The sequence below is a fragment of the Anthonomus grandis genome, chromosome 9, assembly GCF_022605725.1.
Source record: "Anthonomus grandis grandis chromosome 9, icAntGran1.3, whole genome shotgun sequence".
NCBI classification, from domain to species: Eukaryota; Metazoa; Arthropoda; class Insecta; order Coleoptera; family Curculionidae; genus Anthonomus; species Anthonomus grandis.
Window position 1 is genome coordinate 5484853 of NC_065554.1, and position 72089 is coordinate 5556941.

The 72089-nt window shown below is 33.4% G+C and overlaps 3 long non-coding RNA genes and 1 other non-coding gene across 4 annotated transcripts; 3 read left to right on the top strand and 1 right to left on the bottom strand.

Annotated features, from left to right (window-relative positions):
- Window positions 1-24570: 24570 nt before the first annotated feature.
- Window positions 24571-29406, bottom strand: LOC126740665 (uncharacterized). Its single transcript, XR_007661974.1, has 2 exons — window positions 29209-29406; window positions 24571-24611 (listed from the first exon to the last, which is right to left on the bottom strand). It is a non-coding gene; the product is annotated as an uncharacterized LOC126740665 (long non-coding RNA).
- Window positions 29407-46510: 17104 nt separating this feature from the next.
- On the top strand, window positions 46511-47545 carry LOC126740662 (uncharacterized). The gene is made up of 2 exons (XR_007661971.1): window positions 46511-46649; window positions 47449-47545. It is a non-coding gene; the product is annotated as an uncharacterized LOC126740662 (long non-coding RNA).
- A 7260-nt stretch (window positions 47546-54805) lies between these two features.
- Window positions 54806-55844, top strand: LOC126740661 (uncharacterized). The gene is made up of 2 exons (XR_007661970.1): window positions 54806-54944; window positions 55748-55844. It is a non-coding gene; the product is annotated as an uncharacterized LOC126740661 (long non-coding RNA).
- A 7873-nt stretch (window positions 55845-63717) lies between these two features.
- Trnaq-uug (transfer RNA glutamine (anticodon UUG)) lies at window positions 63718-63789 on the top strand. The gene has a single exon. It is a non-coding gene; the product is annotated as a tRNA-Gln (tRNA).
- The last annotated feature ends 8300 nt before the right edge of the window (window positions 63790-72089 follow it).

A 72089-nucleotide genomic window follows, 5' to 3' on the forward strand; every position in this document is an offset into this window, starting at 1 on the left:
GCATGTCGGAATTAAAGCAGTTTCCTTCCAGTATTAAAGGCTTTGAGTTGCTTGTTAGTTTTTGTTGCAAATTTCAACATTTGATGTTTTTAAAAGAAGGGAGGGTTTAATTGAAAGAAAGACTCGAATTTAATTAGAGAGTGGAGTATTAATTTTCATTATTTTTACAATAAAGACTTATTAAGGAAAGCAACTTAATACACTTTCTGTAATTACCTTTTAATTTAATTTAGAGAACTTTGTAAATATAATTTTTAATATTAATATTCAAAGTTACAGAGAAGCTATTTTTGGATATTGTGTTAAACTCCCAATTTTAAATACCTTATTTATACAAGTATAACATTAAAATATAATGTTATAAATTCGCAATTAAAATTTCTCCATTTTAATTATTTCCTGCGGCTTGAAACCAATTTCGTTTCGTTATAGAGTAAACGACAACCTTATTAATTTAAAATAGGAATTATTATTGGGTTTTTCTCCATGTTTGCTTGTGTTAACAAATTATATAAATTAAAAAAATTAGTTTTTAAGTGTATCCTCTAATATAGAACTACGATTTTGTTTTTTAACTATAATAATCTTAATTAATATGTCCTAATAATTTTGTAAAAACTTTTGTTTTTATATCTAATGGTATTTAAATAAAAACTAAAATATCGGTTTAATTTTACATTTCACAATGTAAGAATTTTTTGCTTATTAAAATATAATAAAACAAAAAAACACAAAATATATATGTTTAGTACACTGTAGAGCTAATCAACTAGACTTTCGCAATATAAGGGAATAATATTAAATAATAAGTATAAAATTAAATATCAACACTTAACATAATTATAGGATTTCTTTTAGGAATTATTTATATTAAATAAAAATGGTTTATATTAATTGAAAATACAGGATTTCTATTTACAAATAATGCAGTATTAAGAGAGTTTATATTTAGATGTTTTTCATATTGCTTGACTGCTTGATATGAAAATGATCACTGAAAAAATCCTGCATAATGTCAGAAAATATGCATGTCTAGTCAACAGACAATTCTATATCTTCTTTTTCTTCTTATTTTAAGACAGTGTAAGTTGTGACTTGGATGTCCAGCTTTCGTACCAACATTTTAGAGGTATTCCTGGTGGTCTGAGGTTGGTTGGTTTTTTTTCTTTTTCTATTTTAGCTAGTCGCTTGTAAGGCTCTTCTTCTTCTGGACCATCTTAAAACATCATCTATGTCACATTGCGATCTGACGTCGCTGCTTTTCACTGTGACTAAGGGTCTTTCCCACAATTGACCTTAGCGTCTTCATTTCTGACTGAAAGAACTCGTCCATTATCTCAAAGAGACCTACGTGACTAGAGAGAAAATAAAAAACTCCAAGTCTCAGTCTCAAAACATCTTTTTATGTGTCAATCAGGTTACATGTTTCCCTAATAAAGCATGATCAGACCTTATAGCTAGATGACCTGCTGAGTCTTCAATTCTGTTTTTCTAAAAATTTGCGTAGTAGCGACTGTTTCTGCTCGTGTTTCTCTAGCGTAGGTCATACGCTCATTGGCAACTATAGTGGCACAACTCAAAAAGTGAAATATTTGAGTAAAATGACTTTTTAAATTTCATTGATTTTAATTAGGTATTTATTTGTGTGATACCCAAAGAAATTTGAAATATAACAGTAATTTCTTGTTAAGCTTTTTAATCATAAATTAAAAGAAAATAATGGTATTTGTTTTTCTTTTTAAAGGCGACCTTTGTAAGATGTGCCACTGTTGACGAAATTAAAGTTTGCAAATTTTCAACTGAAACAATAATATTGCAGCATATACATGTATGAAGAATAGTCTGTTTGGATAAAATAAATAAAACAGCACGATGAGCAAAGCATATCTAGGCTTTATTTATAAAAATATACAAAATAAACTTTTTATTCTCTCCCTATTATAACTAGGCATTTTTATACTTTGAATTCATCATCCTTAAAAGAGGTTTTATAAAAAAAGTAGTATAAATTTTCTTTCTCTACTCTAAGTATTGAAACATCAGAAATTTTAAAGTTCTCTCCCAAAGTGTTTTTATTAAAAGTAGAACAGGTTTGCTCTTTCAGATTTTTTAAATGCAAAAAGTCTGAATGTGCTAACTCAAATACTTTAAATGGAGTTCCTGTGGGTGTTCCGATTCTTCCTGTTCCTTTGGGTGTATCCAGTTACTAGATATTTTTGAGTAATGGATTTTATGTTGTAATTGGCCACAGCATAAAGAAAAGCAGCAATAATAAATTTATTTTTTTGTTGCCCTGCACAGTTATCGGAGTACAAGGTAATTTCCAGTTGATTGCTTTTAGCCATCTCAGCTTTTTCTTTGAGGTACTGTAGTAAACATGTGCCTATCTCAACTGCCCCTCTTTTTCCTTCGGCCTCATGCCACATATAACAATTAACGGATCTTTGTCCTTTTTTTGTTATATCACATACCGTAAAATTATACGTAGAATTATATAGTTTCGATCTATAATAAAACGATGATACTTGTCCGTTTGATGTTGGAAGGGAAGCCTATAAATCATAACAAGCCACTTGAAATAATGAAGAAATTTTGCCTTTGTCCTTGGTTTTCTCCTCTCTACTTAATTTTTTTTCATCAATGTGACGAGTATAATGTACTTCTAAGGCTTTTTTCTTATCCTCACTGGAGTTTTGGAAGGAAACGCATGTCTGACATTGATCCTTGTTAGGAGAAAAAAAAGCAGTATTAAATTCGTAATTGAAAATATGCCTATACATAGTAAGATTAGCAAAGGGTTTTCCCTTGCCTTCACAATCTAATTTGTAATCCCGATAAAGTTGAGCTATGCCTTTGCTCCCTTCAATGTAAACCTTTTCAGAATGGGCTCGGGTATAGTGACTCTCTATAGTGGGTATAGAAGAAATATGGGAGCGCACACTATTTTTAATCTCTGCAGAAACCCCTTTATGATGCATGCATGTTTCCCTCTATTATCGTCTCCTAAAGTACCGTTCCTTATTTTAGTCTTTACCGTAGTCGTTGGTCGTCCTGCCATTACCATCATGGGTATACCTATATTTAGGATTAATCTCTTGTATAAGGGTTGATATATATATATATATATATATATATATATATATATATATATATATATATAAACCCTTATACAAGAGATTAATCCTAAATATAGGTATACCCATGATGGTAATGGCAGGACGACCAACGACTACGGTAAAGACTAAAATAAGGAACGGTACTTTAGGAGACGATAAATAAAAAATATCGTTAAACAGTGCATATATATATATATATATATATATATATATATATATATATATATATATATATATATATATATATGCACTGTTTAACGATATTTTTTATTTCCCAATAGGCATTAAATATTGCCATTCTTTCTTCCTCGTTAAACTTGCTGCTGCATTTGTGGGAGCATGTGTCATTACAAGCTGGCTTTATTTGCCTCTTTGGCACCTCTATTCCTTTACCAAGAGTTTTATAGGACTGACCGCTTTTTCTTAACCACTTAGCATACGGTTTTTTCCATTCAGTTGGTTTTGCTTTCCTTTTTTCTGGTCTTTTTTATTTCTACTTCGGCAACGGCTTGATCTGGATCATCAACATCTTCTTCTGATGAGCCAGAAGATGATAAATCTTCTGATGACGATGAGCTAAAAGATGACGAGGAGCTAGAAGACGTAGAGGAAGAATCATCCCTATAATTCGGATCCTTAAGTGAACAGTCCAATGATTCTTTAGGATCAGAAGTATAACTGGACTGTGAGAGGATCTCTAATACTTCCCTATTCTGCAGGTGTTCTGAAAAAAATACAATGGGTGTTTACGTCTTTGTAAAAATTTAAAATTTTCATTTTTAGTTGGCTTACCATCGCCATTGGGTAAAAACCTAAACCTGCAAAATTTAAGTTAGTAAGATCTGTGAAAACTGTATTAGATATTTCCGGCTCCGGTTCTTCACACAGTATTTTTTCTGTTGATGACGATACCTCAATCTTTTGTGCTATCTGTTCATTTTCGAAGTAATCTATGATCATCGGCTGCTCCAAGGGCTGCTCTAAGATGTTATTATCTGCAAAATACAAAATCTAGAGTTTAGTAAAATACATCTTACTAGTTACGTTACCCCTAATGTATCCATTAGACTACAGAAAGATTACATACATAGGTGATAAATAAAAAAATAGGCTTAACAATATGAATATTATTACCTGAAGTTACAAAGTCATTAATCTCATAGTCAATAGAATTCACAGCTGAACTTGCATTACACACTTTCCATTGAGAATCGCCTCCATTGTAACTAACTTTCTCCAACCTAAAATTTCATTATTGGAAAATATAAATAAAAAAAATATTTTAAAAAATTTACCTCACTCCTACTAGTGATAACATTTTCTTGCCTCGTGTGCCTTTCAAATTGCTCATATTAAACACTATTGTTTTAGGAGAGACGAAACAAAATACAAAACCAACAGAATTATTTACTTGCCTAACTTAAAAAAAAAAACACAAAAAATGTTTGCTCTATACTGGCACAAATCAAATAAAATTAATAATTTTGCACTATACTGGCATAACAAGAAAAGTATCACTATTGCCCGCTAACAGCGATAGATTCCCTAGCAAGGTTTATGGAATACTAATATTGTGCCACTGTTGCCGTGGCTAGGAGGCATGATTTAAGATGATGCTTTGGTGACCCTTCTGCCATCTGGCGGAGAACTAAAATACTAATTTTATGCCGGTCTTGACAAAATAAAGAATATTAATTTTAAGTTTTAATATAGTGTTTAGTCCGATTTTGGCAATTTTTGAGATGTGCCATTATTGCCGCCGTTGAGCGAATTAATAGGTCGTACACATATCTTATTCGCGTTTTGCTTCCAATATTCATAAATGTATTGCTCCGTATTACATCTTGAAGGTATCGTGATATCTTAGCTGCTGCCATTATTTGTGTTCGTACTTTTTTCAGGTTTCCATTACTTGTGGTATTAACACCTAGGTATTTAAAGGACATGATTTATTCCACGCTTTTATTCTAGATATCTAACTTGCACCTTCTTGGTTCTCTTGATGTAAAAATATATTTATTGCTAAAGTACAATTTTCATTGAATAATACAAGAAAATGTAATATAATTAAATAAAGTTAAAGAATGTTTCAGATATAAATAGCCAATAAACAAAATTTAGATTTATACTATAAATGTGCGTGGGAATTAATAATAAAAAGGAAACAATATCAAGAAATTTAAAAAAGTACCTTTATAACAATAAAAAATATTTTAAAAAGATGTGAATTATAAAAGACAGGATTTTTTTCATTAGAAATGAGAGACAAATAATGAAAGTTTATATTGTTAGTTAAGTGAGCCTTATAACGACTTTTGATTTGTTTTGTTATGTTAAATTAAAAAAATATTATAGAAAACTGCCACCTTTTAATGAACTTTTAAAGTTTTTTAAGTTTAGGTTTAAAACAAACTTTTTCATTTTTTTTTTTTTGGATTTACCAAGGCTTATAAAATGTTTAGGGAACATGCTAAATATTTTAGGTGCCCAATATGAAAAATTATTTGTACCAATTGCTTTTTGTACGGTAGGAGTGCAATGCAATTTCTAGTATCATAAGAATGCGGTTTTTTATTAAAGGGTCGAGTTTGTTGATATTTAACTAATGATTTAGCATATAATTGAAGTATGGTAAACATGATATATTTTAAAAAAAGCTCTTTGCTGGGATGTCGAATAATTTTACAATTTTTTTTGTTATGCCAATATGCCATATCTTAATAATAGAAGAATAAATAGTTAAGTCCGCATGGGCATGCAATGTGACGTTGCCAACATGCCTATAATAAATGTAACTTCACATTTATTCCCAATAGTAAAGGGTATTGGGAATAAATGTGAATTGAATGAGTGAATATTGGGAAAAATGTGATCATATTCTATGATCGAGAAAATTGATCGACGAATATTTTTTAAGGGTCCTAAAACTGAATTGACTTTAATATGATCTCATCTTCAAATGAATAAAATTGTAAGTATTGTAATTTTTTAGAAGAAATAGTATCCCGTTCCTACTACATTTTAAATATATTTAAGAAAAGGCAAATTATTTTGTCTGTACAACACATTATCTGAATAAGTGGCCATAGCTAAACGCCGTCCTTTATGGTTTCAATTCTGCAAAACAATTTCATGTCATCAGAATGTAACAACCAACATTTTATATTTTACTATTCTTGAAATTTTTATAAGTGAATTTGCAAGGAGAAGAGATCTCAATGTGGGGAATATAGAATTAAAGAACCTAATATTTTATTTAAGCTTTATATGGTGTTCTGTAAAAGAATAAGAAAGCTGTTAATATCATGAGACGAGAAACTGAGACTGGACTACACCATTATAAATAACGAGCTTTTATTTGGTAGTTAGGGTATTTGTGACTTCTTTGAGCCTGAATAACAAATATCTCAGTTTTTAACATGTCTCTTTGATGCGTGCATTCTATTTTAGATGTGGGTCAACCCACAACTCCGAGATAGATGATATTTTGACAACTTGTTATTTTTAAGTCTTCGTTTTCTAACTTTAGTAATTTAAAGACAAGTTGAGACCCTCTGTATGAGAAGAATCGTATAAATTTGGTTTTATCGATATTCATTATTGAAAAATGCTCATCTAACTAATGTTTTATTATTCGGACGTCTTTTTCTGCTTTATTTTTAAGAAGTAAAAAATAAAACCAATAGTCTCCTCGGACAAAAATGACAAAATCGACCGCAAATGCAATTCTTTCACCATTTAGGAGAAGTAGTAACAGGTCATTTATACAGATTTTAAAAAATGTCGGAAAAATTATTTGTACCTTGTGGAACTCCCAAAGGGGTTGATTTTTCGTTACTTATTTCGTCATTAATTTTTAAAACTTGGATTCGATCAGTTGAATAATTTTTTAATAAATCGTAATCAAGACCACTTTCGTGATTTATAGTATCAAAGGTCTTTGCTAAGTCTATAAATAGTTTTAAGGATTGCTTTTCATTATCAATAGTGTCATAAATTTGTGAGGTTAGTGACGTTATTACATTTTCTGTTATTGTTTTTTTTCTTAAAGCCGAATTGTTTCTTTGATAAAATGTTATATATGTGGATAATTTAAGAGTAGCGGTTTAGTGACTAAACAAACTAGAATTTGCCTTTTAACATTTAATAATGTAATAGTGTTATAATTCTTAATGCAGAGATTATTTATTTATTTTATTTATTTATTTATATATTTCTAAATAGTTTATGATTCAGTTATTAAGTGCTTGTTCAGAGATTTTACTCAGGGATGATATTATAAGAGTGATTGGTTAGTCATTTTTGGGTTGTAAGTAGTCGCCGGATTTATATATAAGCTAAATTTGATCATGCTTAAAATGTTGATAACATATTCCTGTTTTGAATATTTGGTTTATTAGGTAAGTTAAAATTAGAGAAATCATATCGACAGTTTTTTAGTATTTAAGCCCTTACGCCCTTAAGTCCTAATGGAGCTTTGTCAATCATTTAATTGATTTGCTATATTTTTTTAAATTTCTTTATTTGAGACATTTGATAGGTACCATGTGTTATAGTCTTAGGTTAGGTTAGTTTAGGTTTATTTATATTGGTTATTGTTTGCCATAATATTTTTGTTTTTGACTGAAAGTTGTGAATTATGTTAAAGTGTGATCGACATGAGTCTGTGTGTTTTGAATTTGTTAGGATTCTTATTGCTTTTTGTTTAAAGTCAATACCAAAGAAACTGACTAAAAGCAATTCATTTACATGCATGAAATGTAGTGAAATTACCTCCGCTAACACGTTCACGTGCAGGCATTGCGTGTCCGATTGATCGTGCATAACCCTTCTTCTTTATTTTGTTGATTAAAGTAAGTTAACGTGTCATTTCTACTAATTTAATAAAGTTTTGCATCATTTTGGTACCTAATAACATCACTGGTACTTAATAACAATGGTGGCCCGCTATTTTTGAAAATCGCAACACCAATTTTTTTTAAATCACGAAAAATCGAAAAAAAAAACAAAAGAATTGTAGCCAAGTATAATAGTTAAAAGGTAACTTATGTAAATGTTATCATTATGGTTTAGTATGTTATTTTTATGTAAAATAACATACCATATTAAAATTTGATTTTTTTTTGTTAAAGATATTTACAAAAAAAAAATTTAGCTCACTATATCAAAATCGAATTATTTGCTGATGATACAATGATTTATTTGGCAGGGAATGATATAAATCATATGCAAAAGAGTGTGAATAATGATATAAAAGGCTTGTTTGAGTGGCTTTGTAATAATAATCTTAGTATTATTACATTGAAATCAAAATTTTGTTTGTTTGGAAAAAAAATAGGTTGTCCAAATCAAAGTGTTGTTGTGTTGTTGAAGTTTTTACGCACATGCTGACTATATCACAAGAAAATTTGCAAAAAAAGTTGGTTTTATTGCCAGAGTAGGATCTAAATTGTCACTAGGTACAAAGTTGTTATTGTATAATAGCATTGCAATTTTAAAATAGAAAAACTGCAACTTGTACAAAATAGAGCTATGAGAACCATTTTAAACTGTAATAGATACACACCTATCTCAACAATGCTTAACGTATGCAATATGTTATCTGTAAAACAAAAAATTGTGTTCAATGTATATGTTTTATAATTTAAAATTAAAAATAACATGTTACCACAGTATATTTGTAATAAGATTAAATTTTTCAATGAAAAACTTTGTAAAAATGTATTGTATTTTATATGTAGCTTTTTTTATGATAAATAAGGATTCATATTATTATTATTATTATTATTGTTATTATTATTAATATTATTATTATTATTATTACTATTTTACACCTTCCCCTACATAAAAAAAGTTCTTGTGGGTTGATAATTTGATGTAATTTTTTTCTTACATTTATGTTATTTCATCTTGTGTCATTGTAGAAAAATGAAGTTAAATGTCGTAATTTTTAGGTCTACTTGGGCTATAGACTTTTTTTAACCTTACATGATATCCGGAAGACGTCCTTTGGAACGTCACTTTGACGTCGATGAAATAAGTCTTTATGTCATCCTGATTGGTCATGTTAAGTTAGTTGTTTATATCCATCATACATAATGACGTCTACTTTGCGGTCTTAACTATGGCAAAAGAAAGTCAATTTAATCAAAGAATATTTCTTATTACATAATTCTGTCAATCTATTTCATCCATTTTGTAAATCATTAACAAAAAGAAATCAAAAATTTAAAGTAAAAAAATTTAAAAAGAGACAATTTCGAAAATTAAACATGGGATCAATTGCAACATATTTGCTGTACAACATACACACAAAAAGACGAGTTAAGTTTAAGTAATCTATCACGTGACTAAAATGAGATATGGAATTGGTCGTACAGGTGGCGCTGGCACTGGCATCGTGGCTATAATCGTTACCCACCAACGACCGACAACCCGGTTTTGTAACTGTTTGGTGCTGTGTTTCCTTTTGTGTTGTTTCGATGTTTCTTTTAAGTTTTGGGTGTTTTCGAACCTGCTTACAATCTTAACAAATGGCCAAATTAGATTAAATCAGGTATATTATTTCATATTTTAAAGGTTTAAATATCGAGAAAAATTATTTTTTTTAATGGCTGTTTTACTTGCTTCTGCCATGTGTTCATGGACATCGTGGGAGGCCATAATGTGCAATAAAACTAAGTTACTTCTTATTACAGCAGTAGTCTTCTCTGAATACTTGACTGATAGGTCTACGAAAAGCGAGGACTACAGGAGATCAAGAAGCAGACAAGAGAGAGCGGGGTAAGACTTTGGACGACTCCTCAAAGTTCAAAGTTCAAAAAACCCCCATCAAAATCCCGTACCGATCCCAGACTGTCCAAAACACTCAAAACCCCTCCAAACCCTGACCTGGGAGCTGGCAAAGCGACAACCCTGAGCGCGGAGCTGAGGCAAAGTGAGTTGGTAAACTCGAGGAGAAGCTTCGGGAAAGAGAGTTGCTTATTAAGGGAAGGGCAAAGGAGATTTACGAAGTTAAATTTCAAAACTCACAGCTTACCGAGAAATTACATCTTTTTGAATACAAGATAAACAAGTTGATCTCAGAAAACCTTTCTGTCAAAAAGCAGATCTCCGACTTGAGTGGGAAACTCGAGGAGGTGTTGAATCAAAATAAAGCCCTTACTTACAAAAACACTAAACTCGAAGAGCACCTGACGATGCAGAGGGTCTGGCTAGTAACATAAACCAAAACGAACAGAAAAAGAAAAGAACCAGGGAAGAGGCGGGCCTCTCTCCACCTTCACCAGACGGAGACGAGCCGTCCTCAAAACCGGTTTACCCTGAAAAAACAACAAACAGGCAGCCAGTCCCCTCGACATCGTCTGCCCCAAACTCTATCTCAATTCCTACTGAAACTTCCTTAGCGGGCAAGAGGAAGAACGCTGATCCTAATACAAACAAAGTTCCCAAGGTAATGTTGAGAGACACAAAAAACTGGGCCACAAAGTACAAAGTCTTTTGTGAAAATAAAATTAACATTAAAAAAGTTCAGAAAGACAGATTGGGATTAGCGCTCTTCCCCAAAACACCCAAAGATTATAGAGCACTTACAGAATTTCTCAAGGAAGAGGGAATGGAATTCCATTCCTTGTTCCTCGAAGAGGATAGGAAACTGAATTTGATACTGAGAGAACTATAGTCGGATTACCGAACAGATGGAGTAAATGATGTGCGCGAAATATAGGCCCGCCCATCGATGCAACCTTGGCAGATTTAGACGAGGAGAATTATGCCTACTTATTTTAAATTATTTTACCGTACAGCTTTGCTTTATAAGCAGCTTTTTTTTTAAATATAATACGGTCGCCTGTAAAATGGGTGCAAACCGATTTTGAGGTTGTGCCAGGTAATGATATAATAGTCCCTTTTAAGTATTTTGTTATGTAAAGTTATGTTAATATATTAGAGTTTTCCGAAAAGGGATAGGTAATTCTTTTAAGTAATCGTGCCAAGTCAAACATTTAGGGTGTAATTGGCCAGGTTCATCAGAACCGAGCGCTACCTGAGCGCTGGAAGTTTTGCCTATAATAGTAAGGACCAATAAAAATTGTCATACCTGAGCAACAATCGAGCGCTCAGGGAGCGCTCTAACTTATTTCTTACCTGCTGCTTCTGCTGTTAACTAAACTTTTTGCACTTTGTTGTATGCTGGATGCTCGTTATCACATGTTTTATATATGTTCATAATCACTTCCTTTTCAGCAATGGTCAAATGTTTTCATACTCTTTTCTTGGGGGGTGACAATGGGGGTGTACGTGGCGCGTCAGCCATTATTTGTTAACAAACAAACTAACAAAAAAATAAACACACTCTCAACTTTTCAATATTGCGAAGATTCAAATATTCGAATAGGAGAAAATTCAACCAAAACGATCTAAAGCCGCTCGACTAATAAAATTAAATAAAACCCCAAGTCATGAACCCTATCGAGGCTTTAGGCCACACCTCCGATGCAGAACGATCACGTGATCACTCCATCTGTTCGGTAACCCAAGTATAGATCAAAAATTTAATTTGGAAGAAGTGGAGGAGGAACTGAGAATGATGGAGTTCGAGCCGGAGGAACTGGGTTGGTTTAAAACCGGTCCAGGCCGCAGAAGGCCTACGGACCTCATCAGGTTCCTCGTCCCTAAAGAGCAAGAGGCCGTGTTTGAGATTGAAAATATTTTAAACATTAGAATCCCTGTAGAGCGCTTAAGGACCCATACTATAAACAACAGGAAGCAAATTGAGCAGTGTCATCGTTGCCAAGAATACGGACACGTCATGAGCAATTGCAACGCAAAGCCGCGTTGCCATAAATGCAAGGGCGGTCAGTTCTACTCAGATTGTGAAAAAAACAGAGCAATTCGGCAGAATGTTGCAATTGCGGTGGCGACCATCCGGCGAGTTATTGGCGCTGCCCAAAAAACCCTAACATAAAACCTTGAGAACGACCTACATGGACTCTAACACCAGGAGAGCGGAGCCAAAGGAAGGCACTTCACAATCGCTTATGAAACGTCCCGTTTCCCATCAAAAACACAAACCTCATAAATCTTCTAAGATTGCATGACGGGATGTTGGAAAAAAATTCGACAACCTGATAGCAAAACTTGAAAAATTATACTCAAACCCGGCGTCCAAACTATTGCAAGGAGCCGCAGTCTAAGTCTACACAGTGCTCATTCACTTCCTTCTTAGGTGTTCAGATCCCAATTTTTATCCGTACTAACCACATAAAACCTAATCCCAAGGCAAAAAACTCAAAATATCACCCAAGAACACCGTAAAAGACCGCTACGTTCACACCTCCGCCCGACCTTTTCTCATCAGCCAAAAGGTACGTGTTCTGGGGGGGGGCGTGGTCTGCTCCGCAGGCTCGCGTCCAATAACATCACCCCAAGACCTTATAAATACATGTAGAAAAAACCTTATCCCAACCACGACCAGTCGGTTCCTATGCTCCGAGTGAGTCAAAAGTCCAAGCACCTAGATGCGACCCAGAATTATAAAAAGAAGGCGCTTAATCTCGATGGAAGTATTATTTCAAAAAACCGGCAAGAGCCTCGATGCTAGCCCGGATTAATCAGTGTAAATTGTCAGCAGTAGTCCTCATAAGCTTCATTTGTTAAAGGGAATAATTCTTGTCGCGTTTTATTACTTTATTTAATTTAATTAGATATTTGACACTTTGAAATTTTAAGTTAAGAAATAAAAGCACTAATTTCTATTATTATTCCTTACAAGCAATATTTAGTTTTAAAGATTTATTATCTAAGTGTATGTAAAAAACTACATAATTTATAAAAATGTATGATATTTACTACTCAGGAGGTATGTCCACCCGAAATTAATAAAGATTAAAGTTGTCAGTATTTTGTACCGAATGTTTCCTCAAGAAAATTAACCAAAGAATGTTTTATTTTGGTTAATTTACAAATAAATATATATTTCAAATTTAATTAAAAAAGTTCTTATTAAAATATTTTTTACGTATTTTACCTATTTGACGTCTTCCAAGGATCTTTTTCAATTTCGTTTTAGATCTCTTTTAGCCTCTATTTCGTATGTTTCATCGACTTTTTTTAGCTTTTATTTAGTACGTTTTAGCGATGTGACATTTGTACATCACTTTAAGATCATAAGGATATTAAAATGACTCGTCATATAGACCAAAAAGTACGAAAAACGACGTCATTTTGCTACCTGGGCCATTCTTTTTTGGTTCTTTGTAATTAATATTTAATATCATAATTATATATTAACATATCTGCCTTCTGAATGTTTACTTTTTTTTTCTCAATTAAGAGGCTAAGATTGTACATAACTAAATTGCTTTAACCGGCTGTACACCATACACTTGTGTGTTATCGATTAACTAATTGCAATGCCGTCCGCATTATCTACATTGTAAACATCTTTGTATTGCTATTTTACCAAAATTTGTATATTTTAATGTTTATTATGGGTAATAAAATATTTTTGATTTTTTTAAATTTGAAAATCAATGGCACAATAATTAACTATACTCTATATCAGAAGTGTGTAGAGCAATAAAACCTCATTAGGTATGCAAAAGTGGTACCTGGTGATCCACCAATATTTTATGCCACTACCTTAGTTGGGTATTAGTTTCAATCTAAAATTCTTTCTTTTCGTTGATTGCAGGTAGTGCCACCCGGTTTTGGGTCAATTTATGAGTTTTGCCCATAAACATTGAAAACGGTTCGCCAAAGGCGTGCAACTGGGACTTGTTTTTTACCTTATAATTAATGTACTTAAATGCTATTTTATTTTGGAAAGTTACTTTTTTTTAAATGGAATAATATATTTTTTTCACAAATTTATTGAACATAATATGTAGAGTAAAACAGTTGAAAATGTCACTTTTGGATCTGGCACTTTTTGAACAGTGTATAACAATTTTAAATTATAATAGATTGTAGTCTTCTTCGTCATCTGACGAACTGTCATCACCTCTTGACATTATAATTAAAGGATCGACTGTCTGATCGATGAGGTTGTCAAGATCCCACATTTTGTCCTCTTGCTTAATTACATGCTGGACTGCTTTTCGCCAATTCTCTGGTGTCGCTTCCGTAATGGCTTGATCAAACAGTAGCTTAACATCTTTCATTTTAAAAGTCGTGTTTTGTCTTGCTACAAATCCTTTTATCTGCGCCCATATCAGTTCTATAGGATTTAGTTCGCAATGATATGGCGGTAAGCGCAGTACAGTTATATTATATTTTTCGGCTATATCTTCCACGGCGTATTTCATGAAACGAGTTTTGTGTAAGTTTGCTATTGCCAGCAGTTCTTTTTTTATCAAATTTGCTTCAAACGCAATACCTTTTGCAGTCAGCCAATCGATAATTTCTTGCTTTCTCTAACTTGAAGTTGGCGTCTTCTCTATTCGCCGTGAATGATAGCTTGCGTTATCCATAACCACCACCGAATTAGCCGGAAGAAATTTTATCATTTCACCAAAATAGTCCTCGAAAACGTCTGAGTTCATGTCTTCATGGTAATCTCCTGTGCGAGTCGACTCAAAGGTTAGCAGACCTTCTTTTAAAAATCCCTCTTCGCTTCCAATATGTGTGATTATAAGTCTTTTTCCTTTTCCCGAAGGTACTTTAATACCCGTAGACAGGCCTTCTATGAAAGCTTGGCGAGCACTGGTTATATTTTTGTCTTGCCACATTTTTTGGACTATATAACCTTCGTTAATCCACGTCTCATCAAGATAAAAAACTTTCTTTTGCTCCCTGCGGTACTGCTTGATACTTCTCAAGTATTGTCGTCTCCAACAAATAATTTCGTCGCTCTCCAGTAAAAGTGCTTTGCGGTTATGCTTTTCTCAGGCAAAATCCATATTTTTTAAAGTTTTCCATAAAAGTTTTCTACTTATCAACGGAATACTGTCATCTCGGCCAAGCTCCATTAAAATTTTGTCTAGGGTGGGTATTTCCTTTTTAAAATAAAAAGAGTGAACTTTTCTTCGAATTATACATTTAGCATTTTCATCAAGGACTTTTGTAGGTCGTCCTGGCTTTTGCTTGGGAGATTCCACTTGACCTGCTACTTTTCTTTCCCGCAACAATTTGAAAATGGTGGACTTTCCAATTCCACTCATTCGAGAACATTTTTCAACAATTTCTTGCACAGTAAAACTAGGGTAATCGTGTTTTATGCAATCATGTACATTTAAAATAATAACTTTTTCACTCAGCGATAGTGGAGAATTTTTAGTACATCTTTTCGTTGGACTGAATACCTCCATTTTTTAAATATTGGGATAATAATATTGTGATAACACTACAGCGTAGCAGTGACTACTAACGTTTAAAATATGATTTAAAAGTATTTATAGTCTGTATATATTACCTGACCCCATTTTTGCATGTTACAAAGCGTTAAAAGATAGGTAAAGAAGGTACCTATACAAAAGGATTAAAAGTATTTATTTAGTATTTAATCTCTTTCAAAATAAAGGCATTTAATCCGTGAAAATTAAATTCATAAATATTATAAGTACCTGCGCCTATGAACTACCACGAAATGTAGCCAAACAGAACGGAATTCCCCAGTTTATTGCTCTATACACTTCTGAAATAGAGTATAAGTAAGCCACTTCCAGCAACCTACCAGAACTCCGGCAATTTGTAGATGTTATTCTTAAGTACATACATCGAGCATTTCGACCTACTTATAAATATCTCAAAACAAAATTTATAATTTTCTTAAAAGTGCAACCACAAGCTGTCCTCAGAATATAGAGCAAAATCGTTAAAAAAGTATCATCCTTAATTTCGATATGACAAGGGAAGTGTTATTTAGCTTTGAACAGGCCAACGACATTTATCGGCATGAAGAACTTTTTTATCAGGTGTGACCTAGACCTTTATCTTAAAATCCATATGCTACGCTGCAGTACATTCCCTATTTTCCTGTATGGCTGCGAAAGCTGGACTCACATCGAAGTTTTTAATAGAATGCAGAAAAACAAGGAGCTAATGCTAACAATCAAAGAGCGCAAACTAAGGTAAGGATATATAGTAAAAGGAGATAGATGTCAAAAGGGAGAAGAGAAAAACTTATGGCTTAAAGATCTACACCGATGGCTCAGCAAAACATCATCTGAAATTTTCAGGTATTTCACGAGCAATCATTACCAGTTAAATCGCCAACCTTCGACGGCATGTATCTCTAGCCGAGCAAAAGTGACCTTAAACAACTATATAGTTTTAATAACTATAATAATTCTTATACGTTATATAAATAGAAGCCAACTGAATAAGAAGATACGTGAGAAGATTTTTTAAAAAATATACCAAGCATAATAATTGGACCGTTTATCACTAGATTTTAATATTATTTTGTTTTTATGTAAATAATTTTCTAAATTAATCTAATCACATTTTGTTTTAACTAAAGTAAAATATATATTTTACCACTCTAAATATGTCGATTTATAAACTTTTCAAGTAGCAAAACGAAACCAGTAAAATTTAACGATCTATAGTAAAAAAAAAACAAAGGTCTAGAGGACCGAAGAAAAATATCATTTGGAGCGATATTCGCGTTTTCCTATTTTACGGAATATTGAGAAAGCAGCATCGATATGATTTGTGGAATTTATGGCATCGAAAATAGATCAGATCCATTTATCAAATAAGCCGCTGTTATTTTAAATAAATCCACTATTCCAGATTTAGCATTTAAAAATAAACGACCGACCGGTAGGCGGCCTGATGGCCCTAAGATTATTCAAATTCTATTTCATTGTTCTATATTTACGGAATTTATGGTGGTATATTTTACAAGCAAAAGAGAAACGGCTGTTTTAATAATACACATTCTTTATTTGATTTGGTTAGTTCTGGTATTTTCTTTAGTCATAAGTTAATGGTTTCGTAAATATGGGGCAATGCTTCTTTTATCATAATTAGGTCAAGTAATGTTAACAGACTTTAACTTCTTTAAGATGAAAAAAAAAAGATTAATAGGTGCTAAAACCGCAAACAAGACGAGCATTCCAATTAAAAATTATATGTTCAAGTCTTATGAAATGGTGAGAAATTAATGGCGATTTAACGTTAAGTGCCGCTTCAAATGATCGTAATTTTAGTAATTTATTATGCCATTTGTAAAATTGTTCTGCAGAAGTTAAAACAAATTGTTTCCCCTTACGCGAATAAAAGGGAAGATATGCCCGCCAGTGGAAAATAAAAGTTCTGCTCGCACAAACAATAAATTTTTTAAAAGCTACCCGGAAGAGATTCTTTATGCTAGATATACGCACATAAGTTTTATTTTAAGTTTTTAAGTAATTTTTAAGTAAAGTGGTAAACAATAAAGATGTATTCTTTGATTTTAAAATTTAAAGAGTAATAAAAGCTTAAAAATTAATTAACAACCATTTACATTTTGTTAATTTATAATTTTGTGGAACAAGAATTTTTATTAAAAAAACTACTATATTCTGTAAATTAATGAAATAAGTAATTATGGAGAATAGCGGCTTTTGCAAAAATCGATTAAAAATGGTTGGGTTTTTTGCAAAATGGGAGATTTCGATATAAATAAGAGTTTAAATAAAAAAAGCTAAATTTTATCACGACAATGATGCTATCACGCATTATGTCGCTCTCGGCAGCATACGAGTTACGTGTCTGTTTTCCAATTTTAATGCTATGAGACGTGAGTAATTAATTATGAGAATAATCCTATTTTCAATTAGATTTGTCAACAAGCAGGAGATAACTGAGGAAAGGTTGAGTTGAGTTTGGGACAAGCCTTAATAAGCTGTAAAAAAAAACCAGTCGACGACAGATTTTACATCACCACACTTCAGCAACTCCCAATTCAACAAGTTAATGTAAAGAAAAACATTCAACTAGTTTTGGAAAAAGAGCGCTGGCTGAGTGTCATTGAACATCATAGACTTACCGTTCTAGATAAAAATTATCCTACTAAAGTTACAGTCAAATTACAAAACAGTTTTACCGCTAGCCAAAACTCTATTGGCAAGCTGTTATGAAGCCAAACATCGCTCTTAAGTTTAAATACCCATTACCATGAATAAACTTATATATACCTAAAAATACAGAACAGACACCTTTTCAGGACTTGCTGAAATTGGACTATCAATAATTAAAAAGGCAGGACTTAAAACTATCCTATATTTATATAAGAAAATATGGTTCTCAGATCAACTACCATAAAATTAGAAACACTCCATTCTAATCTTAGTCCATAAACAACCCAAATCTGTAAAAAGAAAAACTATAGGCCTATAGCATTACCTAGCTATCTTTACAAACTAAAAAACAAAATAGTTAATAGTAAGCTTGGTATCTTTAAAAACAGAAACCTATAATTCCAGAGCAGGCAGGTTTCCAAAAAATCGCTCCACCACAGACCATCATAGTCCTACAAACTAGAAATAGATATTCAAGATACCTTTAAACTAAGAAAAGCCTTTGGGTTAATTAATAGGCAGAGTATTATATTGTACCTGATGATTTGTAACATACTTTTTAATTTTATTAAACGTGATTCAAAATACTTTATGAATGTAGGTTGCAAAACATGTAAGTCTGAATATTTCAAAAATGGACGCTCCTATCGAAATAAGACAGGAGCACCTTTTTATATAAAAAGGTTGGTTCTTTTTAATTTTATTATCCACATGATTAAAAATTAACCAGAAAAAAGTTATGATATTTTTTTGACCACTAATTTTAATCGACCCTGTATACATTTTAGCATAAAGTGTTATAAAATGCAAGTAGTACGCGATAAAAATTTCGAAAAATAACGACCAGGCATTTCGAAAATATTAACAAAAAACCATCTTCAATAGGAATTATAAAACACCCTGTAACATGAAAACGATTCACTTTTTAAGATTCCTGTATATGAAGTTTTTGTCTTATTTTTAAACAAAGATGCAGCTGGTAAAATATTGCGATATAATTTCGGGACACCCTGTATGTTGGAAAATCCAACACTGTAAAAACATTTGGTATTGCAGGAGACGTTATCCTTTTACTTTTAAAATCAAGAGATGTTTTTCCTCATACTGGCTACCAATTATTCTTTAATAAGTGTCCCTATAATGTCCCATCGCTAAATTTATTTAAATGTTTGGCTGATAAAGGTTTCGTGCAACCGTTACGATTTAGAATGATAGAATAATGAAGTACCCTCTGCAAAACTCTAAGCAAATAAGTAATCTTTCAAGGAGGTGCTTTACTGCTTGTCTTTACTGCTTATGTAGTCATATTAGTTGCACGTTGCAAAGGCAATAGAGTTTGCACTACTGTGAAAGAACAAGCTGTTCCGAGATGATCCAGGGAAGAAAACAAGAAAATAATGATACCGCAACAAAATACACAGAATGGGATGAGTGGATAAGTTAATAGCATGTTATAGGACAAGAATGCGATTGCGCAAATGGTGGTGGCTAATTTTAATCTATCTATTTGATGCTACGATTGTCAAATGCTTATCTTTTCCTGAAAAAACTGCACCCTCAAGACAGTGCATTGTAAATCAATTGATATTTCGAAGATATGTGCACTCCATTCTTTGAAAACCTATTGTAAAGTCATGATAAAATAATGCCAGATATCCTCCAGGGTTATGGGTATGATGGCAGAAATCATCTTCTACAAAATTCAGCTACAGATAAAGTATGTAGATTTTGTAAATTCAAAGCAAAATTTATTTGTGTAAAGTGCCAGGTTAGACTTGAGCTTGGAAACTGCTTTCTGCAATATTATTCCAAATAATGTCAAAATGCATAGATTTCGCTATATCAGATCTACTCCAAAATGTAATTTTTTTAAATACAGTTGACCTTGAAGACACATTTGTTTTAGTTGATATCAAAACACTCTGTTTACATAAAAAAACTAATTTAAAAAAACTAAAAATAACATGCACTAAATGGGTTAAAACGAAAAGGCTTTATACAGCACAATAACTTTTAATGCTTTACAAGTAGTTGCTCTTAGATATGGAGCTCTGCATTTTAGCACACTTTTAAGCTGCTTGATGCCATCCAAAAGAGGGCAATGTGTCTTATAGGAGGTGCAGAGATAACTAGAAGGTTGGACAAATTGAAGTTTAGAATATTAATATTTGAATTAAGCGCAACATCTACATAGGGGACCGGGCTGACATTTTGTTGATAAACATTTTTAGTATTTCATGTTGCCAGTGATTACTCAATTTGAACAGAAAAAAATAAAGTGATATACCGTAAAACGAGGTGACTTTGCTCCTCTTTTTGAAGATAAATTTAAAAATTGCTATAATTATTACAAAATTACGAAATTTCTTTACTCTAGTTGCATTCTACATACAAGAAACATCTTAAAGAATTACTGTTTTGAAGATTTGTACGTAAAAATATCGAATATCTTGTTTTTTTTTTAGTTTGAAAAGTGGAGCAAACTCGCCCAGAGCCCGGGGTTATTTTGCCCCACCCTAAATATGTAGGCAAAACTCTTACATTTTATACGTTGGAGCAAAGTTAACCTTATGTTTTATTTACTTTTCCCCGGCGAGTAAAAAGAGGTATGTAAAAATTTAAAAAAATTAAAGTTTTTGAGGTTTTTAATATAAGGAAATGCAAATGTTTCTGAAATATTACAAAAAATGTTAACACTTGAATAACGCATTGCAGTTTAATTAAAAAATAAATGCAAAACTACAAAAATTAAGAATAGATTCTAAAAATAGGAAAGAAAACACGTATAATAGGTAAGGCATTAGGTTATTAATTAAAGTATGGATTTAGTCACTATACCAGCAGGCGAGCTCAGGCACAGAGAAGATGCCTCTTTTTGTAACTTGTTTAGGGGGTTTAATAGATCCCCGATCATCAGACCATGAATAAGTAAGCTTGTTTGGCTTTGAGGGCCATTTCCACATCTTTAGCAACTTCTGCATAGATTTAATTCGGACATCCTCTCTGGTAAAGGAAACGATTTGCCTGGGGTAAAGTTGTCCTTCATAAACAAATACAACAAAATGCCCTACTTCCTTTACAACCATATCGAAATTATCTTTTTTTTGAGGGTCTATTCCTCCAACAAAATTTATAAACTCATTTTCGATTTCATGTTCTTTCTCGAGCTCTTCAAAGTTTATATCATCTGATGAATTATCATTAAAATGAAGTATATCCTCTCTCTGTTGGGTGCTTTGTGTAATAAAATCTTCTTATTCCATGGCTTCATCTATTGCTCCATCTTCTTGTTCTGTTGCTTCTTCTTCTTCTATTTCATTCTCAGCGCACACACTCTTGCCTGGAGGAATATTAATTTTTTTTCTACGATTATTTTTTGTAATCGTACACAAAGTTCTTCTTGTGTTCAGTATTTTAAGGAAAGAAGATTCTATCATACTTTTATTATATGAGGTTTGAATGCGGTTAACCTCCTCAATATTTAAAGGAAATATTTCGCATTTGCGGAAGCCGGAAAGCAAGTTATCTTTGATGGTTGGCTCAATCATATTTATCATTTTTGATAAGAGTGGAGGAAAATTTTGTTTCTGAATGTTTGTGTTTCTAATACCATCTTCAGTGCCTTTCCATTATGATAATACTTTGCGCCAAGCTATTCTGATTGGACGAAAAAATGCCACATCCAAAGGCTGTGTTAGGTGGGTACTATTTGCCGGCAAACAAACTGAACTTACTTGATTTTGACGACACAATCTAAGGGAATGAACTGTCAAATGAGAAGAAAGATTGTCACATATTAGCACTGTCTTTCCTTCTAATTTTTTCAATCTCGGCATCATTTGAAATTCGAGCCAGTCAGTAAATATGTTGCTATCAAACCAACCCGAAGAACTAGCATTATAGCGACATCCTTTTGGCCCATTTTCTGTCCATGTAGTCCACATATTGATAGCTCAATAAACCACATATGGTGGCAACAGTTCTCCAGCAGCATTTCCTGGGAACATGACAGATATTGATGTCTTCGAAGCATTTCAAATATATTCAGGGTATATGGAACCTTTCTTGACAAGGACCCTTTTTTCCCCGGATCGTTCATAAGGTTTGTCTCATCAAATTTTCATATACTGGTTGAAGGAACATCACGTAATTCACTGGCCAAATTATTGAAAAAGTTGCGTAGAACAGTTTCATCTACTGCCGCTCTTGCACGCTTTACATTCTCGGCAAAGCGTAAAGACAAATGGTGATGTCTTGCAATAAACGAATTTGCCCATTCAATGCCGGGTAAATTATTCTGGAAGATCTTCATATTTCTCCCACATCTGTCCAAATAATCCTTATTAATATGACGCAACTCTTGAGTATCGACTGGAAAACCAAAGTCTCCCAAAGCAATAATGCACTCAACAAAATCCTCTTCCTCTTGTAAAGAAAAAACAGGTTGACCACCTGGTTTTCTATTATGTTTTTTCTTAAGTTTATTTAAATCGTTCTTCTAGGTATATTGTACTTTTGTTCTGCTTTTCTGTGTGATAGTGCCCCTGATCTAACTTCAGCCAAGCATGCTTCCAATGTTTCTTTGGTATAGTCTGCATACCTTCTGGCCCCAGCTTTTCTTTGATATTTCCTAGGCATGCTGAAACAAAAAAAAATAATTCATGACGCCGACCTTTAGTTTTTTTTTTGATAAAAAACAAACAGAAGCTTTCTTCATTATTTATTTGAAATACTTTAGCCGGAGCAAAGTAACCCCAGACTTGTAGTTTGAGGTGGCTTTGCTCCGGTGAAAAGTAACCCCCAAAACTGCGAAATGTTGACAGTAAAACCGAAATTCGTTTTTCAAGAATTATTTACAACTAATAAATAGTTCTACTAGGTAAAAAATAATCACAAGGTAATTCAATATCAACTTTGCCATACTTACTTGTTACACCTAGAATAAAAACCAAAATACACACAAAATTTTTTGAGGTTAAATTATAACAAAATATAAGGCGTATCTTCCCTCTGCAGTTGACTGAACGGTACTGAAGGTATCGACGTGCGCAGCGCGTTCCGTATAGCCAAATTGATAATGTTAGATACACTCGCGGTTTGGGTGCATTATATTTACACGTTTTTGAGCGGGATTTAAAATAAACTTTTTTTTTAAATGGAGCAAAGTCTCCACGGGGGTGGAAAAGTCACCCCGGTTTACGGTAATAAATTATTATAATTAGCCGAAACTGAATTACATTCTTTATTATAAAGCAAAAGAAAGACTGAAATTCGTTTAATAACCAACATTATTTTTTACTATATTTACACTAATCATTAATATCAATTAATATTTTAAATTTGGTTTTTTTTAAATCACCAAATTTCTTCACAGAACTCTGTAAATTTTGCCCAGAAGTATTCTCGCGATAAAGGTATTTGGCAACTGCGCTCATTGTTTACTTCTGGGTGGTGCACCTTTCGTACAGTTTTAGCACGTTTTAGTTTATAGATCACATTTTAGTTTTAGTCTATAGATTACAACAGTTGTAATCTATAGACGGTAGTATCAGTATTAAAAGGATATTTTGAGTGGTTTCGGAGCGTTTTTTTTTTATTAAATATTAAAACTAAAAACTCTCTTTTTGCTGAAAATTGGTAGAGAAGTCTAAAGTGGGTCACGCATATTGGAAAAAGGAAATTCACATCGTTCCTCTCACAGTCAGTGAGTTAGGTGTTAATTGTATCATCCTTTTAGGTTATAATAATATTATAAAAGACGACATATTTGTGCTATATCTATTGAGTGTTATACACCAGAATTAACCGACTTTTTCCCGTCATTTTTTTTTGGTAAATATTAATAAAAATAAGTAATTAAGAATATTATTATAATTTATCAAATTTTTTGTTTTTCGGACTCGCACCCAAATCAAGAATGCAGCTTATGTCGTTTGCCAGCATCATATTTATAGTCTGCGCCCACTGTTATTTAATCAATATAATGCACGTACCTCCTGGAATTCCAAAGGACTTTTAATATTTTTTTGTCTAGATATTAACAATCTATAAGTAAATCGAATTATCGTGGGTATAAACCTGGTGGGTAAAAACTAAGTGTTTTTTGTGAAATTAATTAAAAATTTAACTTCCAACGGATTTGAATTCAACTTTTTTTTTATGATGTATAAAAATAAGTAAACGGATTTTAGATGCTTGCAAACCTCCACAAACGAAAGTTCTTTGGTTAAAAATTATTAGGTTGTTAGATATTATAAAGAACTATAACTAGCCAATAAGGATATGGATAAAGCTTTTCCTTATAACCGTTAGGAGTTAAAGTCTTTTATATTTTTTTAACATCTAACAATTCAAATATTTTTTACCAAAAAAAACCTATTATTTTTATTTATAGAGGTTTGCGACCATCTCAAATCCGTATAGATGTTTATCATATTGTAACGAAATTCGGGAACACACTTTTATTGTCAACGTCAAAAACACTAACCTAACTCGCTTTCACTGTCGTTTAATTGTTTCCAAGGTAAAAAATGACTAAACAATTAAAACTGAATGATTTGTCACGAAGCGCGTCCTTTTTAAAACCCGATGGAACAGTTTCGAAATATTTAGAATTATCTTCATTGTTTTTGCCCAAAGAGACCAATAATTTTAGGAGAATACTGACAGTTAAAGCAAGCAAGTATACAAATTCTAGAAAATTAGAACTACAGGGATTTACAATAATATAACCTAAATAACCTAAATTGGGGCCAAAATGGGGCTCTCAAACAAGATGAACTACTTAAAAACTAAACACTATAGATGAAAATAATAAACCAAACGTAAGTAGAATCCTAAAGAAACCCTACGAATCAACTTTAACTACAGAATACTAATAAAATTGTACAAAAACTAGCAGAATAATTAACGTATTTACATTTTCATAATACTGCTCCCCTCTCAAGTTTCATCGTCCCGATCAAACATGGGACCACCTGAGTCATGATAGGGCGCTAGCCGGACGATGTTTACAATTTTCATCTTCGCTATCGGATGTCGCTGGATACGGTACACCACGTCGTTGATTCTGGTGACCACATTGAATAGACCTTCCCAATCCGTCTGGAGCTTTGGTGACTTGCCCTTCGTCCTCCGTGGATTGTATAACCAGACTTTATCCCCAGGATTAAAACCGGTAGAATTTGCCTTTATGTCATAACGTGATTTCATTCTGTTACTTTCTAGATGAAGTTTATCCCGTGCTTGTTCGTGAACAATTTGTAAACGCTCTTGTAAATTCAGACTTATGGGGTCTTCCAGTAATAATGTCCAAAGGTAAACGAAGTTCATCACCGTAGACAACTTTTGCCGGGCTTTTTCCAGTTGACTTGTACGGGTCTTATTGATTTCCAGCAACTGGCATACTTGTTGGAATATTTGTGACTCAAAGTTCCTTCCTTGGTCTGAATGTATCTCTCTGGGTACACCAAATCGACAAATCCAGTTCCGGAACAGCACTTCAGCTACTGTTGCTTCTTGGTTTGGAATCGGATAAGCCTCGGGCCACTTACTAAAGTAATCCATAGCAACAAGAGCATATCGGTTTCCGGAGCTACTAGTAGAAAAGGGTCCTGCTACGTCTATGGCAATTCATTCAAAGGGCGTACCAACAAGATACTGCATCATCTTTCCTCTTGTCCGGGTTCTTGGGCCCTTGCTTGACGAACACTGCTCACACTGTCGGCACCAGCGTTCAACGTCTTGATGACTGTTCAGCCAGTAAAACCGTTCTCTCACTTTTGCCAAGGTCTTACTAACTCCAAAATGTCCTCCGCCGACACCGCCATGAACAGCTTCAAGGACTTCCGGAATACGTTTTCGAGGAAGGACTGTCAGATGTGTCTTTTCTTTTCCATCTACGCTCTCCCAGACTCTTTTTAATAATCCATCTTTTATAACCAATGAATTTCTTTCTGGTTTTGATAACGTTTTACTGAAATAAGCTATCACTTGCTCGCCATCTTCATATATTTGTGATAGAACGGCCCCAATTCCAACATTACTCGCATCGGTATCCAAAATAAAAGGTTGTCCAGGAATCGGATATGTTAAAATTGGAGATGTGCATAGTGCTCTTTTTAACCGTTGAAATGCTTCTTCACAGTCTGTTGACCAACTAAATACCATTTTGTCCTCCGTGAGCTTATGTAGAGGCTTTGCAAGATTAGGGAAATTTCTTACAAATCTTCTGTAATAGGTACAAAGGCCCAGAAAGCTTCTTAATTGGTGTTTGTCAGTGGGTCGTGGCCATTTTTCGATCGCCTCTACTTTATCTGGATCAGTCTTGACATCTTTTTCTGATATTACATGGCCAAGGTATCGAACTTCTTTTTGAAATAAGCAACATTTTTTAGGACTTAGCTTCAGGTTGGCCTCTCGCAGTTTAACAAATACCTTTTGAATATTCTTCAAATGATCTTCAAATGTTTTCCCCAGTATGATAACGTCATCCAGATAAACTAAACATGATTCTCTCAAAGGTAGCTGGAGCATTGCAGAGTCCAAAGGGCATTACTGTAAACTGTTAAAGTCCTGTTCTAGTCGAGAATGCGGTCTTTTCCTTATCTTCTGGGTGCATCTTTACCTGCCAGTATCCACTCTTTAGATCGAGTGTTGAGAACCATTGTGAACCTGATAGCGTGTCCAGGGTGTCGTCAATTCTTGGTAGGGGATAACTGTCTTTCTTGGTAATATCATTCAGTCGCCGATAGTCTACACAAAATCTAGTGGATCCATCCTTTTTCTTCACTAGCACAACTGGAGATGTCCAAGGACTCTGAGAAGGTTCTATCACTCCTTGTGTCCTCATTTCTTGAAGCATTGAGGAAACTTCTACTTGTTTAGTTATCGGAATTCTTCGAGGTGCTTGTTTAATCGGAGTATTGTCTCCAGTGTTAATTCGATGCTGCACCAAATCAGTTCGTCCCAGGTCTTTATCGTGCAAGGAAAACACATCCTGATTTTCTTCAAGAAGACGTCGCAATTTACTACACTGGTCCATGGTTAAATTGGCAGAAGATTCTTCAAATAGGTTTTGTAAACATACAGGAAAAGGTCTGTTTGAATAACGACTTCTATCAGCATTTTTCATGACTGCCACTACTTCAGAGCATACGCCAATGTTCTTTCCTTGTTTCAGGTGTTGATCATATTCTTTTAAATTTACCATTCAAACCAAAATAGTAGATTTCTTCTGCGTAGATAACGTCTTGGCTGGAAAAATTCCTTGACTATATAGTTTGCAGTTTTCCATGAGCTCAATCAAAACAGTTTCTCCCTCTTTTCCTCCAGTTGTAGCATAAACCATCACCTCTGAATTTCCTGGTATAGTAACATCCTTGAATAATTTAACGACTCTGGTATTTACTTTATCTTCATATAGGTGGTGCATAAAAATCTCTTCATTTCTCGTCGTCAATATCCGGTTATATACATCCATTTTAAACTGCTGAGCATTCATAACATCTAATCCTAATATGACATCATCCATGATTTCTGCCACTAGTACTGGCTGTTGGAATGTTGTTAAGCCAATTGTAACTGTAGCTTCATGCAATCCAAGAATCGGGATCCTTTTTCCATTTGCAGACTCCAGAATTAAATTGGGTGGTGCTGAGAGCCTACAGTGTGCTACGATGTTCGGCTTCACGATAGTATGACTTGATCCTGTATCCACTACCATCTTACATTCACAGCCGCATATTTTTCCCGGTACTACCAAGCTCTCTCCAGGATGTGGCAGCCGGTTTAGTCTTATACGTGGGGCTTGGTAGCACCCAGCCAGCTTGAAGTTGAAGTTTTCCTCGTTCCTTGGATCTCTTAAAGGCTTGGCGCATTGACGTTTAAGGTGCCCCTCCTCATTGCAACTCCAGCATTGCAATGGTCTTTTAGGTTTCCTCGCTAATAATGATTCAATCTTCTTTAGGCGGTCTTCGAGATCACTTTCCGAAGTTCTGATTTGTCTTATTCGTGTCTGCCTTCTAGTTGCTTGAAAAGCTGCCTCATACTCTAGTCCATGGGCCAAAGCTTCTGATATACTTTTATGATGAGCCATCCTTAGAGCGTGGTTAGTATCTGGATCTCGAACTCCGTCAATAAAACAATTTATAGAAATTTGTTCTCGGAACTTTGTTGGGGCTGAAGGGTAAGCCACATTTACTAATCGAGCAACATCGGCCTCAAACTGTTGGAGTCCTTTCTCGGGTTGTTGTCTTCTAGATTTCAATTGAGCCTGGTACACTTGTTGTAGATGGGCTTCACCGTATCTCCGCTCTATAGGTACGCACCAGTACGTCGAAATTGAGCTGATCCTCAGATGGCACCATTCTTAATATTTCTGTAGCTTCTTCTCTAAGGCTTAGTTTAAGATTGATTGCCATTTCTTCATTATCCCAGCGATTTCCCCTAGCAGCGGCCTCAAATTGATTCAAATAGGTACTCTTCTTTGCCGTCGAATTTTGGTTGCTTTACTTTCATCATTGTTTGCATTCCAGGATCGGGATGAAGAGGAGTCCGTTTTACTTTCATCTCTAGTTCTTGGATCTTTTTTTGTACTTGCCCCAATTCTTCTTCTACTGTTGCTTCAAAGTTAGTCATTAATTGTTTCTGATTCTTCTCCAGATCTTCTTTAAATTATAAAACTCGTTCCTCTTGTTTTCTGTCTCGTTCCTCCTGCTCCTTTTTAAGAATTTTTTTTAAATTAAGTAAGTCATCTTTCATGGTTCAAATCAGGTCTTCATTTTCCTTCTTCAGGTCAGGTTTAATTGTCTTTAGTAAATCTTCCTGTTTCTTGTCTCGCTCTTCTTGTTTGCGGTCTCGTTCTTCTTGTTCTTCCTTCTGTTTACGGTCTCGTTCTTCTTGTTCTACTTTTCGCTCTTCAAACTTCCTTAATAGCAGCTCCATCAATTTCTCGGTCTCCATTTTGGCCTGACTTCTTGTTAAAGACATCCACTAAAATGAGCTTCCAAATATCCTTTACTTCTGACACCAATTGTAACAAAATTCGGGAACACACTTTTACTGTCAACGTCAAAAACACTAACCTAACTCGCTTTCACTGTCGTTTAATTGTTTCCAAGGTAAAAACTGACTAAACAATTAAAACTGAATGATTTGTCACGAAGCGCGTCCTTTTTAAAACCCGATGGAACAGTTTCGAAATATTTAGAATTATCTTCATTGTTTTTGCCCAAAGAGACCAATAATTTTAGGAGAATACTGACAGTCAAAGCAAGCAAGTATACAAATTCTAGAAAATTAGAACTACAGGGATTTACAATAATATAACCTAAATAACCTAAATTGGGGCCAAAATGGGGCTCTTAAACAAAATGAACTACTTAAAAACTAAACACTATAGATGAAAATAATAAACCAAACGTAAGTAGAACCCTAAAGAAACCCTACGAATCAACTTTAACTACAGAATACTAATAAAATTGTACAAAAACTAGCAGAATAATTAACGTATTTACATTTTCATAATAATATATTATAGAAAAAAGATTAATTCAAATCCTTTGGAGCCTCTTACACTTTTTTAACATTCGACTTTATAATTAATTTTCACCAATAAACATTAGCTTGTAGAGGTTTATAACCACTATAAATCGATGATTGTTAATATCTGGACAAAAATTATTTAAATTCCTTGGGAATTTGAGGAGTTACGGGCATTATTTCGATTAAATACCAGCGGGACCGGACTATATATCGATTGGACGATAGCTTGACACATATGCAAAAATATCTAGAAAAAAAGCACAAAGTGGCAACATCGGATACTTTCATTGTAAACATAGAGTTAATTTATGTTGCAGAGTTGCTTTTTTTTTCATTAACTTTTTTGTGAAGAATCTTTTTTATTCTGAAAAATTTGTTGATTACTCCTAAAGTATATATTATTAGTTAGCAAATAAACGAAACTTTTATAGAGTATTTTTTTTACCTGTTATAAAATACAACACATTAAAAAAACATTCTAAATAATTAAAAAAAATATATGTTGTATAAAAAAATAGAAAGTCGATTTGACATTATTGTCTGAGAGATGGTGAATAACCTCGTCTATATCTTGCAGCTAGGCTTATTCTAGGCATTCAATGTTTTAAGGTTTGGAGGATAGAAGGAAGGTGGCGGCCCGACTGTTTTAGAACTTTAAGAAAAATTTCCTTAGACACATTCGTAGCATTGACGCTACTCTTGATACTCAAGTCTTATAAGGTTTGCCCTATTGTTCGAGCGCGTATTCCGTAAAAAAAAGATTTAATCGACTTTAAATTTTTTACAATTTTTGAGTTCTCCCTGATTAATCAAACTTGCGACACCTTGTATAGATGAAGCTACATTCACATAAAAAGCGTTACATAATTTCTAATTAGCAATTTTATTTGAGTAGTAGAAAATCCACATTCTGTAAAAGAAAATAATCTTCAACATAGATTATGAAGATGTTTAGCTAACGTAGTAAATGATATGATTATTGGTTCATACTTTTTCCATCTGGATATTCTATTTTACTGTCATAAAACCTGTGCAGGCTTTATGACATTTTATTTCGACGAGAAGTTACTAAATTGAAGTCAATATCTAAATAATGAGTTTCCAAGGCCTTCTAGGCCTTTATGCCAGACTTTTGTTGAACATTTTTTATTGGTGAAATGCATTTGGTTCTTAGATTTTTATATTTAATTTTCAACTGATTTTTCCTCATTCTTTATTTTAATTTAGTAATAAATTTAACAACAATTCTATCAATATCTTATAATGCAACTTTGATATAAGTAATTTTTTGTATATCGACTTCGTTTGGTAAGTTCACAAGATAACTGATTCAACTTTAAAAACTCCTGGTATACTGAGGAAGAAAAATTTAATTTAGTTACATGCAATACTTCAGTACACCTCATCTTTCCTTTTTAGGTAAGAATTTAATTAAAAAATATTATAATAAACACGACTAAGAATTAATATAAATTGAGTTTACCTTTCTTTTATATAAATAGTTCCGTAAAACGTTTACCTTAATACTAAAAGCTTTTTATTATAAAGATTTAGCAACAGAGAGCCTATAATTTAATCTCGAAAAATCGATCATGAAGTAAATTATTTTTGAGCAAAATCACATTTTTTCTTTTACTACACAACCGGCGGCACCAAATAAATTAATTGCTCCCAATGTTTTCTCGAACAAAGGATCATCACTCATATATGCCAGATATGGAAGGAATCATAAATTATTACAACATACGTTATTTTTTAGGTTATTGGAGAACATTTGAAATTACAAAAGACTATTTATGGTTATTAATAAATTTTATATTTTTTTAAGGAATTAATTAAAGGACATATTACAAAACTAAACTTATTAAAATTTGAACATATTTAGTTAAACTGGTGAAAAATATCTTTTTATATTTCACTAGAAAAGTTACGAAAATATTACCCAAAAAAAAGGGGATACTTTTGCACTTTATTTTAATAAATGAGTTCAATAAAAACTCCAATTTTTTGGCCCTTAAACCCCATTAGGCATCATCTAGGGCCCATAAAAACTCTCCTTTGTTATAACGGTAACGTTATGATGCATTAGCGCCGAGATAAAATAACCAATTTCTATTCTATTATCTGTCAAAATAGCCGTCGGGCTATATCAGCAGTAGGAGCGCTGGTTTGTGAAAATTACTTCGGAAACAAGACGGATGATGATCCTGTCATCGTATGGTGTTATTCTCGTCCTATTCAAGATGACTGGAAACAGATGTTAACTGAACGGGTCTTGCTTGATCATTTTCATTTTATGTTTATTTCTAATTAAAATCTTATACTTAAATTAGTTAAATACGCTATTTAGCAAGCAAAGACAGTGGCTAAATTTTTTTGATAGCATATTGATTTTTGGGCATGAACTTAACCGATATTAGCCCGAATTTTTTTTTCTATAACGACTGTATTTTATTGAAATATATGACTATAACTAGGGTTATGTTTTCTATAATCTTGAGAAAATATCCGTCATGTTCATTATTTTTATCACTAACCAAAACTCTTCATTTTACTCTTGACACGTGTTAGTTTAGCTTTAATCTTCAGGAGATAAATTGTAAAATTATGTTTGTAATTTCTATTGTAAAGCTGTTTTGTGATATGAGTATCACACCAAAGGGACTATATTGTCGCCTTAGAGGTCAAGGAAGCTAGTCCACATAATTATAATTTCGAGAAAATGGCGCGTAAAGTTTTTATTCCACAAAAATATCTTATCCATAACTTTTTTATTTTTACTGTCAGAATATTGAAATTTTGGACATAGATAGTTTAAGATATTTTTTTGTAGTTGGTTTTAACAAATTATATAATAATTTACTATTTGAGTTAAAATGTGTGTTAAACCTTTTGACTGCTAAATATTGAAGCGAAGTTTACAACACGTGCGGGATTTCTAAAAGCGTCAAGCCACTCTGCTAAATGCTGAAACCTAGCAAAAGCAACTTAAAACACGACTATTTTGTGAAATAGCTGTAAATGTGGTTATTAGACCACAAAACATTATTCCAACAATAACAAAGTCAATATCCATAAAACATTACCTTAATAAGCAAACTTGTCTTACCCTAACTTTATACAACCCATCACAATGCTAATTGGGAACATTACGTTCATTCTTGGTGTTTTTAAACCTTCAGTCTCACCTAAGTTGAACTTAGTACTCAGTGAAAGTGAATTATCATTTTACAAGCAAATACAAAAATGAAAAAATAATAGTTTTTAATGGAGTTTAATAGCAAACAATTTTTGGAAATTTTACAAAACAAATAGGTAAACCACCACCAATTTTAATTATAATTTTATATTAGTCTGGGATTTCTAGTTCACTGTCCGAACTACAGTTTTCTTGAACATTATCTTAAGGGGTCAAATTTTTATAAAATTCGTGATTGGTTGATGGAATACTACCATCTTGACAAAGGTTTAATAGGTCCCTTAGTTTAGTTTGCTCTATTTTTGGTTGGAAGCAAAACAATCTTGGTACTTCTATAATGGCAGATTATAATAAAGATTATCGCTTAATCGATACTAATAATAGATAGTTAGAGGCTCGTCTTTGCGGTACTAGAACCACTTTACTTTTAACCATTTCATTACTTCACCTTTTTCCGGATGAGTTTTGTTCATCATCACTTGACCACTATATTTCTTGTAATTAAAGAAGTTTGTATAATCTAATTCCACAATCTTGTGATACGGTTTGTTTATTTTTGCAGTACGGGCGATCATGTACCATCCTTCTGTCGTAAAAATGTCAACTTTTCTACCCCGGGCCTCTATTAAAGAGTGCACAGAATCGCACTCCATTTCTAAGTGCCCCGATTCCATAAACTTTTGATTTATTGTTTCGATGGGTTTTTTTCTTTTACGGCTCTTATGAACATTATAGAAATAAGTGAGTTGCGATTCTGACCTGATACTGTGTCTGAATAAAGAGTCACTGCTTTCTTGGATCCTAATGAAACTAAAAGTTTCCACAAACAAGTAGAAATTTCTGAAGCTCCTTCATGCCACATGTAGTTTGTCGCTTGTTTAGTAGCAAGATCATACACCATAAAATTGTAAGTCTTTATCTTTCTTTTATAATATAACTGCCCTACTTACAAACTTGGCGTTAATATTTTTTCTAGGTCCATGGTAAAACAACTAACAGTCGGATTATTAACAGCTTCAGTCTTGCCATTTTTCTTTTGTTCTCTAACTTCTTCTTTTCGAATCAAATGCAAGTCGTATTCTTCCTTACATTTTTCTTTTTCTTCATCTGGCTTATTCTTGTGTTGAGTACAATAGTCACATTGATCCTTTTTTGGGGTGTGAAAGCCGTAGTTAAATTCTAAGGCAAATATTAATATATAAAAACTAAGTTTTTCTGGCTGGGCGACATGCTCTTTACAGTACTCCACGTAGTCTTGATAGATACGAGCTTCACTTAAATCAGCTGGCAAATATTTTCTTTTCGTGTTGGTTCGACAGTTAAGTGAGAAGCAACTACTGATAATGATTTGATGCAATCTCTGATTACATTCTTAATGTCCTCTGGCTTCTTGTTGGATGGTTCCTTGTGACCCCTGTGATCTATTTCAGTGATACCTGAAGCGGCTAACTTTTCTAATACGGTTACAACTTTTTTGCCGAAAATATTGTAAGTGGCCAGAAAAAACTTTTTGCGCACTTGGACTCTCTGGCCATTAGACATCACAGTGTATTGTAAAGTATGTGCTCGTTTCGTACAATCGCCACTGTACCTTCTTTTTACTGGAATACGGTTAACACTTTTGCTAATAAAAGCCCACTTTGATCTCTCTGAATCTATCGTTAAGTAGTCAGCTAACATTTGCTCTCGCTGGGCTTTTTCTATTTTGGATGAACACTTAGAATGACACTTACAGCTAACTTCTCTAACACTTTTTGCTGAAACTATTTTTTCAGATCTATTTTGGTATTCCTTTCCCGCCATTCTCAAAATATTTTGTGCGTTCCGCTTCCAAGTTCCGGGTTTTCGCTTACGCTTTCTAGTTAAACCCATTACATCTTCATCTAAATCACTAGCTGTTAAGGATTCGGAATCATTGTCACTTCCTGAGAGTTCAGAAGTAGATGTTTCCTCCAGATGAACTCGGTGGTTTTGCCCCATGCTGCTGTTTGTAGTCCCTAGAACATTATCAATATCTTGCTGTACAATTTGCTCGACCTCTCCATGTAAATCGGAAGCTTCGAAAGGCGAACGGTTGAAGTTTTCAACTGGTAAGCTTGGAAGAGTATTCTGCAGATCCGAATGAAGTTCTCTGCCAGTTTCCATAGAATATGGGCTGCCGGTGACAGGTTCTGGACCGGAAGCAAAATTCTCAAGTTCTTCACATTCGAATGCTATTAAGGAATAATTGTTGGTAGTCCCTTGAGTGTTCTCCTTAAATTCTTCATATTCACTTTGCAACAGAGTGACATTTTGGAGTTCTGCAAATATTTTTTTTGGTTGATTGGTAATTTCATTTAAATCGCTTATGTTTTGTTCAAGTTCAATAAATGGCACCTGCTCTACGATAGGTGTGCTTGGAGCAACTGCAGGCTCTTCGACGGTATTGCTTTGGCCTAAATCCATACATTTTGGTTGCATCGTGTTTTTTATTTAATTCTGTAAAAAAAATTGTGCGGTAGTGACATCCAACAAAAAATTACGACAATACAAGCCCTTAGCAAAAATTTCCAACAAAATAAATAAATCGCAAGACTGACGTTAAAAACAGCTGACTGAGTGTCATTCCTTATATTTTCGCCTGTCGTGATTTGATTAGTAGAAAAAACGTTTCAGATTTCATCCAGCCATTATCAGTTAACGAATGTCCTTTCTTCTGGAACACCGTCCTTCACCGATTGTGGAAGTCTCTTGTTTGGGAAGATGATCATCGGCGGTGTTATTGTACCCGATGCTGAGAAGGTGAACATCACAGTGAGATTCTGTTTCGCATCTCCCATATTTACTTTGTAAACGTTCTTGGAGCCTTTTAGAGCAACGACTTGTCCAAGTTTTGGCACATAATAAAAGTTTGTTTCATCGCCATTAGAAATTTTGCTGGGATGCTTCATAATGTCAAATAAGTCCTTCTTTTTTAAATAAAGTTCGATATCTGTGAACCACTTTTTAATATCGCTTTCCGCTACATTTGCCGAAGCTGAATTAACCGCTTTTGCAAATCGATTTGCTAATTCAGGAGGACGCTTTAAAAAATGGTTGAACCATTTATCGCCTGGTAAATTATTTTTCAATGTTTCGGGCCTGTTAATAATATAATATGTTTAATTACTTAAATCAAGGTTATTTCGATCTTAATTATTTATCAAGGCCAGATTCTAAAGAAATAGGGACGCTGCTCCAGTCACACTGAAATAAGGTGATCCTTCTGTTTTCGACGCACACCCTTTGTGACTATGTAATTAGTGCAATAAAATAAGAAGAGACACAATTTAACGTAAAAGAAAAAAAATGACTCGACTTACCCTAGTAATAAATGAAATAAAGGATGTTGATATAAGGAACACCCCAATCAGCTTTCATTAAATCGACAAAGACGTGATGCACTTCGGTATTATCTCGCATGAGATTTAGGTACCGATTCAATAATTGCCGTAGTACTACTGCTCTCCGGTATCGCACACCTGTTCCGTATTTTGGCGGAAGACCTCGGTCAAATAGCTTACTCCTCTCGCCCCGAGGGGTCCATAAGGTAAAGTAGGAAGAAGAGCAAGGCTTTATGGATGGAACATGGGAGTAAGAGAGTAAGGAAATGTAAGATAGGTCGAGTTTAAATATTAACAATTTACCAAGAAACGCGTGTGTTATACCGGGTGAACCTTTATATGCAAAATCAATGTAAATAAATCAAAATAAACAAAGTATTACCGAATTAATTATTAAATATCTTAAACTTTAAAGAAAACTTATGTTTACTAAAAATAAGTAAAACTAGCAAAAAGTAATAAAAGAAGAGAGAACGAAACATTCTCCCCAACCCTGAAAATACCCAGTTAAAGGTATTTTAAGAAGATATTGGTAAAGGGCATAATTTGACGAGAGGGCGTTTAAGCAAACCCGTAGGAGTTTTAACTATAGCCACCCTTGGAACCTGATCCTTGCCATAAATAACCTTTTCTATGCGTCCCATTAACCTATAGATTAGATACAGAAGCCGAGATATAGACTTCCAAACTTTGGGTTTTTGGAGCACATAATATGGAAACTAAAAATGTGTATCTCGGTTAATAAAAGAGCTAGGACTTTAAGAGTAATTTCGTTGGATTCAGAACGACAAAATTAAGACAAAACTGTTGGATTTTTAAAAATAGTGCCTATAGAAGCCGAGATATAGACTTCCAAACTTTGTGTTTTTGGTGCTCATATATGGAAACTAAAAATTTGTATCTCGGTTAATAAAGGAGCTACGACTTTGGGAGTGGTCTCGTTGGATTTAGAACGACAAAAATAAGACAAAACTGTTTGATTTTTAAAAATAGTGCTTATAGAAGCCGAGATATAGACTTCCAAACTTTGGGTTTTTGGAGCACATATATGGAAACTAGAAATTTTTATCTCGGTTAATAAAAGAGCTACGACTTTGGGAATAGTCTCGTTGGATTCAGAACGACAAACTAAGACAAAACTGTTAAATTTTTAAAGATAGTGCTTATAGAAGCCGAGATACAGACTTCCAAACTTTGGGTTTTTGGTGCACATATATGGAAACTAAAAATTTGTATCTCGGTTAATAAAAGAGCTACAACTTTGGGAGTAGCCTCGTTGAATTTAAAACGACAAAACTAAGACTAAACTGTTGCATTTTTAAAGATAGTGCTTATAGAAGCCGAGATATAGACTTCTAAACTTTGGGTTTTTGGAGCACATATATGGAAACTAAAAATTTGTATCTCGGTTAATAAAGGAGCTACGACTTTGGAAGTAACCTCGTTGAATTTAGAACGACAAAACTAAGACTAAACTGTTGCATTTTTAAAGATAGTGCTTATAGAAGCCGAGATATAGACTTCCAAACTTTGGGTTTTTGGAGCACATATATGGAAACTAAAAATTTGTATCTCGGTTAATAAAGGAGCTACGGCTTTGGGAGTAATCTCGTTGGATTTAGAACGACAAAACTAAGACAAAACTGTTGGATTTTTAAAAATAGTGCTTATAGAAGCCGAGATATAGACTTCCAAACTTTGGGTTTTTGGTGCACATATATGGAAACTAAAAGCTTGTATCTCGGTTAATAAAGGAGCTAAGACTTTATGAGTGGTCTCTTTGGATTCAAAACGAAAAAACTAAGACAAAACTGTTAGATTTTTAAAGATAGTGCTTATAGAAGCCGAGATACAGACTTCCAAACTTTGGGTTTTTGGAGCACATATATGGAAACTAAAAATTTGTATCTCGGTTAATAAAGGAGCTACGACTTTGGGAGTAATCTCGTTGGATTCAGAACGACAAAATTAAGACAAAACTGTTGGATTTTTAAAAATAGTGCTTATAGAAGCCGAGATATCGACTTCTAAACTTTGGGTTTTTGGAGCACATATATGGAAACTAAAAATGTGTATCTCGGTTAATAAAGGAGCTACGACTTTGGGAATAGTCTCGTCCCACTATCTAATAGTCGGCGATTTTCATCTCGTATAAGCACCAAAGTACCACAATCAACTGAACCCGACAGCGGATGAGTCCATTTAGACCGTTGTTGCAATGTATGGAGATATTCGCGGCTCCATCGTTTTCAAAAATGGGAATGTAATTGCAATAGAAGATTCCAACGCGATAATCTATTAGCAGGAACCTCTGTGTAGTCGGGATCAAGTAAACAAGTTGGGGGCTGCATATTCAGGAAATGCCCGGGGGTGAGTACAGATAGATCATTAGGATCTCTAGTAACAGGACATAGAGGGCGTGAATTAAGCACACTTTCTATTTGTACCACAAAAGTATTTAATTCTTCGTAGGTAAGAATTTGGTTACCGACGATTCGAGTTAAATACAATTTAACGGATTTGATATTGGATTCGTATATGCCTTCAAAATGAGGACTTGCACTAGGTAAAAAATGCCAAACAATACCTTCCTTCGCAGAACAATCTTTAAAAATATCTTTCAAATAATTAGAACCACCCACAAAGTTTGTACCGTTATCCGAGTAAATATCAGTGACGTTTCCTCGCCGCGCGATAAATCGTCTGAGAGCCGCCAAAAATGCTTCTGTACTCAATTCAGATACTAGTTCTATATGCACAGCTTTAACTGCACAACATATGAACAAGGCTATGTATGCTTTGGTGGTCTTTGCACCACGAAGTTTACCCATGGTTACAGAAAACGGACCACACAAATCTATACCAATATACGAAAACACACGATGTTGGCTCACGCGGTATTTTGGCAAGTCGCCCATAGGGGGTTGATAAGGAATAGGTTTGGTTTTCCAGCAAGTAAGGCATTTTGAGAGTACGCTATAAATGGCTTTTCGAGCATTAAGAATCCAAAAATTTTGTAAAAGCAAGTAATGAGTAGTATGTATGCCACAATGTAAATTTGACACATGTATATGCTTAATAAGTAAATCGGTGAATTTACTTTTTCTAGGTATCAACAGGGGAAATTTTACATCAAATGCTAGCTCAGCATGACAAATGCGACCTCCCACTCTAAGAAATCCCTGACTATCTAAGAAAGGTTTTAATTTTCTTAAAGATTTTGGTAATGCAACTTCACTTTTCAGTTTAGCTATTTCGGCAGCAAAATGTTCCAGTTGGATACATTTAGTAAGGCAAAGTAGAGCATTTTGTAATTCAGGAATAGTGATATATTCAAATGGCACAACTTCCTTTTTTTGAAATCGGTGACATATTCGAACAACATAAGCAACAATTCTTTGTATTTTAGATAAAGAGTTAAATTTTTCCAGTAACGATTGAAATAAGCAGATTGTCTCTACCGCTAAAAAATTTTTACTTTTCGCTTCTGAAAAAACTATGTCACATTCTGGAATTCTGGATGCATTAAAAAGATTCAATGCTTCGAACGAGTATTTTAAAAATTCAGGTCCATTCCACCACAAATTGCAATTTAGAAGATCGAATGGGAACATTCCTCGAGTGCCGCAATCACTAGGATTATTTATGCCGGTGATGTGATACCAACAATCGGGGGAAATTCTTTTTTGTATATATGAAACACGATTAGCTACAAACTGTTTCCAAGAATGAGCAGAACCTTTGATCCAATGTAATGCGACGGTACTGTCAGAAAAGCAAAATATTTGATCAAAAGAATACCTTTGAGAGAGACCATGAGTAGTAAATTGGATTAATTTTGTAAGAAGTACCATAGACAATAACTCTAGTCTAGGTATACCAATAGTTTGTAAAGGAGCAACCTTACTTTTACCGCAAAGCAAATAGTTTTGAATATTATTATTTTCATATAAGACACGAACGTAAAGTACGGCACAATAGGCCTTCTCAGAAGCATCACAAAATCCTATCAATTGGATTGAACGAGAGTCTCGTATATCAATGTGACGTAAAATTTTAAAATTATGTAGCAATTTTAATTCAGATTTATATTTTATCCATTTGAGGGTAACTTCTTTGGGTATTTCTTGATTCCAGGCAAGTTTTAGCTGCCACAAATGTTGAATTAATAGTTTTGCAAATATAGTAAGGGGGGTTAAATAACCCATTGGGTCAAAAATCTTACACAAATCAGAAAGTAATTTTATTTTAGTAAGAGGCTATATTACGGAGCAATCAAAGTGATAAAGAAATGCATCTGAAACCGGGCTCCATTTAGAGCCAAGGATTTTTAAAAAATTACGGTTTTCAGGATCAAAAGAAAGCGATTCTGTCTGAATGTGATCTTCTGGTATGCCTTCCAACACTTTAGGGTTATTGGTAGCCCATTTTCGAACTAAAAAACCTGCTCGCATCAAAAGAGTAATAAGTTGATCTTTCATAAGTAGCAAAGTGTCCAAAGAGTCATGGGACCCATGTATATCATCAATATAAGATGAATGAATAATTAAATCACTAGCTAATTGCAAATCAGAATGATCATTAGCTAATTTTAGCAAGGTATGTATTGCAAGAAAGGGTGAGCAAGTTACCCCAAAAACAACAACATTAATCTTATAATCCGAGATTGGTTGGTCCGGTGAAAAACGCCATAAAATTCTTTGGAATTTTCGGTCCAAAGGATTTACTTGTATCATCCTATATATTGCTTTAATGTCTCAAGTGAAGACGTATTTACTAAAACGAAAATTCAGTAGTATCTTTATCAAATCCTTTTGCAATTTAGGCCCCGTATAGAGCGCTTTATTTAAAGAAATCTTCTTAGGTGCGCATGCACTAGCATCGTAAACAATTCTTATAGGCGTAGTAGAAGATTCCTCAAATATAGCATGATGTGGAATGTAGAAGAAATTATTAATTTCAGTAAATGCAGGCTGGGAAACGGCGTTCATATGTCCACAATCTAAATATTCACGCATTATTTCCGAGTGCACTATTGAAATGTTTATTTTGTAGCAAACGACGTTCCAGCGCATAAAAACGCTTTAAAGCCACCGTTCGTGTGTCTCCAAAATCAAGTGAAATAACTCGAAATGGCAACGAAACTACATAACGACCTTGAGGCGAAAGTGTAGTTGTTTCTTCAAAATATATATGGCAATATTCTTCCTCCGGGCTAATACAGACAACTTCTGGAAACTTTTCAATTTCCCAGAATTTTTCCAAAATTAAATTAAGATAGAACCAGATGTTTTTGTAAAAAATGTTTTTTGCTTCTGCAAAATTGGAGAATTATTAGAAGTTTTCCCAACAATTGTCCAACCAAACAACGTATTTAAACAAACAGGATTGTCGAAACCCATGCAAATTTTACCATCCCGCAAAATATAAGGAACAATGTCGTTACCTAAGAGTAAATGAATTGGTCCGGGCTTATTAAAATCTGGATCAGAAAGAGTAAGATTTTCTATTTGAGGACATTTAGTCAAAGAAATAGTGGTAGTAGGGATTTGATCGCAGATTTTATCCATAATAATAGCATTTACATCGAAAGTTTCAGTAGAATTACAATGAGATCCAATAGTAAGGGAGACTCCTGATTTCGCAGAGGTACACATTTTATCTAGCCCCTCGAGAGTCATAGCAATATTAAACGTATGTAAACCAAATTTGTTAACGCACGCTTTAGAAATAAATAGAGTAAGAGAGTAAGAGAGCAAGGAAATGTAAGATGTGAACCCTTTATATGCAAAATCAATGTAAATAAACCAAAATAAACAAAGTATTACCGAATTAATTATTAAATATCTTAAACTTTAAAGAAAACTTATGTTAACTAAAAATAAGTAAAATTAGCAAAAAGTAATAAAAGAAGAGAGAACGACACAGTGTTCTTCTATCAGTTTAATTTAGAAATGTTTAAACAGATGTTTGAATGTCAATTTTACGCCTTGGGAAACCTTTGCACTGACTATCCGATGATCCATTATTTTAAATGAATCTCCTCCACCTCTGTCAAGTATGTAGATGAACCTTTTTTTATTTTTTTGAATTTTTTACATATCTGAACTGTAGGGTTGCTCTTGAAATCCCATACTTTCGAGATATTGGCTGTTTTGATTCTACTGATCGAATTTCTTCAAGAGCTTTTTGAAGTATTTCCTCGCTATATCTGGTGGAGCCATTGGGACGATTCTGTTTTCGTTTTGGAGCCATCTTAAAAAATAAAGGAACCTATAAAACCTCTATACTTAGGTATGTAAGTTTTTTTTTGATGAAACACCCTATATTTTATATGCTCTATTTTTTTTAATATAAACACCGCAGATGTAACATGGAACAAGTTCCCTTGTTACATCTATTTAGATACATAAAATTTTAGGAACCATGTATGAAAATACAGTCAAATCATTCTTGGTTTAAAAAATATACAGGGTGTTTAATAATTGAAAGCCTATAATATAGGGAGTGTTTGATTTTGAGAATAAAAGTTAATATGAACATATATCGTAAACCTTAAATTTAAAAAATAATGTTTAAAAAATTTTAAAAATGATATTGGCGCTTCGTCCCATATAATTAGTCGTGTTAATTTAATATTTTCTGCCATTTTACTGTTAATATTTAAAGATGATAACCCTCTTGTGACACTTCGATATAAGACACTGATACAAAAAAGTTTTTCCTGTACCTCCTAGACCATCTATAAAATAAGCATTGCTCCTGTTAATATTGTTTTCTTGTATAACTTTACTTATTTCATTAATAATTAGAAGTTGCTCCTGATTTGCCTGCAAAATCATAGAATCACGATCATAATTTAAACTTAAGTGAGGTGCATTGTCTGGAACTAATGGTATATTATTTTCAATTGGTAAATTAAATGTCGAAAGAGAAAAACCATGCAATGTTAAGGATTTATTAATATCATTAAGAGTGGGTTTATAAGCAATATCCTGACTGTAAAGAAGCAAGTAGTCTTCGCTCAGAGAATCCCTAAAAGTATCCCACAATGAGACTGCATTAGAAGGTTGCTCAAATATGCAAATATAAGCAAAAAGTTGCCTCATTTAATGTGGCATTTGAAAAACAAATGCTTCTTGTAAACAACGATGCCATTCGGTATCGTCCTGAAGCAGCCCACGTCGCATCGCTGCCTCTTTAAAAGAAGCATAATGGACATTATCATAAGTCCTTAAGTCGTCAAAACTTGTAGCAACTACGACATAAAGTAGTAAGAGACGAAAATGATATCCTTTAGATTCAATTTGGAGAAACATTGTACATTCGACCAATAATTTTTAGGTTATTCCAGGCATAATGAACTGGTGCTTCTGGATAAATGTAAGAACTTCTGGTTGACGGATTTTTATTCAACTCAAACCACGCAATTAACTCTGTATGTTGCATTTCTGCTCTAAATAATGCTTCAGTTGCATTGTCCTCGCGAAAGAATATTTGTTGTTCTTGCGGTAAGTGTACAGGTAAACGAAAAACTGTGTGAGACTGTTCATGCATAGGGAATCAAAAAATTCTGTAGGCGTTTTCAGTGGGACTAACATATCGTGTATTCAGAAATGTTGACACTTCATCATGGTGGAGTGTACCTTTCTCCGCCGCAGTAATCTGTATATTAGCACAATCATGTCCCTTATAAACATATTTATGTATATATTTTATACTGTGAACGCTTGCACAAAGTTCAACAGTAATGTGAGCCTGAAAATACATTAATAAAAATGGATTGTAAGGAACAATTGGTTGTCAGTTTCCACATCTTTGCCATAAATTATTTTAGTGATAGTCCTACCATTATTTCTTTTTTGATAAAGAGGATAACCATTAACGTTTTTTTTTGTTTGTTCTATAAATGGTTTTGGGAATTCTTTTGTACACTTACCCTCATCCATACAAACTGATTTGGGGTTAAGATTGCCGCAAGGACCGTGCACCATATGTGCCTTAACTAAATTATACAGTGTTGTGTTATTCGGGTCTGGAATTTCTGTCGAAATACATTTATCAATAATTTCTCGAAACTTGCAGTTATCTTTTAAGCTTAGTAACAAATGAACATGAGGTAAACCTCTTTTTTGAAACTCGACGGTGTTTAAAAAAGTTTGTACTTCACCAAAAATGTCTTCCTGATTTATTAATCGTAACAGTTCCTTTACTTTTGAATGACAAACCTTTACCATAATATCGGATCTATTATTCGGAGTTTCATATGAAAGTAAACTGTTTTTAATTTCCGGCCACTGAGGATTGCAGGTAAAAGTTAAAAAAATATCAGGTTTTCCGAATTTTCTGACCATTGCCATTGCATCCTGATAAATTTGCATCATATTACGTGGACTACCTGTAGAGCTAGAAGGTAATATAACAATTCGTCCAGTTCTTAAATTTTCATTTTCAGCTCTTACATGTAAGGCATCGGCAAGACCAATATAAGTATCTACTCGAAGTTTTGCTTGTTGGTTGCGGATAAACTTTAATCTATCACCTTCAATACGGCAGTAGTAATCTACAACTAATTGTTGGTTAAATTTTCCTGCATTAATTACAGAATTAAAATCACCTTTAGGAGGATTACCACTGTGGTAATCAAAAGGTAAACAAAAGCAAAATTAATCATCAGGAACCCATGGTCATTACGCCAACACCGCAACGAGCTTTCGATATTGTATGCATAGACACTATTGACCCGTTTACAAAAAGCGATAACAATAATGTTTATGCCGTAACCATGCAATGCGATTTAACGAAATATCTTATCATCGCGCCTATACAAAATAAAGAAGCATTAACAGTAGCCAAGGCAATAGTAGATAACTTTATTTTGGTATATGGACCGATGAAAGAGATTCGTACTGACCTAGGGACTGAATTTAAGAATGAGGTTTTAGAAAAAGTGACCAATCTACTACAAATAAATCACAAATTTTCGACAGCCTACCACCACCAAAGCATCGGAGGTTGTGAGCGAAATCATAGAATTTTAAATGACTATTTAAGGTCGTACATTAATGATTCTTGGACAGATTGGGACAAGTATATTAAATATTTTTCATTTTGCTTTAATACAACCCCAGGAGTTTTGCATGATTATACACCTTTTGAGCTAGTTTTTGGAAGAAATCCTGAGTTTACTTCTGACTTGACAAACAATATTGACCCAATTTACAATATTGATGCCTTTTATCAAGAAGTTCGTCATAAACTTCAAATTTCTTTACAGCGAGCGAGAGATTTTGTAATCAGAGCGAAAGATAAGCGCAAGTTAGAGTACGATAGAACTTCTCAAAGCCTTAGTCTGCACCCAGGTGACTTTGTAGTCATTAAAAAATAAAATCGGACGAAGTTTGATCCTTGGTTTAACGGCCCTTTTGTAGTTATAAGTACAAGTGGGGTAAATTGTAAAGTGATAAGTGAAGAAGGGAAAGTAATTACTGTGCATAAAAACAGAGTACACAAATACTGTGCTAGTGAAAATTGACGTATTATTATTGCACTGTTTCTCACACAATGCCTAAATGTGGGTTCCAGGGTTATGATTATTAGCCTTTATTAGGGCACGCAAAGAAAACGCAGCTTTATATTGTTAAACCCCGCTTTAGTATTGAAAGATAAATCAATGTCATAATTGACAACTAATTTAATCTATAACCTCAATTCAAAAAAATAAATACAAAGACAGTAATGCTCTAATACTTAAGTTATAATTATGAAATTTAAAATTATGAGAAAGAAAATAAAGTATAATTTAGCACTTAATACTTATTCAATTGTACATCTGATAATACCTCGCATATACGTATATACTCAGTTCCCAATTTCAAATCAAATCAGTGATGGTGGTTATATAAACAATTTTACTAAATTGAATTTAAAATCTGTGATTATTTCTACATATTAATTCAAAAAAAAAAAAAAAATAATCTATAAATTGCAACGAGCCGATAAATCAATACTTGAAGAAACCAAGCCAAAAAAAGAAAAGGGGCTACCTGAAATTCTGAGTCTCTCCGACTGGTAGCAGGGCCCACCTGACTGAATGGGGCTCCTTTGTTGGCAGCTATACGTTTGGGTCAAAAGAGGCAGCAGCAGATCGACCAATTAGGATGCTTCTAGAATGTCTAGCAGGTAGTGGAAGGCAATCGGTATTAGGTGTAGCCGATTGGGAGGAATGCAGGTTCCGGAGGTGATGATCCAAGCGACTTGATGTGGTAACACGTGGAGTAGCAAGTGAGGTGGAAGCAGTAACAATAAAAATGCAGCAAAAGCAGAAGCAGAGGATAAGCAGAAGGTACAGGAAGGCCTAAAAATGGGGACCACACATGAGGTTCGACATGGCTGTCAATTTTATGGCATTTTTGTGTGGGTAAGTAAGTTAAATTTTATAAAATTGCTCTCTGAAAAGTTGGATGCATTGATGTTCTTTTGAGTTAAACCGAAAAGCATGCAAATAAGAAATTAATTAGATGAAAAAAATAGGAAAATGACTTAGGCATGTAACATATGCTTACCGAAGATGGAATGTGGCCTTTTCTGGGGTTTATTTAACACAACAAAAACAAGGAGCCCTATAAACTCTTAAGCCTACTTAGAAAATCAGCAATTAAGCTATCCTAGCACATACTAGTAACTACAAAAAAAATTAGGTTAAGATAGGGTCTACCTTTTCACATCCGCATTAAGCGAAACTATCTGTCATACTCTAGAACCAGATAAAGAATGAATCTATTAAAAATATGATTGTCAGTTCCCTCCAAATTTTAAGGAATGCATTTATCTGTCAAGTACCTAGGTGTTGACATGCTGGGTTTAACTACTGGGTACTATCTGGTACCAACATTGGTTTAAGTAATTTGCAACTATGGAGCAATCTATAACTTGAGGCCATGGTTTAGCAACAATAATTTACAAAAAAAAACTGACAGACCAGATTGACATTAACATTCTTATCACTATTGATCCTTATGATTTGAACAAAATAAACAAATAGTTAATATGTGCTCAGTATTCATTTAAATCTAAAATAGGCCAAATTGAACTGCCAGGTAAAATCAATGCAAAATCAATGGCAGTTCTTAATTCTATTCAATCAACAAAACAATTAAACAATATCCCATATTATTATTTACTTTCCTCATCCAATAATGGTTTTCCTTGCGTTTCAGATCGGGTATGTTAGGAGGGACCATCTTAACGGTATATCATATCTGTGTAGTATGTATATTTATGTATGATTTTTAAATAAATTATTTTATGAAACTATGGTTGCGATTTACTTTATCTTGGTAAAAAAAATTAATAAATCAATTAATATATCTGTTGGAGATTAAACCTGTAACACACCCCTCCTTCCTGAAAAGGAAGTTTACCTGAAACTTGCAATGGAAATTCAATCCCTAATAAAGAAAAACTAATCTAACTAAATAACTAATAAAAGAAATCCTAACTTGAAAATACTTAATATAATACAACATTATAAGAACCCTCAAAATACCTACAAAGAAACGAATCTATTATAATAATTAATTTACGCTGACTTATAACTTAGATACTAACATTAGATTTGATCTTGAACGTTATTATCAGGTGGATGTGCCTTTAAATCTTTAGCATGCCAAACTCCACGACAGCGGCCTGTCAAGTCCGAAACTTCGTAGGACCATGGAGAGAGAATTTTGCTGATCTTGTAGGGCCCAAGATATTTAGGCGCGAACTTTGAAGTAAAGTTTTTGGCAGCATTAGAGATAACATAATTTCTCTGCCATACCTCCTGACCAAGTTGAAAACGCTCATCGCGATGCCGTAAGTTATAACGCCTACTACGTTGCTCGCAAGCCCTTTTCAGTCTTTTCTGAACATCGACAAATCCCTTTTCCAATGTTTTCGATCGCAAAGTTGGATCGGAATCATTAGGGTTAGATGGAGAAATTAAAGTCGGGGTGGGACACAGAAATCGAAGTTCTCTACCAAAAATTACAAAGTTTGGGGTTAGACCCGTAACTTCGTGTCTTGCTGATCGGATTGCACAACCTGCCTTAGCCAAAATTAGATCCCACGTCCTATGATCCTCATCAACATAGCTTGAGATTATGGTTTTTAGAACACGGTGGACACGCTCTACAGGGTTAGCCTGCGGGTGGTAATTAGCAGTATAACGTATTTGGATACCATACTCTTGCATTTTATTTTGGAAAGCCCCACTACGAAACTGAGGTCCATTGTCGGCAATGATTCTATCAGGGATTCCGTAAACCAAAAGTACATGGTCCTCGAGCCATTTTAATATACTGCTGGCGGTAGCCACTCGTAAAGGAAAGAAGAGAGGATACTTACTGAACAAATCATATACTGACAATACGAAGGAATATCCAGAACGAGAACGAGGCAAGGGACCCACAAGGTCTACACTGAGGATTTGCCAAGGTCTAGTCAGGGTTGGTTGTGGACTAAGAAGGTGGCCAGAAGAGACTTTTTGAAGAGGTTTAGTCCTTAAGCAAGTGTGACATCGGGCAATATACCTAGCTACGTCACACTTCATATTTGGCCAGTAATATTTCTGTGAAATACGGGAAAGAGTCTTAAACACTCCAAGATGACCACAGGTGGGAGGATCGTGATGTGCCTTTATGACATCAGATCGTTGATTTCGTGGTACAATCTGCAACCAAGCATCGTCAGGATTATCTAAAGCGGGGTATTTTGACTTAGTGCGCTTATAGAGCTTATTATTAGAAATCCACCATAGTGGGTACTTAGATGGTTGCTCTTTAACGCGTTTTAGCATGCTGGAATACCACTTGTCGATCAGGAAAGAAGAATCGTTCGTTGACATGTCATTCAGAGGTGCTACCTCATCTACCACTGGTACCGAACGAGATAATGCATCGGGGACGATGTTGTCTTTACCCTTACGATGAACTATGTCAAAATCGTACTGTTGTAGCCTTACAGCCCATCGAGCAATGCGACCAACAGGATCTTTGATTGAATTAAGCCACTTCAGACTATAGTGGTCAGTTACCACTGTAAAATGGCTACCTTCCACATATGGTCTGAGTTTTTCGATGGCGAAAATGACAGCCAAACATTCCTTTTCTGTTGTGCTATACCGACGCTCGTTTTTGGTAAGAGACCTACTTAGGAAACAAATAGCGTGCTCTTCGTCACCTTGAACCTGATAAAGGACAGCTCCAAGTCCAAAATCGGAAGCGTCACATTGGATAATAAAAGGAAGATCAAAATCTGGACATGATAAAACCGGTGCGCTGACCAGTTTCTCTTTAATAGTATTAAAAGCATTTTCACATTCAGGACTCCATACAAACTTTACGTTCTTCATGGTCAATGAGGTCAAGGGAGATACTATCGTGGAAAAATTAGGGACAAACCTCCGATACCAAGATGCGAGTCCAACAATTCTTCTAATATCAGTAACAGTCTTGGGGGTTGGTATACGCAGAATAGCTTCAATCTTATCGGGGTCCACTAGTAGACCGGAAGAATTAACAATGTACCCCAAATATTTTAACTCGGGTTTACAAAAGGTACACTTCTCTCTGTTAAGAGTTAGACCTGCCTTAACGATTCTCTGTATGACCTCACGTAAAACACGAATATGTTCCTCGAACGACGGGGTGGAAATGATTACGTCGTCAAGATAGACGAAGACGTATGGCTCCAAGTCAACACCAATAACAGAATCGATCAGTCTTTGCCACACTGCAGGGGCATTAGTCAACCCAAAGGGCATACGGGTAAATTGGAAAAGTCCTCTAGTAGGGACTGTAAATGCAGTAAGAGGGCGAGATTCTGGTGCAATAGGTATTTGCCAATACGCGGACTTAATATCCAACGTACTAAGGAACTTGGCATCTCTTAATTTATCTAAAGTGGCAGAAACAAAAGGTATGGGATAACTGTCTTTGATGGTCACACGATTTAAAGCGCGATAATCGACACAAAAACGCCATTCGCCAGTTTTTTTCTTAACCATTACTATTGGAGATGACCAGGGTGAAATAGATGGTTCCACAATACCATTGGCAATCATTTGTTCCAATTCAGTATTGACATCCTTTTGAAGGGCACGGGAAAGAGGATAATAGCGCTGTTTGATAGGTGCTGAATTTGTCCTGATTTCTAGCTTGACCAAATTAGTACAACCCAATGTTGAACTCATGTTGGAAAAGACATCCTCGATAAGTCGATCGAGAGTTTCTTTTTGTGTTGGAGTCAGAGTATCAACGGATTGAATTGCGGCAGTTTCGTGACAGTAGTATGGAGCAACATCTTTGAAATGCCATTCCCCAGTGTTAAGGTCAGGTATGATCCCCATACGAGTCCAAAAATCAATACCTAAGATCAAGGAATGGGGTAGGGAGGGAACAACCAAAACATCCATAAGGACTACGCGAGTGCGAAGCCTCATAGGTAAGGTCACAATTCCTTTTATTGAACATTGTTGTCCATTGGCTACAGTGCACTCAGTGGCCCCAGATTGTTTAAGGGTGCAATAAGTAGACAAAACAGACCATCCGGCAGAACCAATAATAGTTCGAGATGCTCCACTATCAAGTAAACCTAATAGTGATTTTCCAAAAATGTCTATGTGCAGATAAGGACGCTCATCACCTTTGGCATGTGCCAAGACGAAATCAAGGACGGCAGAAGTACGAACATGTTTGGATAGACTAATAGCCGATTGCGATTCAAAAGATAGGCAAGAGGGACGGCCTATGCTCTTGCCGATGCCTCGTTTTTTGAGCATGTTGGACAAGTCTTTGCACTAACGTCTCTCTTTCCGCATCGGAAACAAAAGAACGTTTTGGGCTTAGAACATTTACGAAACCGATGTCCGCTGTCACCGCAATTCCAGCAGGTTACAACAGAAGAAACTGCATCTATAGAAGTTGAATAAGCCGAATGATTATTAGGAATAATCGGCTTAACATCACTAGGCTCTGAATAAGACTCAATTGACGCTACGTGATGACTGGGTTTTCTGTAGGCAAGTTCAGGTTCTAATAGCTGTCTAATGTTTGTGGGGGGTGGGACAAATCTCTGCACTCTGGCTTCGGTCTCTTCAATTGCTCGACTTAACCTAGTCAACTCGTGAAGATCATGGATTTCATGGGTAGCAAGCCTACTTTGAATATAAGGAGGTAAATTTCGACGAATAAGATTAAGTTTGACTGATTCGGAGGGACTTTCTGAAAGTTTTCGAAATAGACTCTCCATTGCGACAATAAACGTAAGGACGCGTTCTTGTGATCCTTGGGTGCGCCTACGTATTTCATCCCACAAACCATATTCATAGTCATAAGGCCGAAAGGAATCTTTCAATTTAGTTACTAAATCATCCCAACTGGCAAATTTATTGGTACGATACCAAAGAAGGGCATCGCCAGTAAACAACTCTGGTGCAGACCGGAGTAACTGCTCCTTAAGTACACCTCGAGATAAACGTATTTCCTCAACTCTCTCTAGAAAGTCGTTAACACTAGTCTGTCCATTAAACTTAATATTCCATCGAAACACATCATGTGTATGGTATGAGGGATGCGATAGTTGTCTCGGCTCACGCCCGTAAGTTCGATTCGATGTGTCCGTCGGAGAAAAATTTACTTCTTCCAAATGACGAACTAAGTCGTTGATTGGTATGGACTGGGACAAGTTGTCTCCATGAGCAGTGGAGTTTGCTGGAGGAGATGCATGAACCACGGGGGGTCCAAAACGAACCTGTGATTGACGACTCATTGATTGAGACTCATTTGCTGAACTCACTGGATAACAGTTAATTTGACTTACAGGAGGTTGTGATATAGGATTCGAAAATATTGAGGACTTTGCATTAAGTTCATTTCCGGAAGACTGAAAGACTCTGGATCCGTCGCGCTGCATGAAACGACCATAGGAAGGTCTTGACTCAGATGTACTTGACGTTCTCTGCTGAGGATTAAAATAAGAACAACTGCTTTGAGCAAGCTCCAATAAATCCTGGAGTGGAAGTCTAGACTGTTGTGTCAAAGACGGATTGGAAGTAGTCCCATAGGGTACTACATCGCTATGAGATTCAATCTGAGGCAACTCCCTATTAATAGCTGAATGTGCAAAGGAGGTAGAAGTACCAGACTGGAAATTATTTAAATGGTTCGACTGCTCTGCAACCTCGCATTGTGAAGTCGATGCGGCAGCAACACTGGAATTAACACGTTCCGCTTCAAGTTCTTCAACAGGTGTAAATTCCTCATCACTCAAAACAATTAAGTCATTTGAAACTACTAAGTTGTCTCCTGTATTTAAGGATTCATGGGATTCGTGAGATGGAGTGGCTCCTGTTAGGGTAATGGCTGGTGGTTTGTTGGCATAAGAGCAAGAAGGCATGATACCTTGAGAAGCAAGATTAAGATCACCAAAAAGTTTAGTGCATGAACTTACAATCTCATTTTTTAAAACCGACTCTACTTCTGACACAGCATGGACTCGATTGATACGCTGGTACAAATGCAACAAGAGGGTATTAATCCGTTTGGATTCTCCATCACAATAATCCTTTCCGAGAGTCTTAATATCCCGTTCAATAGATATTAATTTACTGCGACAAAGGCAAAGCTCACTATCTGTGTCGAAGGCAGTGGAACTAGGAGGATCAATGTGTTTCTCTCGTTCCAACCGCAAGGACTCACGAAGACTGGTCCGTTTTTGAGCGAAAGAACCGGTTAATGGGAGACCTCGAATGTGTAACTCATATTTTAGTTCCTCACCACCTAGATAATTAACATCCATTTCAAATGTCAAAATAGAGGGACAAAAAATATATATATATTTATAGATATATTATATATAATTTAATAACGTTAATTAAATAAATAATCTAAAAAAAAAAATTAAAAGGAAAATATGATTAAGTATCCAAAGGACACCCCCACCCTTTCCTAAGAAAAAAAAATTAAAAAAAAAGGAATCAAAGTCCAACAGCAAATACACTACGTATAAGAGCAGTTAAGACTATAGTTATATTTATCATTCAGACCTACTAATAAGAAGTAAGAATAGTCAGGTACTTCAAAAAAAAATAAATAAATAAATAAAAAAAAAACAAAAGAAGTCTTAAAAATCAATCAAAGGTAATACCAGTAAATAAGCTTATTATACACACTTACTACAGTACTGCGCATGAACAGATTTAAAAAAAAATCAAAGAAAAAAATATAAAAAAAAAAACAAAATATTTAAAAACTTTTCGATTATGTTAATCACTCATAATTACTTCAACAAATAGATGTTCGCATTTAAAAAATTACATAATCAAAGTTCCAACAATTTATCCAAAGCAAATCAAACTATAATAAAAGAAAATGAAAAAGAAAATATATATCTCTATGATACTTTATAAAGTACTACTTCTTCTCGACAATACCTCTATTCAAGAATTTAAAAAAAAATGTTTTTCCTTTTCTTCCCTTTTCTTTCTTTTTCCTTTCCCTTTCTTTTTTCACCTTCACACCACCCTGTAATCCTATAACACTTGAATCATTTATCCTTCCCTACAACACCTGAAGATATTTCCTTGGTTTTTGGTAATTGGTCACCAACCTAAATAAAATTTGATAATTCTCTTTTTTTTTAAAATGAGAAGAAACACTGAACTGATGAAAACGTCAAAAAAATAAGAATGGTAAAGTCAACCTTCTAAAACAACTAATCAAAATTAACTGTTAAATATAATCAAAAGTTATTAGAAAAAAAAAATTGGTAAAGCATGAACTGACACGTTAGGCGCCAAATTTATTGCACTGTTTCTCACACAATGCCTAAATGTGGGTTCCAGGGTTATGATTATTAGCCTTTATTAGGGCACGCAAAGAAAACGCAGCTTTATATTGTTAAACCCAGCTTTAGTATTGAAAGATAAATCAATGTCATAATTGACAACTAATTTAATCTATAACCTCAATTCAAAAAAATAAATACAAAGACAGTAATGCTCTAATACTTAAGTTATAATTATGAAATTTAAAATTATGAGAAAGAAAATAAAGTATAATTTAGCACTTAATACTTATTCAATTGTACATCTGATAATACCTCGCATATACGTATATACTTAGTTCCCAATTTCAAATCAAATCAGTGATGGTGGTTATATAAACAATTTTACTAAATTGAATTTAAAATCTGTGATTATTTCTACATATTAATTCAAAAAAAAAAAAAAATCTATAAATTGCAACGAGCCGATAAATCAATACTTGAAGAAACCAAGCCAAAAAAAGAAAAGGGGCTACCTGAAATTCTGAGTCTCTCCGACTGGTAGCAGGGCCCACCTGACTGAATGGGGCTCCTTTGTTGGCAGCTATACGTTTGGGTCAAAAGAGGCAGCAGCAGATCGACCAATTAGGATGCTTCTAGAATGTCTAGCAGGTAGTGGAAGGCAATCGGTATTAGGTGTAGCCGATTGGGAGGAATGCAGGTTCCGGAGGTGATGATCCAAGCGACTTGATGTGGTAACACGTGGAGTAGCAAGTGAGGTGGAAGCAGTAACAATAAAAATGCAGCAAAAGCAGAAGCAGAGGATAAGCAGAAGGTACAGGAAGGCCTAAAAATGGGGACCACACATGAGGTTCGACATGGCTGTCAATTTTATGGCATTTTTGTGTGGGTAAGTAAGTTAAATTTTATAAAATTGCTCTCTGAAAAGTTGGATGCATTGATGTTCTTTTGAGTTAAACCGAAAAGCATGCAAATAAGAAATTAATTAGATGAAAAAAATAGGAAAATGACTTAGGCATGTAACATGTGCTAACTTACCGAAGATGGAATGTGGCCTTTTCTGGGGTTTATTTAACACAACAAAAACAAGGAGCCCTATAAACTCTTAAGCCTACTTAGAAAATCAGCAATTAAGCTATCCTAGCACATACTAGTAACTACAAAAAAAATTAGGCTAAGATAGGGTCTACCTTTTCACATCCGCATTAAGCGAAACTATCTGTCATACTCTAGAACCAGATAAAGAATGAATCTATTAAAAATATGATTGTCAGTTCCCTCCAAATTTTAAGGAATGCATTTATCTGTCAAGTACCTAGGTGTTGACATGCTGGGTTTAACTACTGGGTACTATCTGGTACCAACATTGGTTTAAGTAATTTGCAACTATGGAGCAATCTATAACTTGAGGCCATGGTTTAGCAACAATAATTTACAAAAAAAAACTGACAGACCAGATTGACATTAACATTCTTATCACTATTGATCCTTATGATTTGAACAAAATAAACAAATAGTTAATATGTGCTCAGTATTCATTAAAATCTAAAATAGGCCAAATTGAACTGCAAGGTAAAATCAATGCAAAATCAATGGCAGTTCTTAATTCTATTCAATCAACAAAACAATTAAACAATATCCCATATTATTATTTACTTTCCTCATCCAATAATGGTTTTCCTTGCGTTTCAGATCGGGTATGTTAGGAGGGACCATCTTAACGGTATATCATATCTGTGTAGTATGTATATTTATGTATGATTTTTAAATAAATTATTTTATGAAACTATGGTTGCGATTTACTTTATCTTGGTAAAAAAAATTAATAAATCAATTAATATATCTGTTGGAGATTAAACCTGTAACATTATGTATGTATATAAATCTAATGTCGCGACAAATTAAACAGAATTAGTATAGTAATATTATATGTTGACATATACTCACACATTTTAAATAACTTATTCGCAAACATTATTTTATAAAAGTATTTATGGTAGTAGTGTGACGTATAAGTGTAAGGATAATTATGGTAATAGTGATAATAATTTGTAAATATTTTAAGAGTAAGTCTTTATAGTAAAAAAAAAAAAAAAAAGGGGTAGGATAGACTAATAATTACGGTATTTCACAAAGCAACACAGCTTCCTCAAAACACGGGCAAATATTTTATTTAAAACGAATGTCTTTTATCTTTGCCCAAAATAAAAGCCATTCTTTTAAAAGGGGAAAGATGTGGTGCTACCTTTATGTAAACTATTTAGTATCAACAAATATAACCAAACGTCAAATCTAGGTCGCAACACTGATGTAGGTTAATAGATCAAGACCAATTAATATTATTGTTAACGAAATGTGTATGTATTTTCTATCTGATCAATATAGTCAATTCTAAACCTGAGACGAGTCTACTTTCTTACACCACGAACCATAAGCCTGTATGAAATATATTCTCGCATCGAAATATTTTGCCGTAATTTAGTTTTTCGCTCACCTCCAGTTGGCATTGAAATAAACCAACCTGGCTCTCCACATGGCCATATAAGTACATACGACATAGGGTCACAGTGCATGCTGTCGTAATCAATATTTTTTAACTCACCCTCGCTTGGGAAAACAGCAATATTCTTATGGGAAGGAGGAGCTCCATCTACTGATTCAAATACTGCTGCTACTTCAGGACATATAGGATGATTATATCGTCGCAGATCTGACTGAGGTTCATGATAAAACCGCATTACAAAATTTAAGGGCATCTGATTTTCTTTAAAAGCCAGCTTTTTTTTCTCACATATCTTTTGATGCATCGTTTTATATGAAGGCACATAGGGATTATGTTGAGTTAATATTTTATTTAATATTTCAGAAACATCTTTGCGTAAAGAAGTGTTTGCAGAATTTTGAAGTCTAATTTGGTTGGCTTCAGAAAAATCCAAAATATGAACTTGACCGTAAGAATCAGAATTTACGCTTTTAGAATATAATTCAGAAATCTTGTAATATACCGTCCCAAGAATTCTAAAACAATAAGGACCATATCCCAGAGGTAGTTTTAGATTTGCTCCAACAGACACGAAGGATAGAGAATTATTATATTGACGAATATTCGCCCTAAAATTTTTTGATAAATCATTATCATTAGTAAACAAGCTGTTTTAATTCATCAGGAATCTTAAAATCAGCCAGTTTAAACTTTTTATTGCTGCAACAAAGACCAAAATATCCAGAGAAGTTCGTTTCATATGAAAAAAATAGTGCAAAATAGTAATAACATGTGTCATCCAAATTGCCTAAGCTAAAAGAAGACACAACGTTTGAAATGTTGTTTAATACAGCACGTCTACACTTTTGTTTTAGGTAATTTTGTTAGTTCTGTATCCGTTTCGTTAACTTTTCCCTGTAACCAGTCAAAGTTTTTTTTCGCTTACGTTTATTATTTGTAGACTGTTGAAGAACATTGCTTTCCTTAACAAAACTTGTGTTTTCATTTTCCGCAAAATTTGTGGGGCGAAAACGTAAAACACTATATTGACCCCTATCAAGATTGTCAGAAAAAAGCAAATTGCAAATAATATTTCCTGTGCCATACTCTTGACTTTCATTATTTTCATCCCTATATACCCTTAATAAATAGTTAGGAAACAACTGCCCAATGCAGTGTAATTCAACATGGCCCGCATATTCACCATCCAACGATAGCAAGTTTTCGTAATCTACTGAGTTTCTGATCGGCAGTCTGTAAGATAAATCGTAACGTATCATCCATTTTTCTCTAAGAGACCAAACGAAAACAAAAACAAAGGTAAGGACACAAAGTCACGGTCTCATCCAATCTATATAATTTCTTAAAAAAGCTTAAAAGCTACACATGTTTCGCTCCTGTCGGAGCATCATCAGGCCTAGACCTACACAGATCACATTACAACTCTAATAAAATTTCGGTAATATTCCCATTCATTTTTAACCTTTTCCATAACCATTAATCGTATTTTCCTATGATGTCCATGGTTATTATACAAACAATAAGAAATCGATCGAAACAAACAATTTCCATCACCTAAAATAGGAATAACTTCCCTTTCCATATTTATTTCCCAAATTAACAACTTAAAAAATGATGAAGGAAAAAAACGCAACGCCAACCATCCTATAATAACAAAAAAGAAACAAACACAGCGACAACTATCCTAACTTTATGAAAATTATAAACAATCAGCGACTACTACGATCCGAACACGAAATGTTCGAAACGATCACAATGAAGCAAGTGCCTCTGGCAGTAGTATTTATAACCTATCGTTCGTGTGACGTCAGATGTACATGTCGCACCTCGAGTCGCCTCGCCCGGTCTTGTCGATCTACGTACCAGAGCATTCGCCATATTGCACAGATAATGTTATCGGCTTAAAAACTATAGTGTTTTTATAAAAAAATATACGCAAAAAAACAATAAAAAAAATAGTGTTGAAAGGTCTCAATAACCAGAGAATTATTTTAAAAAAAATTAGCTTAGTGTTTTAAATATATAGATTGGCATAGGTGCCAACCACTGGCAATATAACATTTTTCTCTGCTTATCATTGGCACCCTACAAATTTTAATTTATATTGAAAAATATGAATTTTTTAAATGAAAAATCATTTTAAAGATAGTTAACAATATCACCAATAAGAAAAATAGCTATTTGATTAAGAAGTCATAAAATTTTCACGTTAGTTAGTTTCAGTTTCACGCACAACACGTCAAATTTGATTCGCAATTTTACTTAAACTTAAGGAATATTAATACTGCGTTGGCGGTTCACTAGTCTCGGCGATGTTGCCAAAATTACCTTAATTAATAAGTTGATGATAATAATATCAGATTCATTTTAATTTTTGCAAAAAATTAGACGGGGTGCCAACAATAGGCTGAGTGCCAACGTTTGGGTGTTTTACCCTACCTTGTGAAAGTATATTACACTTAAACTAAGACTAGACTTGAAGCCAAGAAGTATACACAATTTAATACGAAGAAAGTATTACTTTTAGATCATACATTGAGGCGCATATTAAACAAACGGCATTATTTTTAGCCGACTAAGTAAACAAGACACAATTTCAAACAGTTTTTTCTCAAGCAATTGGGTCATAAATCATAAACTGACACCAAAATAAACCGTTTTGTTTGCCTTCCGGAAAATACTCATCTAAATCTCTTTCTTAGTTTATTATTTTTGTTGTATTTTCTTTATATTACGATGGATGCACTTCACTTCAAAGTTGTTTTTAAATTTCCTTCATTTATACCGTATTGCTTACTTTTCCAGCAGGGTTTCCTTTTACGCTCGTGCTGGGATTTGCTTTTCATTTGCGTATTGTAGCGGCAAGACAACAACGGGTGTATAAATATATTGTTGAAATAGTAACCGGGTTATTTACAGTACAAATAAAACTTAGATTATTTTACTTTTCCGTGAAAATAATTCTAGAAAATTTAATGTTTTATCATAAATAAGAAATGTGAGATCAAATGTGGTATGAAATATGAGATGTAGATGTACTAAATTAATTTAATATGTATGATAAATACAAATTATTTGACATTCATAAAACAAAATATTATTTTATTAGTAGTCTAATTATTGGGTAAACATTTGAGAATGGTTAACCGTTACTATACAGTGCATTCACGATAATAGGAACAAATTCGGTTAAAATTCAGGTATTCTTTTTTCCATTTATGTTTTAGACACATCGATTAGTATTATCACTGGCGCGTTTTTTTAATCAACAAATTTCTTTACAGGATGCTACAAATAGAAACTATGGAAACACCTATGGAGAACACCCTGAATATTATGACGTTTAACAATTTTATGATGTATTCTGAATACTTTTTGAATAGCAAACTAGGCCGAAAGTGAATGGTCTGTCAAATTTTACGTACATGAAATTAAAAAAAATAAATAAATAAACGTATATATACGAGTATATATACATAAAATAAGAATATTATTGAATATATTTAGCAATATGGAAATCCAATTATTTTAAAGATAATGTTTTCTGCCAGCAAATTTTTAATTTTTTTTGAACTCTGTTTAATTACTTTAAATTTGGTTACTTTAAGGGAATTTTTTTAGGAGATTAATTTTTTTTAACCAACTTTGTCATTACTAAGTGAGAATTCCTGAAGAAACAAACTTTGAATGTATTGAATATAAGTATATATTTAATGATAATAATTATTTAACGATTTTTTTTGTAAATTTTTGGTTTTGGTATATTTATCAACCGTATATAGTAAAGGGATATTTATTTAACTGTAGAATATCCATATATAATAAACGATTCAGTAAAGGGAGAAAATTTCGGCATGTAAAAAAATTGACACGGGATTAATATATTTAATTTTTAAAACTGGATTACTACACCTATTGGATGAAATTCTTCTGAAAAATCACTGTTTTTAATCAGCAAAACCCTTAACCCTTCACCCACCCCAAATATTTGCCCAGTAAGAAATTATTTTAAAAAATCACACTTTTTCGTCCATAATATCCTATCTTATAGCACTGTTTTTGTATTAAATATTTAATAATATAAATATATATAATTATGTCAAATTTAAATAAACAAACTGTGTTATTAAATTATAGATTATGACGAAACCAGCTATCAATGCTTATTATTTTGGAAAACAATGATTTTTAAAAACAATCAATTTCTTACTAGCAAGTTGTGTGGGATGGGTGGGAGGGGGTAAGGGTAGGGTTGAAGAAAATTGTTATTTTGCTGAAAATATTTGCCTGAGAAAAAAATGTTTTTAAAGAAAATTGTAGGTGATCTATCGTAAATCTATAGTTTGATTTTCTATCTATACTTTTATCTGTATTTTATTTCTTGAAAGCAAGGCGTATCGCTATGAAAATCGCAGTAATTGTGCCATTTTTTATCGCAAATAAGCGGAAACTTAATTTTTTTTAGTTCTAAACAAGCTTTCATTATCTAGATTTAAAAATACAGTGTTAAAATTTAAACTATTGGTATATTTATCAACCGTATATGGCCAAGGTAGATTTATTGAACTCTTAGAATATACGTATACCATATACGATTCTGTTTACATAAGTGAGAAAATTTCGGCATATAAAAAATTGACAAACGATTTACATAGCTAGTCTTCGCACTCACTATCACTACACCTTAAATATTTGTTAACATAACCCCGATATCACATATATACCACTGTGTAGGATACGATATACTTTTCATACACTTGTATATGTTATAGTATTATAATGGAATATTATACACAAAGAAATCTATAAAGAACTAGGAATTGCATCAACGTGTATGAAACAATAATTATACCAAATAGGATATACAAATAAAAAAACTATTTTGCTCATACAAATTTGCTCAAAACTAAACAAGGATTTAAAAAATAAAATTTATTTTAGAAAAATGCAGTAATGTACTTTTTTTCTATTTAATAATACTTACGTTAAATCCAAACTACTGCAAATTAAAAAAACATCTACATTGGTAGTAGTTATTTAAAAAAAAAAACCTTATTCTATTAATCGGATCTTATAAACGTCTTTAAATAGTATACAATATACTATACTTAAACATTTAACCTTTATAAAATAATAATTGTATATTATTAACATGCAATAAACCTTCTTGTTAAACGTGAATGAAACATAAACATAATATTAAATTCCTTAAGGTATATCACGCGGACATTTTATCCGATATTTATAGTTAAAGTTCAATTAAAAATTTACATTTGGTATAAGCCAAAAATAATAATAATATCGTGTAACTTAGCTAGTGTCCGCCTAACAGCGACATGACAATTATTCAATTCCTGAACTGTTTGCCCAAGACTTTAATTTAAGATTTTCTTTAATGTGGTTTATAATTTTTTTTAGTTGCGGCTTAAATTTTCTAATTGAAATAGTCCTAATTATGAGAGCACTAAAAAAAATGTAAGCTATAATTGTAGCTATAATTCAAAATGTACGATTTTGCTACAGCTATAACTTGAAAGATTTTAGGATTTTACACTTATAATTATTTCTATTAAATATTTTTACTGAATTTTATAACATCCTGTATAAATTAGTGAGTGAACAAACAAATTCAATTTTTATTTTGTGTACAGAGAGTGAAAAACGCTCAGTTTTGACTCATAGAGGGTATTCACAAAAGGTGTGGTAGTAAAAATTTATGTTTTTTTTAAATCGAAAACTTTATGATTTATTTGATTTTTAGATTCTTCGTAAACTTATAATAAATTTGATGTCATGCATTTCATACTTTAATCAAGTAGTTTTTGAAATAGAGACACTTGAAATTTGTTTTTTTTTTCAACTTTAAGAAGCTACAGAGCCATAACTACTTATCATAGAATAAAATAATTCTATCTTTTCTTAAAATCTCAAAAAAATTGATGGTTAGCATAGCTTAAAATGTATGTCCTGGGATTGGCCTTAAAAAGTTAAGATAGGAATTTATCATATAACGAATAGTTATGGATCTAAAGCTACTTAAGTTGAAAAATATCCTTAATTCAAAAATTACTTGACTAAAGTATAACATGTATTATATCAAATTGTTTAAATGTTGATGCAGAACCAGAAAATTAATTAAAGAAACATAAAGTTGTATGTGTCAAAATAATTTTAAATGTAGCTTTTTTTACCCCCTGTCTACAAAAAACAATTAAACTTTTTGCTTCAAAAATACAGCCACAATTGAGGAAGGTAATTAATAATAATTAATCATTTAATGTAAATTTTACTGTCCTATTTGTTTTATTGTATAAGATTTATTTTTAATTTTATGTATTTTCGTGAATCACATATTTATTTGTAGTAACGCTATACATGATCGAACTTCAGAATCGAGTTATCTATCCCGTGGCATAGTAATTCATTATTTTGCATTGCTTGGTCCTTTGAACACTTCGTGGCATTTTCTGATATGCTACGAGTTTATCTCTTCGAAAATAACCTAAATAATCTTTGAAATTCTCATGTCAATGAATGATGATTTTATTTTAATTTTATTTAGGCATATATTTTTTATACGTAGCTTCCCATTTACAGGAAATATGATTTTATACATTTGACACTAACATATGATAAATACAATTTAAAGTTTAACTAAGTTTTTAAAAAAAATATATGAATATTAACTTAAAAATCGAATAAGCGTAACAACCAGTTAAAATAAGTCACTTATCTTTGCAAACATCCTATATGCGTTTTTATAGATATTAAGGATGCATTTCAAGCATATTGGCATGTTTTAAGTAATGTAAATGGATTTTTCTAGAATATTCCTGGTAAGCCTTTATGTCAATCACGGGATATTCAAGAACCGATTTTTGTAACTTTGGTTTGCAGTTATAACCCAGAATCGTTGATGTATAATATTTCCCATTTTGTTCCTTACTTAGTATTTATAGAACATCTTATCCCTTGTATATATATGTACGTTTCCTAATACGTCATATGTATAAGGACTATTTATATACTGTATAAGTAACTCGCATGTTATATTATATAATAATGAAAAAAAATAATAACAATTTAACCCGTCTTTGCTTACGAGCGCGAAAGTGCATGTCTCTAAACATAAACGCGTTGAGGGACAAGCTTTCTCATCGGTTCCATGGTGTAATGGTTAGCACTCTGGACTTTGAATCCAGCGATCCGAGTTCAAATCTCGGTGGAACCTTTACTTTTTATTTCTTTTTACCAATAGTAAGTTTACTAATTATTATTATTTTATCATTTTTATAGACAAATAAATTATTATAATTTTTTCGATAAATCTAAAAATGATCTTGATATTTTTTTATGTTTAGTATTTTGTCAATTTTTTTTGTTATCGGTTTCGGTAAACTAAACTTATATTGTACAATAAGAGTTTAAGGTGTTTCTGATTATGATCCAAAAGTATACAATATTATCCAAATTTAAAATTGACAAAACATTTTTGCATAATTTAAATGCACACTATAAATGGTTTCCTAAAAAATATTAAAAAAATTAACTATTATTGCGGAATATTCATAAAGCTTGATGATACAACCATGAAACTTTTTTTAAATTTTACTCAAAAGATTTAAACTCTGCTGTTTTAAATTCTTGATAATTAAATGTTTTTTAATTTTTTCCTTTAATTGCAAAAATTTTAAAATACTTTAACATTAAAATTCTTTTATATATTATGATAAATCAGTAGTGAATAAGGCATAGAATTTGCCTAAAAATGTAAATAGGTGAATTATTCTCATAATTTTACTGTTTTACTCCTATTTTGTAGTTTAAGCGGTTAATTAACTTAATTAGGTACGTTTATTTGGGGTTCTACTTATGTTTAGTTTATAATTTTCACCTATGATATCTAGATTTTAGTAGTTCATCTTATTTGAGAGCTCCATTTAGGTTATTTTATTTTATATCGTGTTTTTTCTCTTCTGTATGGAATCAAGCAGCTTCAAAGTAGTGTGTTTAGGTGCCGAACTCCATATGCCACCTTTGGAGAAATACCGACACAAGTACAGATTTATTAATTGTTCATTACGCAACAAAAGTTTTTAAAATAAGATTCCATAAAATAGAGAAATACCAGAATTAAGAAAATACATAACCAACCCCGATAAAAAGTATTCAATTATAGTAAAACTCAAGTATGTCAGTTTCTCTATTTTTCTTATACAGTATGTCCCAGCGAAAACGAAACAGAGGTATTTTTGGTATGAAAAAAAATTTTTTTTACAAAAATCTCGAACACGTCGATTTTATTTTCGAGGGGGACAACTTTTCCTTACCAAGGCACCCTCATACCAGTACCTCTTCGAGGGGGATCACCCCTAAAATCTTAAATAGAAAGAGGGGTCGTGTGATACCTTATTTTAAAGGTCTTTTAATTCTGAATATAACTGCTAAATTTGAAGTGGCTAAAATTTTTTATCCGGATATGACAGCTTGTCAAAATTGTAGAAACAGCGAAATTGAAAAAGGTATTTTGAACTCTGTTTTGGATAATATTTTAAAAGAATAAGGAAGTCCTAATTTCAAAGGGGTCACTTATTAATTAAGAGGCCACCCTAATACCTGGAACCCTTTACGAGGGGTTAAAAGCACCCCTTAAATCTCAAATAGAAAAAGGGGTCGTGTCATTCCTTATTTTGAAGGCTTTTTTACTCTGAATTTAAATGGTGACTTCTGAGTGACTGATGGATATCTTGTGGATATAAAAATAGCAAGAAATACAATCTTTACTGCCAGTAAAAGTGGAGAGATAAGAAATACCTACCCTTTTCCTTTTGTGTCTTTTAAATAAAACAAGTTTACTTAAATTACGTCAATTTATTAAATGTTCAAATTGTGCCCCGCCTACTTCCATCCAGGAATACAGGTTTTGCTTAAAACGATGCCTGACGTTTTGTAAAACTTCAGGTGTTATCATCTGACACTCATTTATAATTCTCTGACGTAAGTCTTCTAGGGTGTCTGGTTGGGTAGCGTAAACTTTTGTTTTTAAATGCCCCCATAAAAAAAATCTAATGGGGTTAAATCGGGTGACTTAGCTGGCCATTCCATAAAAGGTCCTCTTCTTCCAATCCAACGATCAGGAAATATCTCATCAAGATATTGCCTCACACCAGCAGCATAATGTGGAGGCGCTCCGTCTTGATGGAAAACGACTTGATCATCATCAGAATGATTTCCGCCTTCCATTATTTCTACTATTCTTGGATATACGGCATTTTCCAAGAGATTTCGGTACATTTCTCCATTCAAATTTCTGGGCAGAAAAAACGGACCAACAATGGAGCCGCCCAAGATTCCCGCCCAAACATTTAACTTCTCAGGGAACTGGGTATGAACTTCACGAAACTGGCCCGGATTTGCATTTGACCAGTAGCGGCAGTTATGACGATTTACGTTGCCATTAAGAAAAAAAGTACATTCATCTGAAAAGCAAATGTTGTAAATAAGACGCGGATTAACAGTTATCATATCACTAAGCGATTCACAAAATTGCACTCGTCTGTCAAAATCGTCCTCATTCAGTTCTTGCACCAGATGAATTTTGTAAGCATGGAATTTATTATGCTTAAGTATCCTATGAACACTACTTTTGCTTACTCCTGTACTCGTCGCCAATTTTCTGACATTTATTCCTGGCTCGGCATGAAGTTGACCTAGGACAGTTATTTGCATTGCTTCATTGACAACAACAGCGTTTTGAACCTCACGCTTTTTATTTAAGACACTGCCAGATTCCCTAAATTTAGCAACTATTTCTAGAACGTATTTTCTGTTGACTCGTTTTTCTGGATGAAGGTCATTAAATTCTTGTACCGTTCTATTGGCACAATTGTAATGCCGAAAGAAAAACTCTATCATCTCAACCCTCTCTGCAGTAGAATAAACCATTGCTAACAGTGTTTCAACACGTAAAAGACTGGGTAATAATTTAAAACTATTTAAATAAATGCTGCTTTATGAAAAAAGTATCAATGATATTTAGCAAGCTAAATAAATTCTTCAGATACTTGTGTTTGCATTTTATTTGGTATTTTGTTTTTATTTATGATATGCTAATAAGGTGTAATAACAATAATATTAACAATACTAATAAATTTTTAATCATGTTTTAATGATCCAATAAAAAAAATTGTAAGAGAGGGTTTCAGGCATAAAGGTTTATTTAAAGCATTTTTTCCAGAATTTTATTTGGCTTTCATATCCAGAAGAAATCCATCAGTCACTCAGAAGTCACCATTTAAATTTAAAGTGAAAACGCTTTCAACATAAGGTATACCACGATCCCTCTTTCTGTTTAAGATTTAAGGGGTGCTTTCAACCCCTCGTAAAGGATTACAGGTATAAGGTGGCCTCTTAATTAATAAGTGACCCCTTCGAAAATAGGATTTCCTTGTTCTTTAAAAAATATTATCCAAAAAAGAGTCCATAATACCTTTTTCATTTTCCCTGTTTCCGCAATTTTGACAAGCTGTTTTATCCAGAGAAATAATTTTAGCCACTTCAAATTTGGCAGTTATATTCAGAATTAAAAGACCTTTAAAATAAGGTATCATACGACCCCTCTTTCTATTTAGGATTTTAGGGGTGATTCCACCCCCTCGAAGGGGGTTGCTGGTATGAGGGTGCCTTGGTAAGGAAAAGTTGTCACCCTCAAAAATAAAATTGACGTGTCCGAGATTTTTGAAAAAAAAATTTTTTCATAACGAAAATAGCTCTGTTTCGTTTTCGCTGGGACACCCTGTATATTAGGAAAAATTCTGTGCTCCTTAAAAAAATTTTAAAATCGGTATTAGGCTTATTGTTGTTATTTTTTATATTAGTAAAAAATCCATTAAGTTTTTCAACATCTTGTAATGATATAGGAAGCCGTACATTAGATTTTTTAGAAATATTGATTTTTTTCAACTCACTTCAAATTTCTCTATTACTACAAATGCCGAGTTTATAGGTTAAATATGCTTTTTTCTCTGCACGAATCACTGTCGTTGTAATATTTCTATACTGTTTATACGTATTCCAGTCATCCCGATCCTTACTAGCTCTTAGCTTATTTAGAGCCCTATTACGAAGCTTTTGCATAAACCTGATGTTGGGGGTTATCCAGGGGCTATATGGTTTTTTTATATTATTAACCCTCTTAATTGGCGCATGTATGTCTAGGATATTAAGTATCGACTGTGTGAAAAAATCAACCTTAGAGTCAATTTCAGGCATGATATACATACTTATGCCATGGTATTTACTCCAGATCAGATTGAAAACGTAAATGTTCAATATTATAAAGGTTCCTTTATGTAAAACGAAAGCGTTGTGGCTCAGAAATATTAAAATTAATTTCACAAAAAACCAACAAGTGATCCGACACCTCAACATCCCTAACACCACAAGCCTCCATGAGGTCAATATTAGACAAAATCAAATCAATCAGGGACATAGAAGTATCAGACGCTCTTGTCGGCTCTGATATGAATTGTTTTAAACCATAAACTTCAGTTATTTCAAACAATGAAGTATTTACATTTTGATTAAGAACATTTATGTTAAAGTCGCCAAGAAGTATGATGTGCTCATAGGCAGCATAAAAATCAACCAGAATGTTATCAAGAAACGGAATAAAAAAGGTTTAGTTCACCTTTAGGTGGACGATAGATGTTTCCAACAAGAATTTTTTTGTCATTTATATTTAGCTCGATCCAAATTTGTTCAAGAAAAGCTGCAGATTCTCAATGCATAATACGAAAGTTAAAAGTATTTTTGAGATACACAGCAACACCGCCATCTCTATTTAGCCTATCCTGACGAACGAGAATGTAACTATCCAAGTAAATAGTGTCATCGGAAACATGGGAGTGAAGCCAAGTCTCCGAGACACCGATCACGTCATATTTATACTTTTTTATATGATCCTGAAAAATATCAAAGCTGTTTGTAAGTGATCTAGTATTCAGATGCGTACATGAAAACATTTATGTAATATATAATTATTAGGCATGCTCAACAAGATGCAGCAAATGTTTTGAAAAATTATCAGTAATCTTAAAATATGCAATAAAAAGTTTTTGTTCTACCTGATAAATAAAAAAATACAGATTTAATAAATGCCTATTTTTTTTAAAGCAATAATAATAAATTTCTATTTAGAAGATAGATTTCTCAATATTTTAATTGACTTTAACCTAAAGCTAGCTGAACAGCAACTTAATAGGATGATCAATGACATCAGCTCGTGGGTGCTGATGCACAGCTAACGCCGCGCCGTGGGTGTAGATGTGATTTTAATCCGAAACCTCAAAAATGTTTGTGGATGTTTCAGGATGTATTGATTGCACCCATGTTCGGATCAAAAATCCTGGAGGACCTTTTGCGGAAGTCATTTAAAATAAAGCGATAGATTTTTTGCAAAAACGATGGGCTCCGTCGTTTTTTGAAGTTTGTATATACAGGGCTGCTCAAAAATAAACGACAATCAAGTAATTTTTTCAAATAAAAGCACCTTCTTTTATTAATTTTTGAATTTCGCGTGGAACTTACGTATATTTCCTACATCATGCCGTACATCTAAGGTCAACAGTTATTGAAAAAAAAACACGATTAATGTAACAAATAAAAAATAAATTAAATTAAATGTTGAAAATTGTTTCCATTCATGGCTTGATAAAATTCAAGGCGATCAATAAATTCTCATTGCACATTTTTAATCATTTCCCGAATTACGAGACGCACTTCCCTACAAATCCTACCTTTAAAATCGACTGGATTACTTGGCCTATTAACAAGTACCTTTGACTTGAAGTATCCCCAAGAAAAAAAGTCCATTGATGTTAGGTCAGGCGACCTAGCAGGCCATTCGATTTGTCATCTCCTTCCTTTTCACTGAATGGGAAAGGATTCATTCAAAAATTTACGCACCGTGGTAGTATAGTACGGAAGAACACCTTCTTGCTAGAAAATTAGTTCTTTATTAGGATAATCTGGGTTCAATAGACTTGGAAATAAAGTTAGTAATGCTGGAACTAATTTAAATTTGAGAAAATTGATATTAGACTTATCCCGTTAAAGTGTGATAAAAAAAATGAACTTATCACTGGGTGTTAACCTCCATCATCCAATGCGGATTTTCTTTTGCCTCACACAATTACTCAACAGACTGTGGCTTCATTGGAAAAAAAATATTATTAAATGATTCTCTTCCAAAGATTTTCTTCCAAAGAAAGCAAAACGTCAAGTTGTTGATTTTTATCTCGAGCAGGACGACAAGATTTTGGCAGATCTCTAACATGACGAAAATTTCTAAATTTAGCTTCTATTTTACTCATCACCTTTTGACATATCGGAGGATGATCAAGATGAATTTTTTAGAATGAGCAGCTTCTCTTTGAGTATGTGTTCTATCACCAAATCCATGCACAGTATTTCTATTTTTTCTAGTTCTGTTAACTTTTGGTCGATTAAGATAGCCCCCCTCCCCCTAGTAGCAATAACTATATGAAAACTAGACTCGAAATTCCACACTTGTTATAGAATATACTATTTCAGTTCGCAGTTATAGAACCATTGTGATATAAATACATTCATAACTAAGGGAATTTGGACAACAGAATTTATCTAGTACAATTACCATAGTTAAAGTATCCAAACACACTGTTTTCATTTAAAAGTTAAAAAAAAATTATCCGTCAAAAAAAAATACTGTCACTGTGATTATCGGTATATAGAATCGAGGTCTTTCTTAACACTTAACAATTTAGCTGCCTTGAAAATGCAAACAAACCCTCGCGATCTCACATGCGTCTATAAATACTAGTGTTGCCAAAGTAACAATACCAATGTTAAGACGAATTCAGACTTGAGCACACATGCGATGGGCAGCTTCGCATAACCATGCATATGCAAATGTGGATGATGATTTCATGGTTGAAGCTCGCCGCATGCATCGCTTTCTCGAATGGCCTGAGCGCCAAGCTAAATATCGGTATTTTGGCGTACATCAAAGAAACATATCTAAACGTGTGCGTTGGCGCTCAATTTGAAGGGGTTTTAAATAGAGGTTTTTTAGAGCTATGTAGTCCTTGCTGGTAGCGGTGCATAATTCGAAAATAGTGGTGCAAAATTCGTAGAATAAAATGACAGTAAAAAACCCAAAAATTTTTGTGGGGGGAGCTGAGAGAGACTCTTTGGAGCTATGTAGTCCTTGCTGGTAGCGGTGCAAAATTCGAAAATAGTGGTGCAAAATAGTGGAAAATTTATAGAATAAAATGAAATTGTAAAAGAATGATTTTGTTTTGTGGGGGGGGCTACCATAATGTTAGCCCCCCCCCCCCATAAAAATTCGTCATATGTTTTTACCTATAGCAGTGCAACATTTGAAACTAATGGTGCTAAATGGTGCTAAATTCGAGTCTAGCTTTCATATAGTTATTGCTACTGGGGGGGGGAGCTATCTTAATCGACCCGTTAACTTTGCTATTTTGAAAACGGCGATTTTGCTCGTACTTGACAATATCTGTTTGGCGTACAACTGTCATACAGTTTCTATGAAAATACATGGCCACCAGCCAATATAAAAAAACACTAATGAAAGGAATTTTGCTCTGTTTAAAAAAATTCTTAGAGATAAGGTGCGACCTTCAATAAGAATATTCGGCCAGAATTTTTTTCGATAACTCTTGATTTTAGGTATAGGACATCAAACATATGTAGAATTCCACATGAAATTCAATAATTACAGATCAAATTATCAGAACTAATCAAATTACACGAATCGATCTTTCTCAACAGTAGGTGCGCAAATGTGGCAGATTTATCAAATTATGTAAGACCCTTAAGCCTCTTGCTTGAACCCTTAATCTTAAATGTAAAAGTTGTACTATAAATGATCTTTTAAGTAATCAGGGTATATATTTTTTATTTAGTAGTATTCCTCTTGCGGTTCTCTTCTATACGACTTTCATTCTTTTCCTGCCAATGCCTTGCCATGATTCTTGTTTTTTGTTTTCGTTAGGATTATTCCACATCGACGATATTGGTTTTTATAAATAACTTTTGCCACAAGTATATATATTATATTCACTAAACTTACCCATTTTATGAACTTTTATTTTAATTATGAATTATTTTATAAATTGAAATAACTTTTTAATTGTCAAGTATAAGTTAGGTCAAGCTAGTGAGTTATATCTTTTTTTCTTAAAAACTGACAACAATTTTGTTAATTTTAAAATATTCTTATGCTTGAAAAAGAGTTTTAAATCAATGTTTCTGATGTGTTAGTATTCCCTTTGATTAGGTTTTATAGTAAATTTTTATCTGTCATTAATGTCAAAGGTTTAAATTTTTATTAAAATATTACAAAGAATATGAGTAAAAAATAAATTAGATACAACTACACGGTAGATCCTTGACTTTTCATATTTAAATGCTTTCTTTGCAATTTACTTGAGAAATATTTCTCCTGAAAATTCACAAAGGAATCCT